Below are 70351 nucleotides of genomic sequence, written 5' to 3'. Positions count from 1 at the left end.
ACACTAGGATAAATGTTTGAGTTTAGTGAATGGTGAACTACGAATGGCTTGATCCCTTCTTAGGGTACGTAGGCAATCTAACACTAATTTTAGATGTAGCCATGAAATAAAAGGAAATGAATGTGTGGTTAAATCATTGATTGTGTTTTGGTCTTGTCTCGGAGGCGAGACATGATAGATAAACAGGAATGTGGTGGCGTCACGTGTCAATCTTGGTCGTATGTCGGAATCGGGGTGTGACAATAGGTACATAATTTGTTCATTTCTTTTCATGGTTGTGAGTTTTACATAATTTGTTTGTTTTGTTTCTTATGTTTCTAAAAATAGTATTACTCTAATTTGCTTTTACCTTATGTGGTGTATCTACAGGATGGATCATGGAAGACACATGCTTTTAACTTTGCATCATTTCGGTGTTTGGGATGCATAAGATTGATTAGACATATAAAAAAAATTCGACTACCATTTGTATCTACTAGGTTTAAACTTCTTTATGATACTTGTACTATTTGTATATAATCAATTGAAGTATGAAACATTTTAATGTTAATTTTTCTATTAACAGTTTATTTATTTTTGTCCACGGTGGTGGTTGAAAATAAAAATAATCATAAATGTATTTGACACACCCCGACCGAGATCAGGGCGTGTTGGCCGTCACGTGGGAGTGACGTAGCCAAGTGCACAGTGCGGAAGCTAATAAAGTAGTAACGTAAAAGTACGAATAATCAAAAACTAGCATACATAAGGTCAAAATAATAAGTGCTAGCGTAAGTGAGACACAAATTCAGAGCAGAAAACCCTAAGCAGTCCAAACTAAATTAGCATTACAACAGTGCACCCGAATGTGAACATACGCTGGTGATCGTCTGTCAGAAATGCCGGGAAAGCCCTCTTGGAAACCACCAACTTGATAGCTAGCTAGAACCTGGAGGGGCGCAAAACAAAAGCGTGAGTGGGCAAAAATAAAGCTTTTCAAAATCGTTTAGCAAAATAAGTTCTAACCCCTCGCCGTAAAACCTGTATACTTCCCAGAAAATAAACATAGGCACGTGTATATAAAGATGCCAATCATGCTCAAAGATATGCCATATCGGAACCTCAGAATGAAATGCAAGTGCTCAGGTATAAATCACATCAATAACATATAATCTGGCAGCCGGAGTCACCTAACGTGACCTGTACGGCTGCATCTAGAGCTCAAATCTCAATCACAATAACTAAACCTGCCCACGAGTCGGAACCACCTAAAGTGGTCTATACGACAGGCCTGGGTGTAATACATATAAACACTCTAGTGCTACGATCACGTGAAGACTGGGCGAATAATCTCGGGTCACCTACGAGTCGGAACCACCTAAAGTGGTCTGTACGACAAGACTGTGCACCTAACTTGGATCTAAGCTGAGCGTGTGGTACGGGAGGTGAACAACACGTGAAGGACTGTGCCCTACTCTGGGCGGGAGCACTAACACCGGGGGTGCAGGTTATGAACTCTCTAAGCATCTCTAATCACTATTGAATGCAAATATTAAATAACGCTTACCTGGCACTTACCTGTGCATCCACAGCACCAATTATGCATACGTATATATTTACGATTAATAAAGCTACTAATGATGCATAAGGAACGATAATATAACACATGGCATATAACTAATAACATTTAAATCAATTTCTGGGAAAATAATAGTATATAGGTATATACGGAAAACCAAAAGCCCACTCACTGGTATGTGGAAGGGTCGTAGCCCCCTGCCTCGAGTGACCACGCTCGTCCTCGGGATATGTCTCACCTATATGCGAAAATACTATAAAAACGTTAATTTTAAAGCACATAACCTTCCTTTCGTAATAACTTCTCATACATTGATCAAATTGGACAATTGAATATACCAACGTGCTCTACACAACCTCAGGATCACACCCATATTTTTAGAAAAATTTTCCACCGCCGCACGCGCCCCCACGCGCCGGCCACGCGCAGGCACGTGCCTGGCACGCTGACGACGTCAACTGACGCCGTTAGGAATATTCCATCAGTTTTGACAGATTCCGTTAACGGCGTCAGGAATATTTCGTCAGAATTGACAGAATATTCCGTCACCTTCTCCGGCGAGCCTCCAGTGCCGTCGCCGGCGCCGGAAAATCGCAAAACCTGCAAACTTCGACTTCTCTCTCGTTTCTCAACCAATTTTTGTGATTTTTGTACCAAAATGACGCCTAAGACTAGGGGAACACAACCAACCAACTTTTAAGGGACAAAAACAACGAGATCTTACCTGTCACCAAACTCCAATTCCAGCCAACTTCGAATATGGCGATTCCGACGTCCAAATTCACCAAACGAACCATTCCGAGACTCCTTGGGACCTCACCAAGTTACCTACGAGCTCCATTTTCCTTAAAACGTGAGTATTTACATTTGCATGAATAGTATCCAAAACGGACCTCGTCGAATCGACGTGAAAACAGTGATAATCTTACCTGAAAATGGTATGGTTGCACTCCCACGAGCCTCACGAGTTCGAAAATGTACTTGGTTCCTTCGATCTGTGAAGGTTTGAGTGAGTTGGGTGTGTGTCCGTACGTTTATGGTGAATGGGAAGGGAGAGAGAGACGTGGGACAGAGACAGAGGAAGGGGACAGAGGGTGGTGCAGGTGTGGGAGTGTGTGTGTGGCCCAAAGACATGCCAACACAACACCAAAAACAACCAATAATGTAAAGAGAACGAACTAGGGGTAAAAGTGTCTTTTCACATATACGTTTTCGATATTTTCGGGACGGGCTGTCACAGTATTTGATCCTAAAAATATGAGAATATAATCAAATAATTAATGGGAGATTGAAAATCATTTTTAATTAATACAATTCTCAAAATACAATATTAATAAATATAAATGCCATTAAATATATATAATAAAGGCCCCTAATAATAATCGCCCTTAATATTTTAAACATCTGCACCTAATATTGTTTGCATGTCTGACTTGCCTACGTGGCAGCAAAACTATTAGGGGCGGAAATAAGTGCTTATTTTCCCTTATTTATTACTAGCAACGCTATTTTTAGGTGCAATTTCAATATCTGCCACTCTCATAACTATTAGGAGCAAAAATCCTCAATTTTTGCCCCTATTTCTAATTAATAGGTGCAAATGTATTATCCTCTACTTGTTCATAGTTTTAGAGTTACTATTATTCAAACGTTAAACCTTTTTGGAGTGTTAGTAATAGCTCCCTCTATTTATTCAATAGCCATGAGCTAATAATCGGATAAATGGTCCTTGTGGATGTGGTGACAAGATAATTGGAAGATAACCATCGTGGTAAAAGAATTATGATTTAAACCCTTATGGTGTAGGCCGTTAGCAACTTTAGTCCAAAAATGAGATCTCAGTCAAAAATGTATTTTACCTCACTCTTTCGTGTATTCACTTTCTTCATCCCTCGTTCTCTCCTCCTATATGTAAAAAACATATCTTTTGAGCTGCTTATTGTTGTATAAAAGTAGGAAGTCAAGAAGTGTTTTCTGCACTACATTGAAGAATGGAAGCTCCATGAAGTACATTTGCCTTGTAGTGTTTCTTGCAATTCTCGGCAAATGTACTTTATTTAACTGATTTATGTCAAGAATTGGAAGCTGGTTGCGCATCAGCAACACAGGATGAAAATGCTACAGTTTCCGCTAAGTGCTGCAGCTAAGTAAAAAGGAAAGCTCATAACCCTAGCTGCCTCTGTGCCGTACGTGATGCTTTCGAATACTGCTAAGATGGTTTCTAATATTGCTAAGGATAACCCATAACCCTAGTTGGTTCCAAAACGTTGTAACATTGCTGATTGTCCCGCGGGTTTCAAGTGTGGAGGTTTGTTTTCATCAACTCAGTTGTTATTAATTAAGTGCCTCCTTTATATACATTTGCATTTTATTAAAACTACTTGTCAATTCCCAACCTTGATGCAGCCAACCTTTTCTGTTTTTTTCAATCCAAAAATAATATTTGAAAATAATAGGGAATAATTAGGTTCAACTTGTATTTAACGGGCATTTAACAGAAAATCATTTTTCGACTAAATTTGTTAATGAAGTACACCATGAGAGTTTAAATTCTAACTTTTTTTTTTTTTTTACCACGGAGTATCTTTTTGACACACCCTGACCAAAGTCAAGACGTGCTAGCCGTCACGTGAGGGTGACGTAGCCAAGTGCGCAACAAAAGTGATGATAATAATAAGAAAATGCGACTAAGTAAAAACCAAAACTAAACTTATTTAAACTAGAGATAATATGTAAGTGCGTGAAAGTGATCAAGTATAAGATATACACATATCAGAGCATAGGTAAACAAAAGCGCAGTTGAACTAACTAAGTATTAATTATACAAACAAGAAGAAGATCCCTACAGTTATTTAGTAGATCGTCAGAATCACCGAGAAGTCCTCATGAGCCACCAAGATGTACAGCTACCTAGGACCTGGAGGGGCGCAAAATAGAAGGGTGAGTGGGCAAAAACAAAATGTTTGAAAACACATTTATCTTTTCTGAACATAATAACCCCTCATTGTAAAACCCGTATAGTTCCAGAAAATAATACTACGTATATACATACGAATACCAATGCACAAGGCCAGTAAAAATTGAAGTATGCCATGCCATAATGTTTCCGCACTAAAAGATGTAAGTCAGGTGAAATCAATATAAAATAATATGTCAGTCGGAGTCATCTAATATGACCTGTACGACTGGACCTATAGCTCATCAATATATGCTAGCACACGAGTCGGAACCACCTATTGTGGTTTGTACAACAGGGTTAGGTGTAAATATGTACGCTCAAGTGCTACGATCACGTGAAGGCCATGCGAATAATCGCGGGTCACCTATGAGTCTGAACCACCTATTATGGTTTGTAGGGATGGCACCAAACTTGGATTCAAGGTGAGCATGCGGTGTGGGAGGTGAACATCACATGAAGGACTGTGCCCTGGCCTCGGGCGGGAGCACTAACACCATGGTGCAACAATGATGAGCTCTAAATGCATCTATGCATAACAATGTGCAATGCAACCAATACCATCACAATATACTCACCTGAAGCTTACCTAAGCCTCCACAGCATCAAACGATATAATTCATGATTTATAATAATGCAATACTTAAAATGCAACCCATTTTCGACAAGGCATTTAAAGCATAAATCATTTTAGAAATGTTCTGGAAACTACGATATATAGAAAGCAAATGCCGACTCACTGATAAGTAGTAGGATCGTAGCCCCCCAATCTCGCTTGTCCACGCTCGTCCTCAAGTACGTTTCACTAATATGCGAAATAACTAATTTTACGTTAATTTTAAAGCACATACACAAACCCTAGGAAAAACTTCTCATACGTTGCTTAAATAGGGTGTTTGAATATACCAAGATGATCTAATCGACAACACGAACACCCCCATATTTTAAGAAAAAATTTTGAACGTCAGACGCGCAAGCACGTGCCTGGCATGCTAACGGAACCTATAACGGCATTAGGGACTATTCCGTCAAATTAGTAGAATATCCCGTTAAAATTACCTGATGCCGTTAGAATATTTTGTTAAAGTTAACGAAATATGATCCTTCTTCTCCGTTGACTCGCCAGAGTCCGCCGCCAGCTGCCGTCTGGTTCGCCGGTTTCTGGAAAATTTTCAAAGTTCAATATCTTCTTTAATTCTTAACCAAAATCCATGAAATTTATATGGATTTGAAGGTCTTGAAGAGTATAACACATCTATACCTATTGGAGGTCCTAAAACCAATGGAAAAATGATCAGAATTTCCTTCGATACCTCCAGCCAACTTTGCAACTTCACAGACCCATGTGTTCCAATGTCCAAACCACTCCAATTCCACTCCAAGATGTTAAGGGAGTTGTTTAGAGTCTATCCCAAGCGTTAAAATCGTGCAAATCGCCCATGATCACGACGTCCTAAAAACCCACTATGTCGAAGCTTTTGGGTTCTTATGTTTCCGACGACCGTTGGATGAACCAAAGGTGTGAATGAGTTCGTGAAGTTGTGAGGAAAATGATGATAGTGTCCAAGGACTCGATTCGTGATGTTTTAGTATGGTTTGAGCATGGAGGACTCACGGTTACATGGACAGGAAAAAGAATCGAGAAAGAATGAGAGGGTGAGGGATACGTATGTGTATGTACATGTGTGGTCATGGATTGGCCAGAAAGAAAAGAAGTAAGGCCCTGAATGGGCTGCCGTGAGAAAGAGAGAGAGAGAGAGAGAGTTTTAGGGTCCAATTAGCCCAAGGAAAATAACAATTCAGCCTAAAGTCTGATTAGGCTAGACTTGACAAGAACTAATTGATTGGTGAATAAAATATAGTCAACCCAACAATATATTTCTACCTTAACTCATTCTTTAATCGTCGTAACGCTTTCATTAGGAATCCGATTCGACCCTAACTCGCATCGATGCGCTCGTGATGTCGAGTACAATTTAATTACGATAACGAGGAAGATTATTTAAAACTGCATATGTACACCCACGTCACTAAGCCACCAAGGGCATAATCATCATCTCACATACTCGGGGAGAAAATTATAATGACAATTGGGACGGATCGTCACACTTTTGATTACCTTATCACCACGATGAATGTTTATTAGATTTGGCAATATTATTTTAGAGATTCCAAAAGCCTTTAAAGATTTTTATTTATTTATGGGAAAGTGTCCTGGAGCTTTGGAATTATTCTGACAACAACTTGTTCTAGTCTAAAAGAATGGAAAATGATCCTTGCCAAATCCTTTTTCTGGGGATCAGGGGATCCTGTGATCATAACTGTTCATTGTACATCGTACGGTCAGTTTTCGTTAGGTACTATTTATATTTAATTTTAAATTTTAAATTTGTTGAAAAAAGCTTTGTTAAACTGCTACATATTTTATTATAAACTTTTAAATAATACATAATAAAATCTCTACAAATGCAAGAAGAACAAGGAATAGAAGAACCTTAAGAGATCGAGGCTAGAATTTGATTCTATCGCCTTAAGACAAGATTGCCCCTCAATGGTGCCTCAAGGTTTGCATTGGCAAATGTCTCCCAAGATACAACGATCTTTCTCTTTGCGGAAGTAGCACTCCAATCCACAAAGAACAGTGAACCAAAAGTGTTTAAAACTCTCTCTTTATCAGACACTAAAATACTCTAATTTATAATTGATTTCTGGATGCAAAACTATATCTAGAATGCTTGACTTGGTCTATTTACAGGTTTTGAGATGCCCCTTTATCGAAGGTTGCGTCTGCTTCCAAAAGATGGAAGAAGCAACCTTTGTTTGAAATTGCGTCTACTACCGAAACACAAAGGTTGAGTCTACTTTTCCAAAAGACAAAAATGCAACCTTTGTTCAAAAGTTCGTCTGTTTCCAAAAGACAAAGGTTGTGACTATTGTTTAGACATACATAACCTTTTGGAAAAGCTGCAGGTCAAACCCATCCCATCCCATGACTACTTTAATTTTCATTCACTTAAATATTTAATATTTAAATATTAATAATGCTAATATTTAAATTATTAAATTTCTAACAAAATTTAAAATGATTTTTGATCGCACGATGAGGATCCTTTTCCCAAAAGAATTATGATTTTGCGCAGGCAATAACTCTTTCTTTTAACAAAAAAATTTACCAAACACTCAACAATTTATTTTACAGTTGTTTATTTTTACAAGACAGCAGAATTAGTTTTTTTTTTAATTTAAAAAAAAAAAAAGCATAGCAATACCAAATTAGCCTTAAAGAGGTGGGCTAAGCCTCGCAATAAGTGAGCAATAATGTGGTTCAAATTTGATTTTTGTGAGATGAACTTAAGCCCTCTCATTTGTAAGATTAGAAAAATACAACTAGACTGTAGTGCTAAGTGACTTTGTGTCTACAACCTCTTAAACTACACTATTTTTCTAATGTGGTACAATTGAGTCCATTGTATATTAACAAATTCATCTGTTACCATATTAGCATTCTTCATATATGTCAATCAAGTTGTTAACAAATAATAATTAATAAAAAAGTTTTAAGCAGATGTAGACATCGAAATTTCAGTGAAATAAATGTTCACCAATTCATTTCACCTACATCACACACTCATTTCACCTACAAACTCCACTCATGTCACCTACAACATCATCTCACTTCACCAAAAAAATGGATGGTGGTGATTCATTCTCAAAGACTATAAATAGGCTTCTCCATCAAAGGATAAGGGGGAAGAAAAGACCAATTCGCATCACACCAAAACCTTGAAGTTTTGAAACTCTAAAGCTCTCAAGCAAATCTCGAAGGATCAAGAAAGCCCTCTTCGTTTTTCGTCAAATCCTCCTTCAAGATCAAGCCCCGACGGCCCTTAAAGAAATTGTTCATCGTTCATCATCCGTTCATCCTAAAATCAAGGCCCAACGGCCCTTTGGATCAACATCAACAACAAATTGACACACCCGTTCTTCAAAATCAAGCCGAAAAGCCCTTGAAGATCCGTTCATCAACAGTTCATCAAGATCAAGCCTCGAAGGCCCTTGAAGATCCATTCATCCTAAGATCAAGCCTCGATGACCCTTTGGATCAACAATTCACAAATCTACACCTTACGAAGATAGAATCAGAGGATCAAATTGTAAAAGAGATTGTAACCCTAAAATCAATACAAAAATATTATTTTGTACACGTGTTCTTGTTTCAGGAAAATTCGTGTTTACAAATTTGGCACGCTCGGTGGGACAATCTCTACCTCTCATCTCTTTCTCCGTTAAGGAATTTGAACACACCTCAAAATCCATGGCATCAAGCAAGGGACAAGTCATTTTAGCAACCACCAATGGAATGATCTTGAGCACTTCCGGCGCGAACGGACAATCCATTAGCTCCACAACCGTTCCTCAACATGCCGCTTCAAAGTTGGTGCCACTAAGGGAGCAAAGGGAGCATCAACGGTGCAAAACCATCATCAACCTGACCTCGTTGGGGGCACCAAAACATGTTGTTCAAGCGCACAAGATAACATCCCAAAACGGCCAACGGGGTTCTTCGTTAGCACCTTGGATGTCTGAAGGAAAATCATGTCTATTAGTTGCACAAGTCATGACCATCGATGTTACCTCCATTGAAGAACAACTAGCTCAAATAAGTGAAGCAATTACAAGGCTCCCAAGGACCGCAGTGGAGAAAGACTTGCAAATCACCGCACTCATCAACCGATTGGAGGCGCAGCATGACAAAAAAGTTGACTGCGACCCAAAGGTTGATCCACTAAAGAGAGAAGCCGACAAAGAAGAGAAACCTCTAGTAGAGAAAGTCGAAGAGAAGCCAGACCAAGCAACAACACTCATAAGCTCTCTTTCCATACAGCATATCCAGGACATGATTGCCAACACCGTCAGAACACAGGTGGGAGGCACTTTGCAGGATGCACTGCTGTACTCAAAGCCATACACCAAGAGGGTTGATAGCTTGTGGATGTCGACGAGTTATCAGCCACCAAAATTCATACAGTTCGATGGGAAGGGAAACCCAAAGCAATATGTTTCCCATTTCATTGAAACTTGCAACAATGCGGGGACGGCAAGAGACTACCTCGTCAAGTAGTTCATGCACTCACTAAAAGGTAACACATTTGACTGGTACACCGACCTCAAGCCCGAGTCTATCAACAGTTGGGATCAACTAGAAAGAGAATTCCTCAACCGTTTCTATAGCACTCGTCGCATTGTGAGCATGCTGGAGCTGACCAGTACGAAACAATGGAATGATGAACCTGTGGTCGACTATATCAATAGATGACGTTCATTAAGTCTAGATTACAAAGATCGGCTTTCTAAAACCTTAGCCATTGAGATGTGCGTTCAAGGCATGCAGTGGGGCTACACTACATCCTTCAAGGCATCAAACCACGAACCTTTGAGGAGTTAGCCACCCTCACCTATGATATGGAGTTAAGCATTACCCATCATGGGAAGAAAGAACTGATCGCCGACTACAAGAACGACAAAGTTTTGGGGCCAAAGGTGGATAAGGCTACGTGGAAACCCACCAAGGAAGTAATGACGGTCAACACAGCTCCAGTCAAACTTTCTACACAAGGCAAGGTGATTCAAACCAAAGCTTTTCGTGGTCAAGAGATGCATAGACGCACTTTGAAGGAGCTTGAGGAGAAGACTTATCCATTCCTCGACTCTGATGTGGTTGCCATGTTGAAAGACTTGCTTGACAAAAAGGTGATCGACCTACCTGAATGCAAATGGTCGAAAAAGATGAACTGTACTAACAGTCCAAGGTACTGTAAATTCCATCGCTTCATCAGTCATCCAACGAAAAAATGCTTCGTGCTGAAAGATCTCATCATGAAGCTGGCTCAGAAAGGGATCGTCGAGCTAGATCTTAACGATGTGGTGAAGTCAAACTATACCATCATCACTTCTGGCTCTTTCGACTCAAAATCTTCACCTCAACCGCTAGGGGCATGCTCCAAAACCATGTCAATCAAGTCAAATGAAGTTGAAGGATGGACTTATGTCACTCCAAAGAAAATGCACAAGAAGTATACGTCTTCTCCACAAGTTCACCAATCGGAAAAGGGGCAAAGCAGTTATCATCAACATTCAAGGCTACATGAAAGTGTTGAGGATGATGAAATTGTCACACGAAGATCATTCGTTGCCATCACGATGCGCGATTTCTTCCCCAAAGACTTCTTCAATTACTCGGTCAAGACTTCTTGCTATGAAGATTGCAAGGAATGCCTCTCCAAGATCGTTTGACAAATTCACAAAACTCCTTGTTCACATAAGCCTAAAAGGCGACAACCAAAACTCCTTGTCCGCACGAGCATAAAAGGCGACAACAAACGCTCCTTGCCTGCATGAGCTGAAAATGCAAACAACACCAAGATGCTCCTTGCCTGCACGAGCTGAAACTGCAAACAACACCAAACACTCCTGACCCGCAAGAGCATAAACTGTGTACGGCAAAATAAACAAAAAAAAAACCATCACTCATTTGAACTACGTTATGACTTGATCTCTTCTTTGAAAGGGTACGTAGGTAACTCAAACATTCAACTTTGAGTTCAATCACATCAAAATAAAAGAATAAATGTTTTATTCAAGGTGACTAATGAAAGTCAAGTTTATTACAAAGGGCAACAATATTTCTTTGTACAAAAAAAAAAAAAAAAAAAGATATATATATGTGTTATATTAAAGTGAGGTCCTTCTCCATTTAAAATAAAAATATAAAAATTCTTTCCAAAACCGACGAGCCCAGCTACAAAACCAATCCAAGCAGCTATGTTTCAGAAGCCCACACTGGTTTTGACCTGATATGCGGCAAGGCCAAATCTCTCATGGTGGAATGGATTATTAAGGATGAACCCGCATACCCAACAGGAGCATCCAACTTCAGCACCATCTTCTAATCACTCTTTCTCGCTCACTTCGGAACATAGACTTCATAGAGGACGAACAACTCGAGCGAGTTAACTCACTCACTTCCAAGGACTACAGCAGCACCACGAGCTCCGGCGTGGTCTCGTGGATGACGATGAACAACTCTGATGAGATTCCGACGATGTTGGTCCCGGGTTTGGTCGACCCAGCGCTCTCTGACACCGTTCCACACAACCCGTCCGATGTTTCCGGATGAGTCTAAAACATGCTCTCTGAGTTCGATCCCCTCATCGATATGCCCTCAATCGACGGCCCTCTCCTCACTCCATGGGAGTCCACAATGATAACGTCAACGAGCTTCTATAATTCCCAGCGGACTCGGGTTTCAGCGATGATTCCGAGTGCAATTCTTGGTGAAACGGTGTCCCGACCAGCACGTTTGTCGTCGAAAATCGAGAGTACCAGAAGATGATTGAAGACCTCAATTGGGTCTGATTCCGCCAAGAGTGAAGTCTCCGGCGCTGTGTCCTACACAATTCAGCTCTGGTCCTGGTTGACTCACAAGAAACCAACCTCCAACTTGTCCACACACTCATGGCATATGTTGAGGCTGTCTATCTGGAAAACTTGAAGCCTACAGAAACCATCTGAAACTATGCAAGTTCCTGGAGGATTAGTGGATGTTGATATGGCATCATCGTTGAGTTCCATGAATAGTTCACGGAAGGAAGCCAAGAAATTTTGTTTTTTAATTAAATCACAAAGCAATGAGACATCTTGGTTAGTATCTACATTTGAATCTGGAAGGCCATCTAGGATGGTTTTGAATTGGAAATCAGGCGAGCCAATAAGGATGTTAGAGTCATGGATAAGAAAAACCTTCATCTGCTTCATTCCTTCAAAGAACAACTGCAACAACATGACTGAGTCCACGCAATGGAAGCACTGATGGAGCGTTATGAGCTTGATCAGTCTCTGCAAAGCCTGACAGGTGTATCCACGAGTGATTAGAACAACAGTGCCCAAGAACCCCACCTCCACTTCTAGGAGCATCGTCTCTTCTAACTAGCAGTTCGACAAAGAATTGGCTGGCAACTGCCTTATCTTCTTCCTCCACCATACCTTCAAAAGGTTGAGCTGCGACACATTCGCCGTCATCAACAATCCACCACCAGCTCTGCCTCCTCCTCCTAGCCACTGTTAACAACCTCAAGTTCGTCATTCTAGCCACCATGATCGAAATCAGCGAAGAGCTTCAATGACCGTTATCAAACGACTAACCGATCGTGAAGCTCGACACCTTACACTCTGCCTCAAGCTCCAGTTGCTTCTGCACCTCCGCCATGGCTGCTGCCTTTGAATATGATTAACAAAACCAAAGTTTGTCGACTTACACCTACTTGCCTCTGTTGCTCTACACTACCTCAAGCTACCATGGCACTCTTCTTCGCCCAAGCTGCCATGCCCTTTGCAAGCTTCTCCTATCCCGCTGCAGGTGGCTGCCTTTCATCCCACTGTACACACATATATAAAAAAACATTTAAAAAAAAAAAAAAAAAAAAAACTATTGGTGTAGTAACTGTGCAAATGATGGTCTCCAAATAAGCAAATGAAAATGGTCCTCATACGAAGAGTGCAATACAACGAGGAAGCCTATTAAGGAACCCAGCCATGCCATCTTCAAGCCACTACTCACAAATGCATGCTACTGTTAGCAAGTCAAAAAGAAAGAAAAGAAAAAAGGTGGTGGCAACAAAATCATTGAAAGATAAAAACAAAAATGGGGATGATGGTGCATCAGACACCATCTAAAAAAAAAAAAAAAAAAAAAAAAGAAAGGTTATGGGATGGTGCACAGTATCATTAAAAATTAAAAAAAAATTAAAAAAAAAGGAAAGAAAGAAAGAAAAAAAAAGGGAGTTTTCACAAAGGTTGCTCACGTAAAGCCCCACTACTCGGCGAAACCCCAGGAGCGGGAGGCATTAAAGATAGATTATTCGAAGCCTTAATACTTGGTTAAACGCTAGATGACGAAGGCAAAAGGTGCCTCTGGAAGAAAGCCACAAACCTCTGATGGTCACTTTGAATCTGACCTTCAGATTCTTGCAGCTGATCAAGCTTCATCTTCATGCTCGTAGAATAATTATTTGCAAGCATGTGCAAATCTCCATTCTCGCGCTTAAGCTGTCTGATCTCTTGTCTAAGATTTTCCACCTCGGCCATCAATGATTCAACTTAACGAGTTCAAGCAAGTAGGTGTTGGCCCATGTTGGACACAGAGCCCACACACTAAACACTAAGAGCTAGGGACTCTTGAACGGCCAACTCATCAGACTATCTTGAAAGTAACCTATTATCTCTAGGAGTGAGGAGGTTCCTAGCTACTACCGTAGCCATTGTTGCATCCCTTATCACGGAGTCTTCAACTGTAAGAGGGTCATTAGAAGATAAGAATGACGGACACCATATATTACCCTGACGCGGTGCACCTGTATCATCACTGAGACTCAAATCTAAGCAAATGTTAGATGGGTTAGCCATTTTCAAAAATGTTAAAAGAAAAGGGTTGGATGGAGTAAAATCTCAAAAAAATACACCAGAGACAATTTTCATGAGTGAGCAATCTTCAAAGTGTGCATGTTGGATGTGATCTATACCTCTATAAAAGGAGAGGCAACACAGCCACCAATTCAAAAAAAAAAAAAAAATCGAAGAGACACCATTCTTCGAATTTTAAAAGCTGAATTTTCCTGCATCAAGTTCGTCAACATTTTTCAGACACAATCTTAGGTTTTCAGATAGCACGTGCAACTCTCTGACAAAGTTAAAAAGGCGTGAATTTTACTATTCCAACTACAACGTAGTTGCCAACAAAGAGAAAGAGAGCAATCAGCCAGCACTTGGAATCAGCCTTCCGATCTAGAACCAACTGCCTGGAACCTCTTCCCTGATTGCTTACCTAGCGTTGCTCTAGAGTAATCGTCTTCAATAGTTGATACACTTCCAGAGAAGATACCACATTTGTCTGGAGAACATATAAGACGAGTGACAATGAAACATCAATCTTGTGGATCGTTAGCAAACGCAACAACTGCACGTGCTGATTCATCCCCTAACCCTCTTCAATATGAATTGGAAAGATTGAACAAAGAAACAGGCCATCACCTCCACCTCGTGCTTGCCTGCCATGTGCCTGAATCTTGAAACCACTCGTGGTCCTATTTTCATTCAAGATCAAGCCTCGATGGCCATTGAAGAAATCACAAGTTTGATTCAAAATCAAGTGTTCACCACCCTTGTATCAAATTCAGCTCCAGATAAAAGGAGTAAGTTCAGACCTTTGGAGAAGACTAGAAAACTCTCCATCCCAGTTCAAGATTAAGCCTGTGGAAAATGAACGATTGGAGGAAACCAGAAAATCTTCCAGTCGAATTCAAGATCAAGCCCCGACGGCCCTTGAAGAAATTTCCAGCCCAATTCAAGATCAAGCCTCGATGGCCCTTAGATCGACATCTACATTAAGAGACTTCAAAATGCATCTTCTACACATGACAAGCACATGTATATGACGCGCCCTAAAGTGGGGGCATTTGTAGACATTGAAATTTCAGTGAAATAAATGTTGACCAATGCATTAAAATTACAACCTTTATTCATTTCACCTACATCACACATTCATTTCACCTACAAACTCCACTCATGTCACCTACGACATTCACTCACTTCACCGAAAAAATGGATGGTGGTGATTCATTCTCAAAGCCTATAAATAGGCTTCTCTATCAAATGATAAGGGTGGAAGAGAAGACCAATTCACATCACACCAAAACCTTGAAGCTTTGAAACTCTAAAGCTCTCAAGCAAATCCCGAAGGATCAAGAAAGCCCTCTTTGTTCTTCGTCAAATCCTTCTTCAAGATCAAGCCTCGACAGCCCTTGAAGAAAGTGTTCATCGTTCATCATTCGTTCATCCTAAAATCAAGCCCCAACGGCCCTTTGGATCAACAACATCAACAAATTCACACACCCGTTCTTCAAAATCAAGCTCGAAAGCCCTTGAAGATCCATTCATCAACTGTTCATTAAGATCAAGCCTCGAAGGCCCTTGAAGATCCGTTCATCCTAAGATCAAGCCCTGATAGCCCTTTGGATCAACAACATCAACAAATCCACACAACTGTTCATCCCTAGATCAAGCCCCGACGACCCTTTGGATCAACAGCTTATTCACAAATCTACACCTTACGAAGATAGAATCAGAGGATTAAATTGTAAAAGAGATTGTAACCCTAAAATCAATACAAAAATATTATTTTGTACACGTGTTCTTATTTCAGAAAAATTCGTGTTTACAGCAGATTAGTAAAATTACAAATTACAATCTTATGAACGATAATTGTTGAGTAAAAATCAATTGTAAAATAAATCATAGAAAAATATTTGAATAGAACCAGTTACCAAAGTCACAACTTGACAAATTGTTCCCAAAATATCAAATCTGTTAGCCGGTTTGCAAGAACTTGTCTGAATACACCCGAAAACCATTCCAAGACAAAAAAACCATACCGTGGTCCCCCATTCATACACCTCCCAAACCACCCAATCCTCTACCCCTTCCCCTCAAAATTCACAAAACCCACATCCTGATCGTCCATTCCCTATCATCCTCACCCCTCCTCCTAAATCAACAGTCAAAAACCCAATTACAAAATCCCGCGTCACACACAAATACTTCCCCCACGCAAATTCCACAAGGTTTTCTCCCAGCTCGGCGCGCAAAAAAACCCCAAAGACCCTGTTGGTGGTCTTCTTGTCTTTTTCTCCGCGTCAGCACCATAAACCGTGTACCCACTAACTCCGGAAATCCGAGCTGACCCGTATCTCTCACCGCTATATGATTCCCAACGGTTTCCATTATCTCTGCAACTATCCAACTCAAGTACTTGAATTCCACTCGGGTCAAAATTTGTGACATCATCGAAAACTTCGAAAATTCAAGATGTGTAGATCGACGGACTACCACGGATTTCAGTCGCGGAGAGACCGATTGAAGATTCGGGAATTTTTTCTTTGGTTTTCAGGCTTGATTACCCAGGAACTATTACCAGAATCGCTCACGCTTATGTATCTTCCACGAATTAACGAGAACGAGCTTGAAATCAACGGGTCGAAGATTCGACCCGACTCGTCGGCATTTGTGACACTTTACTAGGTCGTGAGCATGAAGGTGAGGAAGAGGGAGTGATAGAATCATATTTAGGCAACTTAGTTGGCTTGTTCTTGTGCATTTACGTTGTTATTTCTTAGTTCTTTAAGTCTTTTAAGTTATTTTCGTATGTTTTCAGGTTCTAAGGGCTAAAGGAGCAAAGAAGTGCATTTTGGAGCCTTTTGGAGCACTTTTGGGCTAAGGATGGATAGCTTATGCCTGAAGCCAAAGTGTTGGACACAAAACAATGGCCCTAGCCCAATTACACAACCTTGCCGTGGGCTTAACCTTATTTCCCTTCCCTTGCCGTGCAAGGGGGAACATTTTGGGTCCATTTTATGCACTTAAACCCTAGCCCTTTAACCATTGCAGCCCTATTCTGATTTATTCACTTTCATTCATATTTTATTTCACCCTAACTCACCCTAGCAGCCACCATAACATTATTACACAACCTTGCCGTGCATACACATTCATTTCCAGCTTTCCCCCCTTGCAATTCCAGCTTTCCCCCTTTCATTATTGCAGCCACCATTCACTCTTTAATCATTCACTCACATGCACCCATCACCTAGAACATCCCTTTGCCGTGCACTCCCATTCAACATTTCCAGCTTTTCTCCTTCATTGCAGCCACACTTCCACATGCATTCCCTCTTTAATCATTCTCTTTTCCTAGCTGTTTTTCCATCATTATTTCAACCACATGCATTCTCAATCATAAGAGCCACATGCACTCTTAAACAATCAGCCACATATTCTCTCATTCCCCCTATAAAAACCCATGCATTCATACACAAAAAGGAAGCTTAGCCTTGCAAAACACTACCATTTCATACACATTCCAGCAGCATTTTCCCCTTGCCGTGCATCCCCTTCCATTTTCCAGCACCCCCCATCCTCCAAAACACTATCCTACCATCACACATACATTCCTCCATTCAAATACCACCCCAAAACCTATCCTTAGACCTTGTGCCGCAACAAAGAGGAGGAGAAGAGGGCCTAAACGTTCATACAATTCAAGTTTGAGTTGTTGGAATTTTTAGGTGTTTTCTCTCCTTGATTTCAATGATTAAATTTACTTATCTTGTACGTATGAGGAACTAAACCCCGCTTGGCTAGGGAGGATTCGAAATACATGTTTATGCTTGCGATATGATTTGATTACTTCTAATTGCGTTTCATAAGTTGTGAATTCAATTTACTTATCTATGTGAATTACATTGATTTGTGTATGTTGGTTGAGAGTGCACACTTAATTATCATGCGTAAATCTAATGCTAGGATATAAGGATGTTTCTCCTAATCGTTACAAACTTATATTCACAAGTAGTAAAAGTTGATGACCTCAATTGCGTTTAGTAAATTCTTGGCATAAGTTTCATGCAATTCATAGTAACGAAGGCTTCGTCAATGCTTATGGTTTTCAAAGAACTTAATGATTCTTGCTTGTATCTCTATTATGCAATTCATGTAGGGAACTTGTGAGGAATGCTTTGGGTTGTCGTATGCAATCATCCAATTCAATAACGTTAGGAAAATCTGAGGGTTAATTAGTACAATTCACAGTTAATCTGGGGCGTTGAGAATTCATGGGTTATTGAAAAGCAATTAGAAATCGTTTTGTGTGCAAGTATGGCATGTGTGGAGATGAACCCCTTAGTTAGCTTTCATTCCATTCATTAAATCCAAACTCATTTTAGAATCTGTTCGTTTTACAAAGTACTAAGTTTTGTTTCCAAATTCGTCAAAATCAAAATCCCCCTTTACTTGAAGTGTCAAATTAGTTAGAAATCAATTTAGTTTGTGTTTTTAGAGTATCTTGAGTCAAGTTATAACTATTTTCGTCCAAATTCTTCTCTAGTGCTTAAAACTGCTTAGAAAGTAGTTTTAAGGCAATTTTGAGTGTTTTCTTGCTATTTTTAGTCTTTTGGTTTGTCTTAGTGTTTTAAACTTTAGTTTTGCATTCTTTTGGGTCTAGTTTGGTGTCTTATATTGTGTTTTTTTAAGTTCTTGAGTCAAATCCAAGTGATTAACAATCCCTCCTAATCCCCGGTCCAGAACGATCCCTACTTACATACTTACTACAACTGATAAAAGAATGTTAATTTGTGTGCGTATAATTTTCACATCAGAGAGGTGGTGTTTGGGTTTTGGGAACGGGTCGGGGCTGGCGACGAAATCCGGTTCAAGGTGTATCTGAGGGAGGAGAAGGTGCTGAAAGGAATTTTCAAGAAGGATGAGGGGCAAGAGTGGAAATTGGAGTGCAAGTGCGTGCTGGAGAGCGAGAGAGTGGCGGCGGAGGTCGCGGAGGCTGAGGTCTGCATGGCGGTGGAGGGACATATGGCGATGAACGAGAAAGTGAGGACGGTGGTTAAAAAGATGAAAAAGCACCGGAAATGCGGGTTTAATCGGCTGGAGGAGATTCCGAAGGAATGAGCGGTGGATGATGAAAATGATGAATCTGATGAATCGGACGGCTGTTGTTGCAACTGTAGATCTGACAGTGAAGATTCAGAGATGGTGAGTGAAGTGGAAGGTGAGGATGAGGGGGAGTTGGAGATGGATATGGAAGGAGTGAGATGGGCCATGGATGTGGGGATCTGGGTCATGTGTTTGGGTGTGAGCTACTTTGTTTCTAAAGCCTCTTCCAAAAGCTTAAGACGCAGAAGATTAATCTAAGGCCCATTGGGGGTTTTTTTTTTTTTTTTTTGTAATTTTCTAATACTAATTTTGGACACTTTTATTATTATTATTATTTTAATCCAACGATAGATTTTGTTAAATTAGATATTAGATTAGTCAGTGATGGAGTTTGAACTTACAGTAATATAAGAGTTCAACACATTTTTATCACTGTGAGGTACATAATAAAGTTATAAGGCCCAATTTTGAATGTAATTCTTTCACGGGTTATTTACATTGTTACCCCTTAAGTTTCCACAAATTCATTTTCTAATTTTGCCAATTTTTTTTTTTTGTCCATTAATTTTTTTTTTATTCACTAAATTCAAAAGCTAAAAACGCACACAAATAGCCATCGGATTTAATCACGGATTTAGGTTAATTTAGATTAATTTGTTTTGTGGAGAAGTTAGTTGTATAGCATCAATTAGTGTTTCATCGGCTTTTAGAATATTCCAATACCAATTATTTGTGCATTTTTTTGCATCCTTTGGGCTCCAATCATCTACGTACGTACACTTACCTTTCACCCAAAAAGTCATATAGCCTTTTCCCCCAAAACTTTTTTTCGGTTCAGCAAAAGTGCCTTAAAAGCTTAAGTTGATGACCTTATCTTTGGACATGACTAAAACTTAACTTTATGCTTTCTATCCTCTCTACTTATGTTCCACCACATGCAGGACATGTTATAGTTTTGATACGAGTAACACTATAATACATATGAAATGATTTGAAAGTTGTTTCATAGTATTTTATCTCAAAGTAGTGTTAAAAAGGGAATGTCAGCCTACCTATCTTTTGGCGCCTTCTCTATCTTCTTTCACGTTCCGCACAGAGTTATATGATGATCGATCTCATTCATTTTTTATGCTCATCTTTCAAGAATCATTTCATACACAAAATATTTCAAATTTTAATTCGTCGTTCGATTTAAGTAAGATTACTTGAGCTCGTTTTTCAACAGGTACATCACTTAATCTCCATTTGATTTTCTTTGTCCTTGTGCCTAAAATATAACATCTATAAAGATACTATGAATTGTGAATGTTCACTAAGAAATTACGCAAAATCGGTATTTTGAGCATAAAGATTATGCGACCTATACAAATGGGCCTAATCTTTGCTTCACGTCAAATTAAACCACATACTCCAGCTTGTCTAGATCTACGTCAATTGAGTTTTTACTTTTTACTATTGTGATTCTACACTAGCTAAGCTATGTAAGTATTTGCTTTCTAAAATTAAATTGTCATTTTAGCAATTGTTCAAAACTTCTTATAGGGTGGATGCAATTTATGAGTATTTACATTTGTACTTGCAATCTCTGAGTTTTGTGTTTTTCGATCTCTCAATATCATTTTTATAAAAAAGAAACAATAATAAATTGGTTTTTTTAAGCCAAAATGGTTCTTGAGTTTTGCATAACACATCACTTTGATCCCTGAGATTTGAAATCAATAGAAATGGTTACTGAGATTGTTCACCATCAATCATTCTGGTCATTCCGTACAAAATTATGTTAAATAAGGATCAAAATGATAATATATACCCTTAATTTAATAAACCATAGGCCAAAATCATTTGAAAAAAATTATAGGTATTTTTGTCACACCCCAGACCAGCTTCGCTGTAGTATGATATTGTCTACTTTGGGCTTACCATTCTCTCACAATTTTGTTTTAGGGAACTTACGCGAGCAACTTCCCAGTGGATCACCTATCCTGTGATTGCTCTCGTCCGAACTCGCTTAGCTTCGGAGTTCCAATGGAATTTGAAGCCAATGAGTTCTCAAAAAGCCTCATGCTATAGGGAGGGGAGCATGTACATATAAGTCACATCACCCCCTCTCCGTTGGTCGATATGGGATCTAACAATCATCCCCCCTTAGGGGCCTGACGTCCTAGTCGGCACATCTGCACAGAATGGCAGAGTGGCTCTAATACCATTCTGTCACATCCCAAACCAACTATGCCATAGCACGATATTGTCCGCTTTGGGCTTACCATTCCCTCACGGTTTTGTTTCTGGGAACTCACGTGAACAACTTCCCAGTGGGTCACCCATCTTGGGAATACTCTCGCCCAAACTCGTTTAACTTCGGAATTCCGATGGAATCCGAAGCCAGTGAGTTCCCAAAAGGCCTCGTGCTATAGAGAATGTAGTATGTACGTATAAGGCACATCACCCTCTCTCATTGGTCGATGTGGGATCTAACAATTTTGGTCATTTTATTATTTAATAGATGTTTTTCATGAAAGGATCAAAATGATTGATAGTGGACAATCTCAGGAATCAATTCTATTGATTTCAAATCTCAAAGACCAAAGTGAAAAGTTATGCAAATCTTAAGAGGTCATTTTAATTAAAAAAACCTAATAAACGCACTTTCTTATTTAATCTTAACCAGAGGGTCTCTTTAAGACAATTCTAACAATAAGCAAAGGTGTGTGATATCCACATATCTCTTTTTACTTCTCACACACCCTTCTAATTTTAAGTCATATATCAGATTAATTGAAGAAGATCAACGAACATAAATTAATAAATGAAGTAAAAAGATCCACACATCCTAATAAAGCATATACTCTCTTTTTTCCAACAATGAAAAGGATACCCTCGTTAAAAGAGCCTCAATGAAAAGCAGCATATCGTTAAGAAATAAATTGGGCAAAGCAAAGAAATCTGGCCAAGAAACTCAAATCGTGGTTCCCAAAAATCATGATTTATCTGAAATTACATATAATTAGCAACAAAATTATTGACAACTCATCCAATTAAAAAGTAAAATTACCAAAAGGCCAAAAGGGCCAAGCACGGGTCCCCGCCGTCCATTTAAAGACCCGTACACGTGTCAGAATCCCCTTCAACGTTCACTACCACCGCCACGTCATCACCCCTCTCTCATCACAAAACCAAGTTCCCTGCTCCGAGTTCTCTTTCTTCACTCTCGCTTCCTTTGTATCGCTTCTCATGGCGGTCAACGTGTCCATATAAACCATCGAAACGCAGAGGCCTGTCCTCAAAACGACATACCCGAAGCACAAGTCCTCGAGCAGCATGGGGAGGATGGGAAGCAATTCGAAAGCTCACTCGGCGAATCCGAGCGACTACAAGCTTCTGGAAGAGGTCGGATATGGAGCCAGCGCTACTGTTTACAGAGCGATCTATCTCCCTTTCAATGAAGTCGTCGCGGTCAAGTGCTTGGATCTCGATCGCTGCAATAGTAATTTCGTCAGTTTCTTACTACTCTACATTTTTTATTTTAAAAACCCAAATTTTGTAGTTTTTCAATGATTGTTGTGAATAATTTGAAGTTGTTTGGTTGCTAATTGAAGCTAGATTTGAGTTGGAATCAAGATCTTTTATTTTTTATGAGATTGGAATTCGATTTCGGAGATTTGTTAGATTTGGGAATGTGAAGTTAGTGAGCAATCGAAAGATTTTTGCTTTTTTTTTTTTGGATTGGTGTAGGTTTTAATTTGGATGAGTTTATGGTTAAGATCCTCAACCGTCCTTATCGATGAGCACGAATCACGAACTGTAAATTTTACAATGCTATTGTTTTACTTGCTGAAGAAAACCCAAGTTTTAGTCTTTTCAATACTGTGGGTGATTCCCAACCCAGTAATTGATGTATTATGTTTCTATTATTTTGTAGGAGGATATACGAAGGGAGGCGCAAACGATGAAATTGATAGATCATCCAAATGTCGTAAAGGCGTTTTGTTCATTTGTTGTTGAAAGAAACCTTTGGGTGATCATGCCATTCATGGCAGAGGGTTCTTGTTTGCACCTCATGAAAATCGCATATCCGGATGGGTTTGAGGAATCTGCGATTGGTTCTATCCTTAAGGAAACCCTTAAGGCTTTGTATTACCTTCATAAACAAGGTCATATTCACAGAGATGTTAAGGTCTGTTTCATTTTTCCGGTAACCATTCACTGCGCTTCATTTTCATATCTTTGTTTGGGGGATCTCACTTTTCGATTGTGTTAATGTCTTGGCTGCAGGCTGGAAATATATTACTTGACACTGATGGGGCAGTGAAGCTTGCCGATTTTGGCGTTTCAGCTTGCATGTTTGAGGCAGCTGATAGACAACGCTCAAGAAACACTTTTGTAGGAACACCATGCTGGTAAGTTTTATTGCCTCAGAAGTTATTACTTAATTCCTGGTTTGGTACCACATGTTAAACTGCTTGCTTTATCACCGATGTAGTTGAAATTTGGATTTGTTTTTTGGTCTCCAGGATGGCACCAGAGGTATTGCAGCCAGGAAGTGGATACAATTCCAAGTGAGTTTTATTTGATATAGTCACTTAAATATTTTTGAACTTCTAAGAATTTCTGGCTCCTTCTCAAAAAAAAAAAAAAAAAAAAAGAAAGAATTTGTGGCTCCAGGGAACACATAAAATCTCTTCTCCTCATCCGGAGACAGACGTAGTTTCTAAATTAATATGCATGACTTCACAAATTGCATTGCTACATTTGTTTCCTTCCCTGAGCATCAGAGCTGTTTATTACAGATTTTTTCCCTTCGTAATTGCCACTGTGCCATATATATTGAGCTGATAACTAGATAACAAGAAATAGAAGCTGTGCCTTTTAAAATGTTAGATCTATAGAATGTGTTTATGCACATATCAATTATAGATTAGATAGTTGACTTGTATAAATGGGGATTTTTTTTTTATTTTTTTTTATTTTGTGTGTGTGTGTGTGTGGAGGGAGGGAGGGAGAGAGAAAAAAAAAATTGGAGGGGTGGGGGGGTGGGGGTGTTGGGTGTTCACATTTTTCCTGCCTGCAAATATTCAGTGTGATATCTGCTTTGTAAGCCACCTTCATAACTCGATCTTTGGAGCAAAAAGTTCTGCTTTGTAGTTTATAATTTGAAAATTAATAAAAAGAGTCCTATGTGGCATATATGATATGTCTTATTTTTCTGTTGGATTATCACTGTTCAGGGCTGATATTTGGTCATTTGGTATAACGGCACTGGAGTTGGCTCATGGCCATGCACCATTTTCAAAATACCCTCCAATGAAGGTACTTATGTTACCTGAGTATAGCTAGACTGCATACCTATGTGGTGGTTCGTCATCTAAACCTCTGACTTGCCATTCTTTTGTTTGTTTTCATAGGTTCTTCTAATGACCATACAAAATGCCCCTCCAGGACTTGATTATGACCGTGATAGAAAGTTCTCTAAGGTATTGCTTTTCTTTCTAGATAGAGCAACATTAGTGCAAACATTTGTTTTTGTATGTAAAAACATTTGTTGCTGCATTCTGTATCATTAATTGGTATACAAGTGTCAGAGCCTTCAATTCTAGTGGTACCCTTGTATTGTATTTCGCTTACAGAATAATATTCTAATTGGAGGATTTTCAGTTGTCATCAGTCTTTTAAAGAAATGGTTGCAATGTGCTTGGTAAAAGATCAAACAAAGAGGCCAACAGCAGAGAAATTATTAAAACACTCCTTTTTCAAGAATGCAAAAGCTCCAGAGCATTCTATAAAGAAATTGTTTACAGACTTACCACCTCTTTGGAATCGTGTAAAAGCCCTCCAGGTTAGCTGTCACACTGTTTTATATTGCTTTCCTGCTTTCAGTCTTTCACATGTGTTAGTATGCTTGTTTCATGAATTGCTAAAGTATTGGACTATCACAGCTTAAAGATGCAGCACAACTGGCTTTAAAGAAAATGCCGTCAGCAGAGCAAGAGGCAATGTCACAGGTCTGATACGTATCTTCAAGCTGTTACTTTTTCACCTAAAATTAACTTAAACAGGTTCACAAATGTTCACATTCAGAGTTCAGTTATATAAAAAAATTTCTTTGGTGTATTCCTTAGTGGTTTACATTTTCTTTCTTTGGTTTTTTTTTTTTTTTTTTTTTTTAAACAGAGTGAGTACCAGCGAGGAGTTAGTGCCTGGAACTTTGACGTTGAGGATTTAAAAGCTCAAGCATCCCTGGTATGCCACATTTTATTATTTAGCAAGTATCAGCATGTTCCATATAAAGATGCTATCTCTGGGGATTTCTTTGTTTTTGTGTATCGCTGACTGCTGAGTGAATCTCAATTAATATCTTTCATTTTTTATGCTAGGTGCGAGATGATGATGAAACGATGGATGAAGATGAAAAATTTAAACCTGTAGTCGGTAATGATAAGGTCATCAATTTGCTTTATTCTTTAGAAAATTGTTACACTATTTTAACTGCAGTTCAAGATTTTAGTTTTATATTGTACATTGCTGGCCTTTTGCCTTTAGAAGTGTGATTATTATGCAGAAAGGTGATTTCCTTTTTGTTTATGCTAGCAGATTGAAACTAGTTGGCAATCCAGTTTGGGGAAGTTGAATGAAAATAATGAATCATATTGGACTGATTACAAAGGAGAAATAAATGGTGATGAATCACAACAGGTTGAATGCTTAAACAAAAAGGGCAAGGATATTGAAAGTAATTTATCAGAATCCGCTGGTCCGCAGACAGGCTGGAAGAAAAATGAATCAAGCTCTGAGGCAACAGCGTCTACATCAGAAAAAGACACAGTGCAGGCTAAGCCTAAAACTCTTTTTGTGAAAAGTCGTCAAGCGCTGAGTGGTCCACTCACACCTGGTTTTGTGCTTAGTCATTCATTATCAGAAAAGGTTCGCACCATTGAAAGGTTTGTCATGGTTGAGTAATGCTCCAGAATTTAAGCTTTTGGTTTCATCTCTCGCTCTCTCTTGTGGGATATGTTCCTGATGCTTTGATAACTTCAGGAGTGAGAATGAAAATCAACCGATAATTGATAAAGGTAAATGCGAAGTACGACGAACACCAAGCTTTAGTGGTCCACTGATGCTTCCCAATCGAGCTTCAGCAAACAGTTTATCAGCTCCTATAAAATCCTCTGGAGGTAATGAGTATTTTCATAATGTTTTTAAAGATGAAAATCAACAGTGCAACTTTTTCAATCGTTATGTGCCCAATTGCTTGGAATTCTTATAGCACTAATTGCTTTACCTTTTAATAGGATTTAGAGATTCTATGGATGACAAGTCAAAATCTAATTTGGTGCAAATTAAGGGGCGATTTTCAGTGACATCAGAAAATTTAGATCTTGTAAAGGTGAGGCTTTATTATTATGCTATGCTTATTCTATTTTTTACAATCACTAACTTTAAAAAAAATTGCCATAGGATATTCCATCGAGTACAGTACCTCATCATTCTTCACAGGTAGGTAGCTGGTTTTGCTTAAGCCTTCTCAAGTAAATGTTTTGAGTTCTAATTCATGTTCTGTTTTGTTATTTTAGGGATCACCTCTGAAAAAGTCTGCTAGCGTTGGTGATTGGGTATTTGAATCCAGGCAAATGGTTTGTTTGTGTTCTCTCTCTCTCTCTCTCTCTCTAATGGTTTTTATCAGAAATGTTCCTTGATGTTTCGTCAACTCTTAATTCTTGTCCATCTATTGACATGCTTGTCAATGTTGTCCCTCCATCACTGTTAAAAATCCGCAAGATTACTAACGTGGCGTGCATGTGGGGACCATTTATCCAATACCATGTATCAAAAATGCTGAATAAAACCCACAAAAAGTTAATAAAAAAACGAGTATAAAGATGTTAAAAAACTAAAACAAATCCCCCTTCCATCTCCGCCATTGCTACAGCACCCAACTAAACCGTCCTCCCCCTCCTCACCACCCCATTCCCTGACCCTCATTCCAAAACCAAAAACCCATATTTCTGGCTGCAACCCACCCCCATCCGTACACGCACACATACAACCAAAACCCGATTCTCCATCCCACGTCATCTGTGTCCAATAAATCTACCATCATATGTGAGCTCGATGGGGACGGTCATGGCGGTCAAGATCTCGACGGCTTTAATGACGGTCCAATAGGACTCTTGGGATGGGCCAGGTCATCGGAGGGTAGGGTGGTTTGGTGAACGGGTCATGTGTATTATTTTGGTTTTTTGTACTTATTAAAAATTAGATTTTTCATAATTTATAAACTTTTTTAACCATTTATTGTACCCACATGGCACTATCTCTTTGGATAAATGGTCCCCACATGCACGCCATGTGAGCAGACTAACAGAAATTTTAACGGAATCTGACAGAGGGACAACATCGATGAGCATGTCTATAAATGAACGAGCAAATTGAGGTTTTTGAAACCTAAAAGACTAGAATTAGGAGTTGGCAAAACATCAAGAACCATTTGTGATAAAAATCCTTAAATAAAAGAAGATTACTTTATGAGATCTGGATTCCATCCGTTAGATACTGAGTCAATGTAGCGAGCATGAACTTCATTCTCATCAATAACTTGGAGATCTAAGTTATATGTGTGCATATATTAATATTCTGAGTTCATGGGTGTATTTGATGAACAATACTAGATTGTGTCTATAGCTTTTTCCCCATTTTCTATATTCACTTAGCTCTTAAATAATTGTTACTTTATACTATGACGAGCATGTAGAAGGTTCAGTTACTGACTTTGCCTCTGCGGGTAGTTTGAAATCTTATTTGTCCTTCATTTATGTGATTTCATTCTTTATGTTTCAGCCTGCCGTGTCACCAAAGGAGTTCAACAACAGCAACGTACCTGCATCACTTCTCCTGCCTCACCTTCAGAATCTTTTTCAACAGACGTCGGTTCAACAGGTAAAAGAGCAAATCTGGTTCAACACAGATGGTGGATGGACTTGAAGAATTGATTCAAAACTTCAGCTTTCAAATTTAGTGCAAATTTGTTTATTCTTTTAATTACAGGATATTATTACGAATTTGCTAAGCAGCTTGCAACCAGCTGAGGCAGTAGAAGGTGAGTGAAATATCTGTGGGAGTATAATACTAGATATAAGTTTTGTATCAGTAAAGATTTATTGAACCAGTTAGTAAGGTACTCCTTTTCTTATTTCAGCTACTCAAAATGGAAAGTTACCTCCACTGCCTCCCTGTTCTGAGAACAATGGAAATGTACGTATATTTTATTTTGTCCCAGTTCTGATATAAAGATATCTTATCATATTAGCTTCTCAGCAGTTTCCCTTTGGTATTTTTTTCTTTTCCAAATGGTAGATTTCTTGATTGTTTTCTTTCTATCAACTTTGACTGATTGATAAAACTTCCCTCAACCTTGACTGAAATTTGTTGTTAAATCAGTTAAGTGGTCTTTTGCTTGCTAGATGAATTAATTTGATACGGGGCTTTTCGGAAATATTATGGTGGTCGCTTTACTCTATTGCATTGCATGTTAAAAACTCTGTTAGACTTGTATATCAACGGTTAGTCAATGATTAGCTTTGTACATTTTATAACATTCTCTAATTTGTCTGACCAACAGGTTGAAACCGCAGTTTCTGAGAGGGAGCGTTTATTGCTCATCAAAGTATCGGAGCTTCAAGCCAGGTTAGTTATCCCAAGTCTAAATTGAGTACTGCGGAAGTGTTTTTTTTTTTTTATCTTTTATTTTTTTTCCTGCTTTTATACAAGTTTGGCTGATGTTTCTCTCTTTCCAGAATGAACAACTTGAGTGATGAACTGACCGCCGAAAAGACAAGACACGTTCAAGTGAGTTGCCAAAGACTTCTTATTAACAGTATTATGAGTGGGAAGTGTTGATGGTGATGGGTTTCTGTGTGTATCCCGCTATTTGCGTGCATTTATGATAGCATTAACAAGTTGGTTACCGCTTGACAGTTGCAACAACAGCTAAATGCTGTATCTGGGCAAGAGAACGGAGAAAGAAGTTGAGGCTGCGTGACCCAAAGTTGTGATTAGTGTAAAGTGAATCCATGATGTACATCCGGCCAAGAGCTGTAGACGTGCTGAACGCGTTCTCCAACGAATTTTCCTCTTTGCTGAACGGGAATCATTTATGGCTGCCGATAGAAGTAAATGCATCGAGAGAAATTGATGTTCCCAGATCTCCTTCTTCCACTGTACGTAATAAGTTTCCTTCCTCACCACTTGGGAATTCAGACGAGCAATACACAGTTTACGGATTCATCAGGATGTGATTTGTCCGGATCGAAAACGGTAACTTATGTCCTTCCCTGTAGTGAAGATCGAACTTCTGGGCTGGCGGTCAAATTGGTTTTATAGTTATAGGCTTGCAGCCATGAGTAGCCATGAAATATAAGGAAAAGAGAGGTTTTTATATATGTTTTATTTTATATGTATATCGTTTTTGGTCAACACAGATTTTATGAGTTTGTATATGATGGCTGTAGAACACAATGTTGTTTATTTATTATTTCATTGTTTATACTAAATCTGCTTCCACAAATCTTTAGCAATTAGCAATTAGCAATTAGCAATTTGGTATTTAATATACTTTTTTTTCTTTTTGTTCATAGTTATTGGGATTTCCTAAACCTTATTGGATTAGAAATTTTATAAAGAATTAATGAGGTGATTTTATAGGTTTTTTTTTTCTTTTAACTTGAAAATGTTGAGATTTGTCATCGCAGGCTAACTTTTTGAATAGGAGCTGCTTATGAGCTCTACTAATCGAACATATCAAACGTTCAAGTTTGAGTAACGGGATCCTCTTTGTTCATCGTATATATCATAAATTATTGTATTTTTTTATTTAAAATTGAAAATAAACAGTATCTTACGAAAATTGATTTCACAATGTACGATAAAATGAAATGATTGGAGGATCTTCGGAATCCTCACCAAGAGAAAACATATCAAATGTTCAAGTTTGGTTGAGGTATTTGTTGATTTGTCCCCTAAACTGATATGGAGCTGCTAATTTTTTTCCTAACCTTTTATTTTAGCTGATTACCCCATTGAACTTTTATAATTCCTGACGTTAGATTTTAAAAGTTTTCATCCAATTTTTTATTCATCTTGATCATAGAAACAAAACATAACAATTGTATGAAGGCAAAAATGATAAAAAATTGGATGGATGAAAGATTGAACGTAGGCTTGAGAGTTTAACTCCACGCATGTTTAAGGTGCAAATCAACAAATATGCCAATTTGGTTTCTATTTTATCAAGATGAACTGTAAACTTGACAGTTCAAAGTCAATTTTCATGACAACTTTATAAAATAATTTAAAAAATATATATGAGGGCTCTCTTTAGCATCTCTCTTTCCCAGAACGCGCGAGAGTCGAGGTGGCTGCCACTCAGGCTCAGCTGTGCAGTAATCTCCGATTACATTGGCAGGAATCCAGTGCAGTGCGCCTCACATGTTACGCTAACCTCTCCCGAACCCAAGCAAAACCCATGGCTGCCGCAATCCACTGCTCCTCGGCTCTCCACTCCCTAAAACCGCCGCCGCTTCCTCCTCAGCTCTCTAGCCTCAGACCGTCTCTCCTCTCTGCCAACAAACACCCAAACCGGAGGAAGAACAATAACCTCTCCGGATACAGACTCTGCAGAGCGGAGTTCTCAAACGACGCGCCGTTCGCCGCCGCCATCGGCGCCTGCATGCTCTCGTCCCTGGTGCTTCCTGTCAGCACTCCCGACGACGATGACAGTGGGGGTTCGCCGATGGATTCCACCGATGCCAGGTTTGCCGTCATGGGCATCGTCAGCTTCATTCCCTACTTCAATTGGCTGGTAAAACCAAAAACAATCCACTTTTCTCTCAAATTATTGATCCTTTTTATCATTTATGTATTTTTCTTTCAAATTTTTGAACTTTTTGTTTATTTTTATTGGGTTTGTTTTAATTTTTGTTTGGTTGCAATGAATAATTGTAGAGTTGGATTTTTGCTTGGCTGGATACCGGAAAACGGCGGTATGCGGTGTATGCGCTTGTGTACTTGGTTCCCTACCTGAGGTAGGCGATGAAGATTGTTGCTTAATTGAATGCTTTTGATTTTGATTATCTGAGCACTTGCATACTTGTTGAGCTTATGCTTGTAGTTTTCGATTTTCGAAGAATGAGGTAAATGTGTCGTGTGATTGCTTGATTTTCCGATGATTTGTTAGGACGAATTTGTCGCTGTCGCCTGAGGAGAGCTGGCTGCCTGTTGCTAGCATCGTTTTCTGCATTATTCATGTCCAGGTATGAGTCCTCAATTATGCTCTCCACCCGGTTCATCATTTATCGCTTATATTGGGGTCGAATAGAGTTCATGTTTTTAATCTCTTAACGGAACATTTTCAAATGAGCGGTGAATGTTGCTAGAATGGAAATGAAGTATATTGCCAGGCAAGGTACAGAATCTCTAGACTAATGGTTTTGAGGCATTTCGATTGTGAGTTCATTCAGTCGTTTGTAAATCATGTAATCGTAATCTTGTGATTCCACATTTTCGCCCTTGTAGCTGGAAGCAAGTATTAAAAATGGAGATCTTCAGGGCTTTCAACTCTTTAAGGAGGCTGCAAAGCATCTCTCGTCAACGGCTAGAAGGAAAGATCATCAGAGTGGGTATCAAGGAACCTCTGAGGAGGTATTAATTACTTTGGGTCTCTTAACAGTTTTTAAGAATTCTAGATAGATTTTGTGTCCTTATCTTATATAGGCTGTAATCGCTTTTATGTCCTATGAAGGGGAAGAACAGGGAGAATAACAACCTTCCATCCAGTGAAGAACAATCGAGAAACGGGATTGATGACTGGGGACTTCCCAAGAGGCCCTTACAAGATCATGAGGGCGCCAATGAAGATTGGGAAAAAAATGAAAGGAGGAAACATTAGAAGGTCAGAGTTGGATGCAAGCAATTTCTATTTGAAAACGCAGCCGTTGCACCCAGACAAAGTACTATGAATGTTTGATAGTCATCTTTTACTAAATAAAGTACTATGAGTCGTGATAGATACCATACACAGAATGTAGTCCGATATCACTATCTGCACACTGATATGAATTAGAACATGTTGATGAAGATGAATTCACATGTAGAGTGTAGAATCCATTTCGACACCATTGATATGAATTTGTTTATCGATTAAGTTATTTTGTTTTACGAAATGAGAGATGAAGATGAAATACAAGATCGCGAACTAATCATTTTATTTGTTATTAACTCCTGATATAAAGCTCAAAGTATCATTGTTTCTCAAAAGTATGAACATCGTTTGGTTAATTGGCTCCTGATACAGATTTCTGGATAGGAAAAGGACTCAATAGCCCTGTCTTAAAACAATAATCCAGAGCAACAGCAGCAGAAAGAAAAATAAAAAGACTCTGAGACACGTAAATCGCGCCATCAAAAGCATGTGTAAAGAAGCTACTGGCATTCAGTTCCAAAGGCTGTCCGCCATCCAGTGTAGCAAGCCCTTTGACAACTCCGAATGCTGCAGGCGCTCCGGTCTTGAGATGAGCATCGTCCAAGTCTCTTCGTATTGTGTATCGGAAGGTGACTCCGAATAGAGCGCAGCTAGCGAAGGTGACTCCCAGAGGGAGGATCAGCTCAGAAATGCTTGCCACCTGAGTGAAGGAGAAGGGCAATGCAGCAATAGTGCCGGCTAGGGCGGAAACTGAAGCTGCTTTTATGGATTGCCATCTCTCTTTACCCTTGTCGATTTCCTTATTTTCGGTCGCTGCAAAAGCATATCCGCCACCGAGTTGATCCCCGCCTTGTGAGACGGCACGTTCAGCTTCTTCAACCATGGATTTTGCTTCTGATATCTCCTTTTGACATTCTGCAATCTTCAATGCAAACAGAGTCGATAATCTTAGCAGGAGAAGATGCCCGACAACATATAATATGTCAACTATCGTTGTATTTGAACAAAAATTATAGTTAGAAACCAAAAAAAAAAAATATTCTTAACACAACAGAAGCAAATGACAAATCAATGTTTTCAACAAATGAACTGACCATTTCACTTTCAAATTACACAAAAAACCGAATGGGAGCTGGTATCGACACTCCAAAATAGTCCATCCCGATAAGAAGATAAGGCGGATAAAGTGCTTAATGACTATTTTGAAGTGCTAATAACAATTCTCAATAGAAAAAACTTCAAGGAGATAGGAAAAGGCACCTAAAACAAAAACCCAGAAAATGAATCAAAAGTTGGGAACTGTGAAGATTTAGAACCTCAGAAGCTCTGCTTTCTAGTTGAGCAATGTAATCCCTCACGAGCTTGGCCTCAAGTTCCTGCCTTTCAATCTCAGCCAGCTCTCTCTTAGCAATCTCAACTCTCTGAGACGCCTTTTCCAACCCATCGAGCAACTCCCTGTTCTCTTCTCTTTTCAAGAGCTCCTCCACTTGCTCTCCCACAATGCCACTCAGTGCCTTATTCAAGCCGCCGCCCTCTCCGGCAGAGCCGCCAGTCGTGCATTTTGCTATGAGGGGTCGATGAGGTGGGGAAGGATTAGCAGCGCGGGGGAAGAAGATCGCAGAGGAGGATTCAGATGGGGTGAGGAGTTTTGAGGGGAGGAGATGCGATGTGGGATTTGTGGAGGGAGCCCAAGTGAGCTTGATAGTTAAGGGCATGGTGGTCGGAGGATTTTGTTATCCTATTTCATGTTTTGTTTGAGAAAGTACTGACCAGTGACCACCACTCACCCCCAACTTCTATTTGCAAAGTTGCAACTTGCTGAAGGCAAGAGGTAAAACAAAAACTTACGGCATGGCTACTTATTTGAAAACGGGGAAGGCAAAGGTCATGCAATGCAAATGGTTAAGAGTTTTTATTTATATATTCGAGATCTTGAGTTTGAATCATTTTATCGTATTGTTTGATAAAAATTTGAAAAAGTTATGAATGAAAAATTGGAAATAATATGAGAAAAGAAACATAATTGGTATGACATGCCTGATTTTAACGTGAAGCCCACTTACTTTTTTCTTTCAAACGTGTCAGGAATAAGAATAATACACACCTTGCATTACCTATTTCTGATATTTGCATCTGCCCTTCTCACATACCAGTGATGCCTGGTTAGTGAACCAAAAACCAACAATGCCTCATTATTGACCTGGAGACGTTGCCTCCGTCCATCCTAGTGTGAGGTTTGACGGACGCATATGGTGGGCTATTTTTTTTATACAACGATATAATGTTAGCGAGGTTTGTGAGACCTTTTAGTTTAATGGTGGTGTTTGTGATGGCCTACTTAATGAAGAGAAATGTATTGAAATGCCAATAAACATCTAACACAAAATTCTCAAAAACTCATCTGTGAAGAAAAGCAGTTCTACTAGGTAAGCTAAATGTCACAGTCATTACCTCCTACGGTGGTGGCTATGCCTGTCCATCCTACGGGGATTGCTCTAGCCCCCTTCTCGCTTAACTTCGAAGTTCCTATGGAACTCAAAGCCAGCGGGCTCCCAAAAGGCCTCGTGCTAGGTAGGGATGAGAATATACATTTAAGGATCACTCCCCTGGGCGATGTGGGATGTTATAATCCACCCCCCTTAGGGGCCCGACGTCACACACGCGGCCAGGGTTAGGCTGTGATACCAAATTGTCACATCCCGGCCCGAGGCGGATCACTTCCTAGACCCGCTCCACCATCCTAGCACGATATTGTCTGCTTTGGGCTTACCATTCCCTCACGGTTTTGTTTTTGGGAATTCACGAGCAACTTTCCAATGGATCACCCATAATGGAATTGCTCTATCCCCCTTCTCACTTAACTTCAGAGTTCCTACGGAACCTGAAGCTAGTGAGCTCCCAAAAGGCCTTGTGCTAGGTAGAGATGAGAATATACGTAAAAGGATCACTCCCCTGGGCAATGTGGGATGTCACAGGTCACATGTAAAAGTTTACAAACATTTTTTAGATATTAATAACCTTAAAAATTAAATCATAGTTTCATCATTCATAATTTATAGAACAAATAATAATACAAATCACAATTGTCCACGACGCGTTTTTATATTTTGAAAATGTTGCATTATAACTTCATTATCAATAGATGAAAAAGCATTTACTCTCAATATAAACCACCGAACTATCACTCAACCATTGATCTCCTATTTGGTTATGCAAGGAACATTTCACAATATTTATAGGGGAAAATGCTCTCTCTACTGAAGCAGTTGCTACTGGTAGAACTAAGCCAATGTAATTATCAAATACACATATGTGACGATCATGTAATATTTAAAAAAAAATATAAAAGAAGAGCAACTCTTCTTTGAAGCTTTTTATCAAACAGTTGAAGGACATGTATGAGACAAAGTCCAACTTGGTGTTGCCCCTTGAAGGTTGGAGTTAGTCTTTGAGGCGTTTTCAAGTTTCTACGGAAAAACATCTCTACCTATGAACATACATGCTCTTTCCATTACCAAGTACCAAACGTAGTCTAACAATTAGAAGAATAAATTGGTATCGAATTTGTTATTCACCAAATTTAAACCTAATACCTCTTTACCAGTAATGAGAATTATCACTATATCAACACCAAATTTAAACCCAAGAAATATTACTCTACTGTAACATTAATTGGCACATGTTATATTCTTGGGTTAAGTACAAAAAACTACCTCAAGTATGGGTCAAATGACACTTTCATACCTCATCTTTTAAAATTGACAATGTCATACCTCATCTTACGAATTTGTGTCAATGTTATACCTTCTGTTAGTTTGGCCGTTTATTTCTCAGTTAAATGCTGACGTGGCTTGATCTGGGACCCATTTTTATTAAAAAATTAATAAAAAATTATTAAAAACAAAAAAAATCATTTAATATTATTTAAATAATAAAATAATAAAAAAAAGTACATAAAAAATAAAAAACAAACATCCATTATCTTCCCTCTCCTTTCGTGCATCTCCCCCTCTCTCTTTCCCATCATCTTCCCGCAACCCAGCAACCCAGAAAAGAAGAAGGAGAAAGAAGAAGAAGAAGAAGAGAAAAAAAAAAAAAAAAAAAAAAAAACAGCAGCAAACCCGTCCACTCCCACCCAACCCCCACCCCCCCCCAACCTAACCCGCAGAAGAAGAAGAAGAAGAAGAAGAGGGAAGCAGAAGAAGAGAGAAGAAAAAAAAAAAAAAAAAAAAAAAAAAAAAGCCCAGTTCGGTCCCCTGCAGAAGAAGAAGAAGAAGAAGAGGGAAAAAAAAAAAAAAAAAAAAAACCCCAGTTCGTCCCCCTGCAGAAGAAGAAGAAGAGAGAGGGGAAAAAAAAAAAAAAAAAAAAAAAAAGTCCCCAGTTCGTAACCTGCAGAAGAAGAAGAGGAAAAAAAAAAAAAAAAAAAAAAAACCCTAGTTCGTCCCCCTGCAGAAGAAGAAGAAGAGAGAAGGAAAAAAAAAAAAAAAAAAAAAAAGTCCCCAGTTCGTAACCTGCAGAAGAAGAAGAAGAGGAAAAAAAAAAAAAAAAAACAGCAGCAACCCAGTTCCCCCCCTCACACCCACCCTCTCCTCTCCACACCCATTCCCCCACCCCCCCCCTCTCCCCCCCCCGGACCCCCGCCGCCCATTTTCTCCTCGCCCAGGAGAATGGGTTTTTTTTTTTTTTTTTTTTTTTTTAGGGGTTGTAGATGGTGGGTGCGAGGTTGGGGTGCGAAGATTGGGTGTGTGGGTGTGGGAGAAGAGGGGGTGAGGAGCAAGGAAAACAAATTGATTTTTTTTTTTTTTCTCTTCTGTTTTTCTGGGTTGTAGTTGCAGAAAGGGGAAGATGAAGATGGGGAGAAGGGAGAGAGGGGGGGGGGGGGGAAAGGGAGATTGACGTTGGTTTTTTTTTTTTTTTTTTAAATAATTTTTTTTATTATTTTAATATTTAAATAATATTAAATGATTTTTTTTGTTTTTAATAATTTTTTTTATTAATTTTTTAATAAAAATGGGTCCCAGATCAAGCCACGTCAGCATTTAACTGAGAATAAACGGCCAAACTAACGGAAGGTATAACATTGACACAAATTCGTAAGATGAGGTATGACATTGTCAATTTTAAAAGATGAGGTATGAAAATGTCATTTGACCCATACTTGAGGTAGTTTTTTGTAATTAACCCTATATTCTTTAATTTCTATTACTTCATTTAGGTATGGAGCCTTGAAAAATGCATTCGACTATTTGACTTGGAATAGTATTCTCTACACACCATTTTTTATTACTCACACAACTCTTTTAATTTTCAACCATTTAATGAAATTTGAAAAAAAATCAATTAAAAAAAATTAACAGAAGTATGTAAGAAATAATAAAATGTATGTGTATAACACAAAACTTCATTTATAAGGTGTGAAATTAATTGTAAAATAATAATAAATGAAATTGTAGAAATAACTCCCCGACTGTTGAAATCCCCGCAAAGGCATGCTTCTGCTAGTAGGCAGAGGGTTCAAGCACACACTCCCATTCCCCGCCTACCACCACCGCCTACACCTCCACCTCTCCCGCTCTCTCATGGCCGCCGCTACTTCACCTAAGCGAGTGGGGACCCATAACGGCAGCTTCCACTGCGATGAAGCCCTCGGCTGCTTCATGATTCGCCTCACAGACAAGTTCTCCAACGCCGAAATCGTCCGCACTCGCGACCCCCTGGTTTTCAATCCCTTTCCCACTTTCTGTTTGGTTTCCGAGAAAATTGATGATAAATTAAGTTACTTGGTTGAAATTCGAACCATTTGCAGCAATTTGTGATTTCTTATTGTCGTGGTTATTGTTTGTTTGAGGGTTTTAGGTTTTGGAGGGTCTGGATGCTGTGCTTGATGTTGGGGGTATATATGATTCTAGTCGGGATCGATACGATCATCACCAGAAGGGTTTCGAGGAGGTTTTCGGGCACGGGTTTAAGACCAAGCTGAGCAGTGCTGGTCTGGTTTACAAGGTATTTGCTTCAAATGGTCAAATCTGTTTTTATGGATTAAAGTAATGGGAATTTCGAATGTGTAACTTTACTTGTGTTAAATCTATTTGTAGCATTTCGGGAAGCAAATAATAGCGAAGGAGCTTCAGGTCGATGAAGGTCACCTCGATGTGCAACGGTTGTTCTTGGCTGTGTACAAAAGCTTTATGGAGGTTACTACTAAATTCTGCATCTTTTCTTCATTTTCTATGCGAATGTAGAATAGGTGCCGTGCTACCTTTAATTTTTAACTACATTTGAACTCGAATTGAATCGTTGATGCTGAGAGCCTGTTATGTTATAAATTAGAACAAAACCATTATGAGGCCATTTTTTCCCTGATTCTATAAGTTTTTATTGAAATGTCATTTGTCATTACACAGTTTGGTTTCTTTAATGTTCAGCGGTTTCATGTTGACATGAATTCTTGTTATTCCAACTGTATTTTCGACACTTTCAATTACTTGTAACAGGCAATTGATGCTGTTGACAATGGGATCAATCGGTATGATACGGACCAGCCTCCAAGATATGTGAATAATACACACTTGTCTTCAAGGGTGGGCAGGTTGAATTTGGATTGGATAGATCCTGATCAATCATCTGAAAAGGAGAATGAAGCCTTTCAAAGAGCAATGGAACTTGCAGGCAGTGAATTTTTAAGTGTACGTCTTCCTATCGTTAAGACTTGGTGGATATGTAGAATTTGCTCATGTAGAGGACAACCAAATTAAAGAAGGGTTGAACGCTTTAATGAGGATGTGTTTTAGTTGGAATTTTTATTTTGCATCCCTTTTCAATGACCTTGTTTTTCAAAATTTCAGAGTGTCCGTTTTCATGCAAAATCATGGTTACCAGCTCGATCTATCGTGATGGAGTGTCTCTTAGCAAGATGGAGTGTTGATCCAAGTGGTGAAATCATGGTTTTGAATCGATTTTGCCCTGTAAGTATGCAATGCTGTATTATTTATTTTTGTCAGTTAAATACTCTTAGGTTTAAGCTTTCTCATATCATTGTCTAATGCTAATGCTATTAATTTTACAATTTCTTCATTACGTTCAACTGTTTTTTAGCGGTATATATTATTTTATTCCTTGCAGTGGAAGCTTCATTTATTTGAACTTGAAGAGGAAATGAAGATTGAGCCGCCCATCAAATATGTTCTCTATCAGGTACCTTTATTTATCTGGTGTCCTTGTTCTTTTTATTTTATTTTTTTTATCTTAGTAATTTTTCCTTCCATTGATCTGTATAAAGTATAAATGCATTTAGGTGGTAGAAAGGAGATTGGGAAAATTCCTGCTTGTGACTTTATTATGTGCAAAGAAAATATTAGGAAACCGGAGTCCCAATAATGGATATAATACATGTTAAGAGAGTATTGGCATTACGAAACTTGTTTACCTGTAAATATGCAAGTTCTTTTGACGCAATTCGAAATATTTTTAGCTTCTTTAAGAGCTATCGGAAATGTAAGTAGATTTAAAGAACATTTGTTGGGATCATTTGGAAGTGTAGTGTGTACTTGCACGACTTTCTGGCCTCATTTCTAGTTGACGATATCTCTCCTTTCTTAGCAAAAAAGAAATAAAGAAAAAGAAAAGAATGTTTTAGGTGACCTTTACGTTTCATTTAGATATGAAGCTAATCATATGTCTGCAGTTTTTACGTGGACAAGAGTCCCTAATTTTAATATTACAATAAAAAAACGATATGCAGGATGATAGAAGCAAACACTGGAGAGTTCAAGCGGTGGCAGTCGCTCCTGATAGATTTGAGAGCCGAAAGGCTCTTGCATCACAATGGCGGGGGCTTAGGGATGAGGAGCTCTCAAAGGAGGCTGGGATTCCCGGATGTGTTTTCGTTCACATGAGTGGATTTATCGGAGGAAATCAAAGTTATGAAGGTGCTCTTGCCATGGCAAAAGCGAGTTTGAAGTCTGATTGAGCAGATTGACTTGCATTGTTTGTTACCAATTCTGATTACCAAATCTTCGGCATTTCAGTTTCTTCTTCGCTAATTTCTGTTACTTAAGCCCGTTTCTTTATTCTCAGGGCCAATTTTGTCTCTCTATTCGTTTTTTGATATTGTATTCGAAATTTTCCCTATTAAGGTTAACTAAGTAAACATTTTATGCTGCGATTTGAACTGGTATATGGAATGTGGAACGTCAGTTTTATTGATGATTGACCTGGAAAATGTAATTTTATTTCGGTTGAGCATATATCTATCCGTTTAGCCTTTTACATCATTATTCAGATGTTTGCATAATATAAGTTGTCTTAAATGTGTGCTAACAAAATCTAATTTCTCAATTCCCGTCATGCCACGAGACGGGAAAAAGCCTGAGACGAGAAAGACTTCCATGGAACGGAGCGGACTGCAGCCATTAGAGTACGGTAGAATACAGGTTACACAGCGAGAGCTCCAAGAGTTCACCACGCACGTGCATACGTGACAAGTGTCTCTCCTCTCGCACCAACATTAAGCTGCGTCGCGACGACACACAGCTCACAAGTCAGTGTAGTGAAAAGTGAGAGCCTTCTCCCATAAACCAAAACACCAACCGGCAGCTATGGCCACGCTCACTTATCCCGCCGCGGCCGCTATCAGAACCACCAAACACACCGCCTCATCATCTCTCAGAAAACCCATCTCCATCATCCCCATCAAACCCAATTCCATCTCGCCACTCAAAACCCTAAACCTCACCTCTAAACCCGCCACCTTCTCAATCAAATCCACCGCCACAACCACCATTACCACCACCACCACCTCCATCTCCCCCTCCTCCCTAACGCTCAAATCCCGCCTCCAAAACGGCGAGACCCTCTACGGCCTCTTCCTCCTCTCCTTCTCCCCCACCATCGCCGAGATCGCCGGCCTTTCCGGCTACGACTTCGTCGTCGTCGACATGGAGCATGGCCCCGGCGGCATCCCCGAAGCCCTCTCCTGCCTGCACGCCCTAGCCGCCACCCAAACCCCCGCTATTCTTCGCTTACCCGAGACCTCCGCAACTTGGGCCAAAAAAGCCCTAGATCTCGGCCCACAAGGCATCATGTTCCCCATGATCGAATCCTCCAAGGCCGCCAAGAAGGCCGTCTCCTACTGCCTCTTCCCTCCCGCCGGCGTCCGTGGGTCCGCCCACACCGTCGTTCGCGCCTCCAACTACGGCATCGACGAGGGGTATTTGAGTAATTACGAGGACCAGCTGCTGATCATGTGCCAGGTGGAAAGCGAGGACGGCGTGAAGCACGCGGAGGACATCGCAGCCGTCGATGGAGTCGACTGTATTCAGATGGGGCCGTTGGATCTGAGCGCCAGCGTGGGGTACTTGTGGGACCCCGCGAACAAGAACGTGAGGAAAATGATGGAAAAGGCCGAGAAGGCCGTGCTGGGGTCCGACCCCAAAGGTGGTGGGGCCTACTTGGCTGGCTTCGCTATGCCCCATGACGGGCCTCGCGATTTGGGGACACGTGGATACCACATGGTGTCGGGAGCCGTCGATGTAGGGCTGTTCAGAAGCGCGGCGGTGGAGGACGTGAAGAGGTTCAAGATGAGCTTGATGGACGGTGCAGATGATGAGCAGGAGGATGAGAAGGATGCTGATGAGAAGTACTGGAGCGAATGAAGAGAGAGCTTGTTGAACGCTTTCCTTATTGGCGGGGAGAAATTTTGACGAAAATAATTAGAATTTTGGACTCGCTTATTTGTAAATTTTGAAGTGGGGTTTTTTTTTCGTTTTATTTCTTTTGTGGTGTATGGGTCCATGGGTGTTTTCATAATAAAGGTCAAATTGCCGGCCAAATTGCGTAATTAGAGGGATTCGATTGGAGGCAAAGATATCTACAATAATTTTCGTACTCTTATTTTCTTCTTATGCACTCTTAATTGGAATAAGCTTCATTCAAACCTGAACCTGAAAAAGCCTATTGGATGGCAAATGTTGAAAAAAGAACATGATTACAGATTCAAAATCTCATACGTTCCAATTCCTGTCTAATATATTTAAAATACACAGATTTCAGAATTAACATTTTAATAAAGAATTTTAGGGGTTGGAATATAAACTTTCAATCCAACTTACACAGTAAAATTGTCCTTCCATTTATCTTATTAATTCCTAAAATTAGGAAACGAAAAAAAAAAAAATGCATCAGCGAAAGTCACTTGCTTATTACTTTTTAATTGTTAAAGTTACTAGTTTTTTTGATAAATGATTGTGGAAGTGAGTTAGATGGTTAAATTTTAAGAAGGAAGTGAATTGGTTGGGATCGAACCCGCCAAGTTGCGTAAATATTGGTATCACGAATAAGACAAGGCATTGCAAGTGTTTTTCTTTATAGATGGCTTATATGGGAAAGGGATCCTCTCCGGATCCGGACCATTAAAATTTAATTCAACGACTACAAACAGATGTTTTCTTTAAAAATTATTATAATTTTAATCGTTGGATCAAATTTTAAAGATTCCGATCTCTTAATTGAGTGGATTAGGTGTAAGGGATCCTCATCTCTTTCCGCTTATATGCACTCTGCTTCTAGAACATGTAGGTCGTGCAGCATTAAGAAATTTAATTTGGCGAATAAAGTGGACTATTCATATATATTTTTATAAATGATTATATTCGTGGGTTAATATTAGCTCAGGGATGGGGCAGTTAATGACTAATTAACGAGTCTGGTTACTATGTGCGGTTAATGTATTCTCCAATTAGTGTACTGATGCCTGCATCATGTTTATTTTTTTCACTGTTGATGTTAGAAACCATCAGGATGCTTCATTAAAGTTTCTGTTTTTCCTTCTTTGATACGACTATCGTCTATGAAATTTGAGACTGAGTTTGTTTTTTTCTTTGATCCAACAACTGTCATCTTTGAAATTTGAACTCTGGCCAATGTTAACATTCACAGTAGGCTTGTAGGTCAGTTGATTAAATGCACTTGAGGTCCCAAGTTCAAATTCTCCCTTCAGTCGTATCGCTTATATAAAAAAATTAAAAATAAAATAAAAAGAATGTTAACATTGTAGTATTCCTTACATTTCTAATTTAAAAATGTGTGACATTGCACTCTTGAATTTATGTGAATATGAACTCCATAAAACCAACAGAGAGAATGTTGACATTGTCTTCTTAGTTGGAGAGGAATAATATTAAGAGAAATGCTAAGAAAACTCTTTTAAATTGAAACTCTCCATAGATTTTATGTTACAAAAAAAATTTCATTGTGTTAGGAATACGAGTGATACACCATGTTTCATTATATAAGTGGAGGGAAGTTTTATTTTCAAGTTGTTAATTTTTTAACACAAGTATCTCACCACTTGTATAATGACACATGATATATCATCCCTTGTTCCAAGCACACTGAAATTTTTTTTTTTTGTCACCTCACAGTTTAACGTTAATTTCTATGTACAAAAAATATGAAATGACATATAGTTCATAAAAAGTTCACTTTTAAGAGAGTTTATTTAACATTTCAAGTAAATAAACATCTACATAGAGAATGTAATTAATTATCAATTGTTATTGGGCAATAAAAAAGTTTTGATATGCATGTTCTATTTATTTATTTATCTATCATAGATTTGACTATAATTTAATAAAACCTTAAACAACCACCAAGTAGCTGTTAGTGAGTGCCCTCCTCTGACCGAATCCAGAAGACAAAGCATGTGGAAAGGTGACAGGTTCGCATGTTCCTTCATTTCTTCCCTAGATGACGATGATCCAATTACAAACTCAATTTATACTCCCAATTAATATTCAAATGAAAATTTCCAATCCCATTTGGAGTTGAATTCATGCATCACCATCCCAACTTGTCCATTTGACATCATTGGCCATATGTTTTTTGGTTTTCCAATTTCACCCTATATGAGCAAACTCTTAAGGTAACAACGCACCATTATATATGCAATTTAAAACGTTTGATAATGCGTGATCAATTTGAGATAATGAGATATCTCCAAATTCAAAGGATCAGTTATCATAACTTTTTCTTTGCAAAATTATCAGCAATTATTATTGATATGGAGTTTGCATATCAGTTGGGTTGACATTGTCTTTGGTTAGAAAATGATTCTTCTAGTGTTATTTCTGCTCTCCAATCGACTGATTTCGATCCTCCTTGACCCCTTCGTAGACAATGGTCTATTTGTTTGGACCGCATTCGGAAATGACTTTCTACGCCTCTCACATATATCGCGAGGGAACTGTTGTTCTGAACAATTTTGCTAACATGGACTTGTCTTCTCCAACTTTGGTATGACATGATTCCTCTCTAGTGGTGGCCCGTGGTGCTTCGTTTTCAGACTATGCTGGCTTTTTTGGCTTCCGCTTCTCAAATTAATGTGCATATCGACATACATGTTTGTCTAACTGTCTTATTTTCTTTTCTTAACCTGTGATGTTGCTTGATTTGTTTTGCAGATTTACACTTGTAGGTTTAGCTTTAGAGGTGTTAGGTTTCATATCCCCATTTTCCCCCTATATCTTTATTGTTTTCGTTTATATAAATGTAAGGTTTATGTCCCCAATTTTTTTTAATTATTTTTTCTTGTATTATGAGGAGTTAGGTTTATATCATCCCTGATCATATGTAACATTTTTTTTTTATTATCAATAAAATTTTCCTTATACCATCGAAGTTTTTCAAAAAAAAAAAATTTCATCTGTAAAAACTTTCCAAATAATTTCTTATTAATGACTCGAGATGCAACGGTGGCAATGGTTGTCTCACCTAAATCCTTCTCTTACATGTCTTCCATAATTTTTTTGTCTAATTTGATAATCAGAAATAAACAAATAAACAGATGTGTAAACATACCCTGTTTTTAATATTCTTTTGATGTTTTACTCTTTTTGAGACAGCTGGCTGGTTTGCATCGAGTCTTTTGACAATTTTAAAAGATGGAAACCATTAGCTTAATTTGCCCAATCTCACACAAACCAGGGCATTTGGTAATTCTGTCTTCGGGCTGTCTGTCTGCAGAGACACCCTCATAGCCAATAGGACTTGCCCTCCAGCCTGTGACTAATTCTTAAAACTCTCTCTTAAATTCAAGACTCTCAAGTTAGAGAGAGAGAGAGAGAGAGAGAGAGAGAGAGAGAGAGATGGCCAATCTCAGAACTCCAAGATTCCAGTTCCTATTGGCTCTGCAGTTCCTCATGCTAATACAGTCCCAGGTGCTCTGCTACCAGTACAAAGTAGGAGATCTAGATGCTTGGGGAATACCAACTTCTGCAAATCCACAAGCCTACACCAAATGGTCAAAATACCACCAATTCAAGCTTGGAGATTCTCTTTGTAAGTTTCTTCTTCCTTTTTTCTCATTACCAATTCACATATCTCGGTTAGGTCGGTTGACTTGAGCAGTATGGCCGTTTCATTGCACCCCACCTCAAATCGCCTTTCTCAGTAATGTATAGTGGTTTAGAATATCAAATTGTCGAACAAATCACTAAAACAACAAAAGGAAGACCAAATAGTTTCATTTCTCTCATGTGTGGGCCAGGACATTCATGCGAGGGCGAGAACAATGTCCTGACCCCATTGCAACAAGTTCGAATAGAATAGTTTAGAATATCGCCTTTCTCATTTTGGTTCTCAATATGCAGTGTTCTTGTACCCACCAAGCCAAGACTCTGTGATTCAAGTGACAGCACAATCCTACAGCAGCTGCAACCTCAAAGATCCAATCTTGTCCATGAACGACGGCAACTCTCTCTTCAATTTCACCACATTGGGGGATTTCTACTTCACCAGCGGCGAACCGGGCCATTGCCAACAGAACCAGAAGCTGCACATTTCTTTTCTGTCGGGCAATGGCTCTGCTTACTCTCCCTCCGCCGGTCCCAGTGCATTGGATGCTTCCGCTCCTTCTTATCCCACCGTCTTCGGCAGCATCCCGGCTCCGCCTACTTCTGCACCGCATTCTTCTGCACCGTCGCCAAGGTTTCCGGTTTTCGCAGCAGCGGTTGTTGGATTTGGGGTGTTTGCATTACACAGTGGTAATCTTTGAAGAGCTTCAACATAGATGAGTTGAATTTTCTCCCCACGTTTGGACAGTGATTCTTTTTTCTTTTTACCATTAATATTGGTTCAATAGTATGGAGGTTGTGGTTTCGTAATTCTTTTTGTTAATTCAATAGAATAAAGCAAAGTACCAGAATTACTGTTCTTTGGTTTCTTTTGGCGAAACTCCGAGTTTTCGGAAAATCGTCGCGAGAGAAATAGAAATATAATTGTATTAATTATCTGATATTTCAAATTTTTTGGATTGAGAGGGGGTGTAAAAGGATATCATTTACCTCAAAGAGAAGGTTACAAAGTGGGTTACTTTTTTGATAATCGAGAAAGATAACATTGGTTTCCTCCCCATGTCAAAGAACCAGGAGAGGCCGACAGAACCCCGCCCGCTGATTGTGGTGGTGACCAGTTCTAGTAGTTTATATAATTATTAAGTTTCCAGCTGGATGAGCATGTTGCTCGCCTGCGACAAGAGAAATATAACAGATATGCAATATGTTATTATACAAGTGAAAAATAAACAAACATTTTGAAAAAAAAAAAAAAAAACTTTCCTCTGCGCACATAATAACGTATAGAGTACCTCTGCGTGTTTAGAACACTTTGAAAAATCTCTCACCCACTATGGTGTGACAATGTCCATCTCCATCTTGTACAAGGATTGTTTGCTCTCCTGTTTGTGTGGTCACGGTTAAGTCATGTCAACATTTTATATGACTATTCATTTTTGTCTTATCATTTCTGGTGCCCTCCCGTACTCTCTTGTTTGTGTGGTCACGGTTAAACCACGTTAACATTTCATATTACTATTCATTTTTGTCTTAGTATCTCTATAAAAAAAAAACAATATAAAATGTTGACGTTGTTTAACCGTGATCACACAAAATAGGAGAGTACAGGAGGGCACCGGCAGTGGAAGGGCATACAATCCTGGTCCCTCCATTTTACATTCTTATGTGGGTCCAATCAAAATTATGCAGCATATCATTGATAAAAAATAAATAAAGTGCAAGAAATGAGAAAATTTTGTCACTCATACGAATTTTAAGACTTGTATTGCATAAGTGCATTGTCATGGTAACATTTTGTGTTAATAATATAAAAACATTTATTAATTTCACTTTGTATGTTCATGTCTCGTGTCATACAAATTGTTCTTAAATGCATCGGATTAGAATCAAAGAGTTCAAATTCCGATCCAAAAGCCTATCAAAATTATAATTGCCTTTGGATGCACCGGATGCACACACGCGACTACCAGGGAACAACAGCAGTAAATAACGAACAAACATCATAAGCTCAGAACTATAGTAACTGTAAAACATTGCATACTCGATTATATATGGCACAGAAGTACACTATCTAAGCCTCGTTGTACTACCGATTTTTTTTTCTTTCTTCTTATCTTAATACTAAAAAGAGGTAGACACATCTGACAAAATCGACGACGATCATGGAGTCCCTCTCAACCTCATTACTTACTATCATAATCCGAGCAAGGGCCGGGCGGGACTTCCTTTCGACATCTTAGTACAAACAACGGAACGCTGTTTTGGTTGGGTAATTGTGATGGATCAAATGGATACTCAACCGGCTATTTCAACATCCATTGGTGATGGCCTCACTTCAGAGGCAGCATAGGGTGCCTCCGGAACTGCAGGTTCTGAGAATGGACTCCGCATTTGGGCAGCATTAGAGTCGACTTCCGTGGCAGAGGGCCTGGGTGGGGAGGCGGGCTGCACCTCCACAACCGGATACGCAGCTTTGAATCGTGCACGCAGGCCTTCATCCACCAATCTTCCACCACTCAGTTGATTACCTAGTGACATCCACCTGAAACAAGATAGTTCGGAACAAAATTAAAGAAAAACATAAAACCATAATCCAAAAAATGGACGTCACTTTGGGACACACATATGAAAAGCCACCCCGCATGGCTAAAAGTAAGAAAGTATCTCGCCTCTCAGTAATTCTTATCCGTCCCCTGACAAGATGGGAAGCAAAAAATGCTCATAAATGGGATGTCTGTCTGCAAACGAGTGGAGGATTAGAAAGCTTGATCTTCAACTAAAGGGCCCACAGACAACAAGAGGGAATAAACAATGGTAAACGCATTATAATTACCCGAAAGAGTTATAATGTTTATCTACCCTCATTAGCATGATAGCAGACTTTGCCTATACGAGTTGTAAATCAAATCTCTTTTAACCTACGAAACGTAAAGACAATGCTAGATTCAGATTGTCACCGGTTGTCACAGGATCCTTGACTACCCTCATTATCAATTCATGCAAAAAGTCACTACTTACTACGTTGGTGATCAACAGCAATGAAGGAACCTCATTTAACGATTGCAACCGGCAGTCAAGAAATCATACCCTGCATGAGTATTGTGCATGCGAGCAAACAGTTCTAGCTTTCTTGTCCTTGGACTTACCCTCTCCAGCAAAGGATACATCTGCAGGAGTGTATATAAAGACAATATTAAACAAATAATGATAATATAAAGACGATAATCATGATAAAACTATCTAGAAGAAGGCAACAACTTCTAGATTACCACCTCTTAACTTGTAAGGGAAAAAGTACAAATTATATTATTGTTCACCCTGTAAGCGCATTAGGAAGAACTATATTCAAATAGGAATTTCACTGCAGAATTAGACGAAGTATATTCCCCTAACCTCATCTGGCTTCCGGCTTGTCTCTCTGACCTCGGCAACAATGACATCAGCATCGATATTTCTTTTTACTAATGGTTCCCCCTTTATTCCAACAAGACAATGCTCCTTGCTATGATTAAGCCAGTGGCCAGTCCGCCCTGTTCTAATTATTCGTTGGAGTTTGATTAGTCTTTACCCAAATTATCTCCTCAATTCGCTTGTATCCCCAAAGTTCTAAACTGGAAGGAGGGTGGTATTTCAGTGAGCCAAAGCCAAAGAATAAGCAGATCCAATTAAGCATCTTTGATTATATGTATCAGGAAACACATAGTTGACAGATGGCCAAAGTATACACATACCATTCACGCCCAAGCTCCATTGCACATCCAGTGACCCAAAGGAAAATCAGACCATCCGTCTGCAATGCTGGAACAGTAAGATTGCGCATTTCATCGTCAGCCATTGTCCCATAGGGCAATTCCATATGAATGTCCCATGGTGGATCTGCCATTATCACTCCAAATTGCCCTATAATGTCCATTCTAAAGTTGCGTATATCACAGTTAATCCACTGTGGTTGACCAAGTTCAACCTCGGAACAGTATTCAGCACGCTGGGGCCTTAATTGTCTAGGGGGACCGATATCTCGAGGCCCCATCATCATGTGTGAGACATCAGGTGTTGGATCAAGTTCATAGTGGACATACTTGCACGTCTAACAATGAAGAGAAAAGTGTAATACTTCATGAAAAGTAGTCATTAGAATAAATTTAGTTTATCACTCAAGTAATGGGATGGGGGTAACGTTTCCCTTCATGCGACGACAAGTGTCTAGAAAAGAACAGTCTCCTAAATTGACATTAGTATGTAGAGCGATTATTCGCCTAAAATGAACCTGATGAAAGAGAGAATAAAATGACAAGTGAAAACCTACATAGTTTTAAGTACTACGATCGAAGTTATTTGCAGTAATTTCAGGATAAAAATTCGAAATACAATCACCAAAAAAAACTTCGAATAAGTTCACATAAAAATAACTAAGTGAATAGGAAAATAGCAAATACAGACATATTTCCATTTCTGAAACAGGAAAAACCAATTAGACAATCCTCCAAAAGGGGATGCTGTAAGTCAAAATTAAAACAGAGTTCATTCATTTAGTACCATTACACTTGCCAGCAGGAATTTTTGGGGTATTTCAGCACATTATTAGCTAGTTAAAAACCCAAACTGCAAACATAAACATTTAGAGTAGAAGCATGCTCAAATTGAAATGGTGCAATGCAGAAAAAACAATGACAAGCAAGAGGCAGTATTCTGATTTCAGTAATTAAGAAATCATGACCAAATGCCTGTTTAGTGCTCATAAGAACAGCTAACTCATTATATCTTACCCACCTTCTCACAAGCAAGTACGGAATTAGACGGAAGATGGCAGTCCGCCTTTGTTAAGGATGAGCAGTATTCCTTCAATTGTGAACGACCTTTAGTTTTGAACTGAAACAAAAAAATACAACTGACTTCAGACTTTCCTGCTGGTGCAACCAGTCCCGTAAACTTAAGAAGTTCAAAGTTTGAGCATTTCTAAGGTGCAAGCAATGAGTCCACGAAATAATTGAGTCCCATATGTAAAATGCAGAACAAACTGTACGCAAAATAATATGTTCTGGACAAATCGCCAAAAGTCGCCGCCTCATTAATTACAGAACCCAAAAGCATTAATTTGGTTCTCTTGATCAACAAGTTGAAGGGGAATATGAAAAAAATCACATTAATACTTATTAGGCTTAAACTCACATATGGTCCACTGTTTATGGGTAACTTTTGGTGTGAATGTAACACCACCAAATGTTAACAATCAACCTGTGTCATAACACATATATTTACTGATACATGACCCTAAAGTATAAACCCGTCACCACCATGTGTTACAGTGCTAGATTAGTAAGACCACATGGTGGTGGGCATGGTGGCATTACTGCCCAAGAAAAAAATTTCTCGTGGTTTATTCTATATGAAAAGGCAAGTCTCAATTCTTCTAAAATCGTTAACACTAACTCCAGTGGTCTACACCTCTTACCAATTTTAGTTGAATCTCCTATTTCGATGAATTTGTAATAAAGCATCCACGAACGTTATGTGCAGGAACATTATGATCATTTCATACCCACATCACTACTCACAAATGGTCCAAGTGGATGGTAATATATGTTGCGAATCAAATGAAGTGGAAGGTAAGTCACATGCTTTAATTTTTTGACAATATACTCGTGGTCTATGCCAATCACCAATCTTAGTCAAATCTCCAATCTTTTTAACAATACACATTGACAAAAATTAGAGATTTTACTAAATTGTGAAATGACATAGCTCACAAGGGCGATATTACCAAAAACAGAACTTCCCATAAACCTTTGACACATAAGGTAAACCACATGACCTTCTGTAATCTTATGCCTACTTATTGTTTCGTTAACAGACAGGAAATAGTTTTGACATATGGCAGATTTCCAGGTTAATCGGGTAGTCTTTTAAAGAAAGAACCATGAATTTGTTAAGATGACGATACAAATAAAAATAATGGCATTGACAAACCTTGGCAGCTACAGCAGTCTCCTTCGCAGTTGGCCGGTGAATGAGGTCCAAAATCTCCTCACCTGTTTTTTATTTCTGCAGCTCCCTCAAAGTCTTCTTATTCAGCAATGCCTCAACATCCTTCAGTTCCTCCTCTTCACTCTGCGGCTTATACGACACCGAATCGGGGCCATCCATTGTTGCATTTGGAGGAACACCACCCATCCCTCTAAGCATTCCCATCATGCCCATAACTCTAGGACTAGGAGCACCCCTTGGACCCATAAATGAACCCGGTTGTCCACTCCCAGGGAACATAGGCGGCAAATCGGACATGTGAGTATCATTAGGGTTCATCCACATGTCTTGCATTGGCCTTGAACTAGGCCCTCCCATCCCAAACACCCCTCCACCACTACCATCACCTCCGCGGCCGCTAGTCACCACTTGCTGCTGACTCTGACTCAAATTCCCATTCCCATCTCTCGAATTCGAATCTCGACTCTGAAATTGCTTGCTTTCAGGCAATTCCTTCATCAGCCGAGTCCGGTCAATCCCCAAAACCATAATCCTCGACTTACCACCCACCACAAACTCCTCCAACTCAACCCCACCATTCTCCTCCAACATTGACCTCAACGCCATCTCCACCGCCAATATCGCCCCGGACTCTCCTCCCATCTCGCGCAGCGCTGCCTTCTTCTCCACAGTCGCTTTCTGGCCGCTCTCGAGCTTTCTCAACACCGCCGACGAGTCAATTCGACAAAAGGGCACAATTTCAAGCAAGCAAACCGCCACCATGGCCCGAACCAGAGACAATGGATTCGCCATCTCATCAATAGGGCTGAATTTCTCCCGTTCGGGTTGGTGGGTTGGCTCCGAATTCTCCTGTTTCGGAGAAAGCTTCGGGCTTTGCTCAATTGGGTTTGTGAGTTTTGGCGCAGGGGACGGTAGGCGGCTGCTCTAGGCTTCTGGGGTCGAAGGGAGAACTGGTTCGACCGGGTTTCTGGGGTTTGGTTTGGAATCTGGGAGAGGAGGCGTTGGAGTAAAATGTCGGTCATTGAAGGCGGAGAGGACCTTGAGAGAGAGATCAATGGCGGGGACAATTTGGGATTGGAGGTAAGAGAGGAGTTCGAGCTGGGTGGTGCGCTGAGACTCCATATTAGCTTCGAGCTGTTGAGCCATGGTTCTGATGCCAGCTATGGTGGGTTCATCTCCGCCTTCCGATTGGGCTTCCATTGCTGCTGCTGCTGTAGTTTTTTTTGTGTAAGTGACTGGGACTTGAGTGAGGTTTTAAAACGGGAAGCTGCTGAAGCTAAGTGTTGGTTTGACATGTTGGGCTGTGAGAATAAACTCATTTTGATTATTTTATATATTTTTTTTTTATTAAAAATTGTGAAAATAAACTTTTTTTAAGTGTTTACCAAACATCTTTTTTAGCTTAGTTTTTTTTATACCCATTTGTTATAAAAGCACTTTAGTACCAAACTTCAAAAACAATTCCCTAATCTCAGGGAATAGCTGAGGGTCTTGTATTGGCGGGGATGGGCCTAATTGGGCTCATTTGTCTGGGCCGAGGGTGGGGCCTTGATTTCAAATTTTGCCCATTGGGCTCAATCAGCCCAGTTAGGTCATTGTCAACTGAAGGGTTCAAAAGGTCGAAAATAGCCTGAAAACGATCTCCAACCGAGGGCCAAGTCAAAGGGCTTGTGGGCTCCACTGAACAAAAAAAGGCCAAAGGGTCAACCAGTCGGTTCAAATGAACCAGCATGCTGGCCTCGGGTCGGGCTTTATTTTTTAATCCCCAACGGCTAGCTGACGACAATTACCATTGGCTTTTGAATTTATTTTATTTTATTTTTATTTTATTGGTTTTTTGGGTCAAATTTTATTTTAAAAAAATCTATTTTTTCCTATAAATACCTAAATCATTCCTTCACCATTCCTACACTGTTTCAATTCTCATATTTTCTTACCTCTTCCAAAAATATTTCCTTCAATTTTTTTCAATAATTTTCAAATGGCCTTGTCTGCAATGAAAGGTAGGGCTTGGACTAAAAAAGAAGATGAAGCTCTTTGCAGGGCTTATAGATGGGTGTCGGAAGATAGTGTGAGGGGGAGTTCTCAAACAAGTGAAGGTGTTTGGACTCGTGCGTCCAAAAAATACTTAGAGTTCTACGAATGAACCACTCCACCGAATATCAGAAACCACAAGAGTTGTTCTTCAAGATGGAAGAAACATCTTCAGCCAAGCTTGAACAAATGGCATCAAGCACTGTTAGTAGTTGCAAGTAGACATGAAAGCGGCGCTAATTACTACGACGAAGTAAGTGTTTTCACAATTTATTTTAAATATTTAATTATATTACATTTAACTTCATAAATTAATTTCCTTTAATTTTTGTAATTATATTTAATTATATTACATTTATTTCATAAATTAATTTCATTTAATTTTTGTAATTATATTTTCTAGGTACGCCAAGTGGAGAAATTGTATATGGAGGGTAGCTCGAAACCTTTTCAATTTCACAGTTGTTGGGAAATTTGTAAAGGGTGGGTGTTTTTTGAAGATCCACCTCAATATAGAGTAAGTCATACGCCGGTGTTCGGAACTGCATCCTTAACTGTAGATATGGATGAAGATGGATCTCCTTCATTCAACAAACAAAGGTAGAAAATCCATCTTTAGATGAAGGTTCCATACCTAGGGTTATGGGACGAAACAAGGCCTGAAGGTTGAAGGAAAAGGGTAAGGCAAATGATGATTACGCCGCTCAACAAGAAGTGGCGGCCTCATTGTGATTAATGGTGGAGGAAAAATCCATTGCCGCAGAAGAAAGGAACCATAGGCATGAAGAACGTGCCAAACAAATACAAGAAGAGATGGATAATAAGAATATGGAAAGGAACACTTCAAATTACAGTCTAATGAGTAAGGCCTATTTTGATAGGAAAAAAAAAAAGATATTATGACCCGGCGGCAATTGTTTACCTCTGACTATACTTCTACAATGGCAGATGATGAAGATGATGTTGATTATGGATATTAAATTTAAGTTGTTGTAATTTTTTAATTCAAGTTAATGTAGTTTTTAAATATAAGTTGTAGCTTTTAAATATAAGTTGTAGTTTTTAAATTTAAGTTGTTGTTTTTAAATTTAAGTTGTTGTAGTTTTTAAATTTAAATAATAAATTATGTTTGGCCCTATGACCCTTTGGCCCTCAATTGGGGACGGTTTTTTGTGACAGGACTAAAACGGGCCCTATGGCCCTTTGGCCCATGATTGGAGATGGTAAGAAATATGACCATGCACTGTTCATTAAAATATTAATTTTTTGGAGAGTCAAAAGGCTAAAACGAGTCATTTGGCCATCCTTTGGTTGGAGTAGGTCTGGCAAACGGGTCGTGTCTATCGTGTTCGTGTCGTTTTCATGTAACACCTGTTATCTTAACGGGTCGTGTCGTGTCACACCCGTTATCTTAACGGGTCCTTAACAGGTCGTGTCACTTTACCCAACGGGTAAAGTGACCCGACCCGTTATGACCCATTATGACCCGTTAAGAAAAAAATATTTTTTTTTAAATTTGCACATACCACACATCGCCACATAAATATTACTTCAAAACATTAAAACATTTCTCGTTCAAGTATTATATCTACACTCGAAAATAAAAGCTTAATAAAAAAAATAATACATACACTACTAATATATTACAAATATTAAATGTGCAAGGATAAAGAGTTTTTGTTTTTAAGATTGTAAGTCTTTCTCAAAAGTTTACACCTCCATTTACAAAATCTTCAATTTACATCGATCATCATGAAATTGTATTCAATTTACACCTACATCTATATAATTATTATAGTTTTTACTTTTTAGGGATATAAAATTATTAAATTAATGTATATAATTATTAATATTATAGTTGATTCATACTTTTATTAAGTATATAAATTATAACATAAGATTTTATGATATCCACATCCACTAGTGTAAAAATTTTAAATTGAAGATCAAATTCATTCTTTGTATTCATATAGGGTCAAGGAGTGTAGCTGTAAAAATTCATCAAAATCAGAGTTAAAATAACCGTTAAATCTTGATTTTTCGTTTATAACCGTCGAAAAGCTTTGTCCCGTTACTTGATATCTGAATGTTTTTTTTTTTTGTGATTTTTTGCTGATGTGATCTCCAAGCATATACAAACAATTTTGACGGTTTGGATTGTTGAAATTAGTTTTGGAGAATTCGTAAAACGATAGATTGACTAACACTTAGAGTTTATTTATACTTTCATTAAGTATAACATAAGATTTGTGGTATCCACTTGTGTAAATATTTTAAGTTGAAGATCGAATTCATTCATTGTATTCATATAGGGTCAAGGAGTGTAGTTATAAAAAAAAATCATCAAAATCGGAGTTAAAATAACCGTTAAATTATGATTTTTCGTTTATAACCGTTGAAAAGCTTTGTCCCATTACTTGATCTCTGAATGTTTTTTTTTTTGTGATTTTTTGCTGATGTGATCTCCAAGCATATACAAACAATTTTGACGGTTTGGATCGTTGAAATTAGTTTTGGAGAATTCGTAAAACGATAGATTGACTAACACTTAGTTTATTTATACTTTCATTAAGTATAACATAAGATTTTGTGGTATCCACTTGTGTAAATATTTTAAATTGAAGATCGAATTCATTCATTGTATTCATATAGGGTCAAGGAGTGTAGTTATAAAAAATCATCAAAATCGGAGTTAAAATAACCGTTAAATCGTGATTTTTCGTTTATAACCGTTGAAAAGCTTTGTCCTGTTACTTGATCTCTGAATGTTTTTTTTTGTGATTTTTTGCTGATGTGATCTCCAAGCATATACAAATAATTTTGACGGTTTGGATCGTTGAAATTAGTTTTGGAGAATTCGTAAAACGATAGATTGACTAACACTTAGAGTTTATTTATACTTTTATTAAGTATAACATAAGATTTTGTGGTATCCACTTGTGTAAATATTTTAAATTGAAGATCGAATTCATTCATTGTATTCATATAGGGTCAAGGAGTGTAGTTATAAAAAATCATCAAAATCGGAGTTAAAATAACCGTTAGATCGTGATTTTTCGTTTATAACCGTTGAAAAGCTTTGTCCGTTTACTTGATCTCTGAATGTTTTTTTTTTTGTGATTTTTTGCTGATGTGATCTCCAAGCATATACAAACAATTTTGACGGTTTGGATCGTTGAAATTAGTTTTGGAGAATTCGTAAAACAATAGATTGACTAATACTTAGAGTTTATTTATATTTTCATTAAGTATAACATAAGATTTTGTGGTATTCACTTGTGTAAATATTTTAAATTGAAGATCGAATTCATTCATTGTATTCATATAGGGTCAAGGAGTGTAGTTATAAAAAATCATCAAAATCGGAGTTAAAATAACTGTTAAATCGTGATATTTCGTTTATAACCGTTGAAAAGCTTTGTCCCGTTACCTGATCTCTGAATGTTTTTTTTTTTTGTGATTTTTTGCTGATGTGATCTCCAAGCATATACAAACAATTTTGACGGTTTGGATCGTTGAAATTAGTTTTGGAGAATTCGTATGCCATCAATCAAGTTCCGTGTGTGTGTGTGTGTATATATATTTATTAAGTAGATTTAAATCTATTTATTTTGTACGTATAAATTATAATTGACTGGTACACGGAATAGTACATACATCACGTGTCACGTGTGTCATTATAAAAATAGTGAGATATGTCATGACAGTCATGTGTGTGATAAAAAGTTAATTACTTAAAAAAAAAAAATTTCTCACCACTTCTATTAATTTTCTTTTTTCCCTCTCTTTTTTGTTTCCTTTTCAACTTTTTCTTATCATTTTCACTTTTCCCTCCAACATCTTTCCCTAATTCCCTCACTTTTTTGTTTCATTTTCAACTTTTTTTAACATTTTCATTTTCACTCCATTTTTTTTTTTCAAAAAGGACGGCAAGTTGGCAACGGCAAGAAATTGATTATTGAAATTTGAATGGAAACAAATCACATCAAATTTCAATGGATGCAAAATCATGCAATGCATCATGCATATTAAATTATTAATTAATAATTATTATAGTTTTTATAAAATTTAATATATATATATATATAATTATTATAGATATACTTAATATTTTGGGGGTATAATTATTATAGTATATATAATTATTATAATTATTATAAATTTTATAGTTAATTTAATATATATATTTATTATAATTTTTAGGGGTATAAAATTGTAAAATTAATGTATATAATTATTATAGTATTTTTTTAGAGTTATAAAATTATAAAAACAATATTATGCTTATCGTGTATCGTGTTACCCACGTGTATACCCGAATCAACCCGTTATCTTAACAGGTGCTTATCGGGTTATCCGATAACGACCCGATTCATTATCGTGTCGACCCAAACACCTGTTAATTTCGTGTCGTGTCGTGTCGGGTTATCGGATCGTGTCAGAAATTGCCAGGCCTACGCTTTAGTCCCACATGCAAATGAGTCTTATGTAGGTAAGACTTCGAGTGCATTGTTTTTTCCATTATACAAGAGATAGGTTTATTTGCGTAAAAAAATATGAATTCAAATTTATTCAAGGCTTAAATTCTTGAGTGAACTGCTATTTGACTCTTTGAATCACGACCCTACTTAAAATTGACTTCCTCATTTATTTTTTGGTAAATTAATTTTCTAAACTTTCTTAAATTAGTCAATTGACCCTTGTTGTTTGGTTACATCCATATTCAGTCTTTCCATATCTATTCTAATATATTAGCAAGTTTGTATTTATAAAAGAAAACTACAAAAATTTAGAAAACCAAAAAACCAAATAAAACTAAACAAAAGAAAGCCCACCCCCCACCAGCCACGATCTCTATAACCCAACAGGATCCTCTTCGGATTCTATTGGTGAGGATCTTGAAGATTTGTAAATTGCATTCGTTCATCGTATATTATGCGATCAGTTTTTGTCGAGTATTGTTTATATTTAATTTTAAATAAAAATATTTAAAATAATTTCTGCTCACACAATGTAAACGGATATATTCACGGATCTGACGAGGATTCAAATTCCTCCATAACCACCACCCCCTCTTCTTTTTCTTCTCTCTCTCACACGTGCCCCAAGATCGAGGATGTAACATCCCACATCGCCCAGGGGTGTGATCCTTAAATGTATATTCCCATCTTACCTAGCACGAGGCCTTTTGGGAGCTCACTAGCTTTGGGTTCCGTAGGAACTCCAAAGTTAAGCGAGTAGCGCGCGAGAGCACTCCCAGGATGGGTGACCCATCGGGAAGTTCTCGTGTGAGTTCCCAGAAACAAAACCGTGAGGGAATGGTAAGCCCAAAGCGGACAATATCGTGCTACTGTAGTGGAGCGGGCCCGGGAAGTGATCCGCCCCGGGCCGGGATATGACATTGGTATCAGAGCCTATCCCTGGCCGGAAATGTGCCGACGAGGATGTCGGGCCCCTAAGGGGGGTGGATTGTAACATCTCACATCGTCCAGGGGTGTGATCCTTAAATGTATATTCCCATCCTACCTAGCACGAGGCCTTTTGGGAGCTCACTGGCTTTGGGTTCAGTAGGAACTCCAAAGTTAAGCGAGTAGCGCGCGAGAGCACTCCCAGGATGGGTGACCCATCGGGAAGTTCTCGTGTGAGTTCCCAGAAACAAAACCGTAAGGGAATGGTAAGCCCAAAGCGGACAATATCGTGCTACAGTAGTGGAGTGGGCCCGGGAAGTGATCCGTCCCGGGCCGGGATGTGACAGAGGAGTTCATTTGAATCATCCATGCAAGAACGGAGATTTGTGACTGTGTGAGGGAGGTTTCGAACAATCGAAAAGTTGGGTCGGGTCGGGGCTTGTGCGGGTTGTTTGTGGTTGCGGCTGTGGAGGGGAAGAATGGGTATTGGGTCAAAATTGAGCATGGGCTTTCGGGATGGAGGTTTGAGGATAGGGGTTGTCGATGAAGGTGGGATTGGGTTGTAGCCGTGTGGGGGAGTGAGGTTGCTGGATGCTGGTTTATTTTTAATTTTCTTTGAAGTTTTTCTTTTATTTTCATAAAAAATTATACGTTTATATTTGTTTTTTCATTTTACAAGTTTATTTAATTTTATTACCACATGTCGTGATTTTATTGGTGCATTTTATTGACATGCTGACATGTTAATGACAAATTGGACGAAATCTAACGGGGGTTTGATGACTAATTTTTTTTTTTTTTTAAAAAAAAGGGGTTCAATTTACCAAAAAAATAGTTAAGGGGGTCAATTTCAACTAGGATGGTAGTTCAAGGGGTCCAATGACAATTTACCCTAAATTCTTATTGTTACAACCACAACAAGTGGCCCAGTGATAAGAACTCAGATTCCAACTCTCAAAATACAAAAAACAGGGACGTTCCGGAGGTGGTGAGTCTACTTGACTGTGGTCGGGAAGAGGCTAAAAATGCCTCTGTGAGTCTTCATGGCCTCTGAAAATGGTAGATAACCGTGACTTACCACCAGTTGTCCCAAAAAAAAAAAAAAAAAAATCTTATTGTTAGAACCAAATAACGACCTATTCAAGACTAAAGATGCTTTTCATATGCTTGAACTTGAACGATAATATTGTTTTGACAATAGGGAAATTTTATTTGAACACATTTAACATCTTTCTACATCCAACTTACTTTCTTCACCCATATTGTTTTTTATTAAAGAATTAATATCTCTTTAAACCCAAATTTATTACCTAAACTACCCTCTCAAACCCAATTCAAAATGTAAAATTATCTTTACACCCATTCCCTTTATAAAATAACATCTCTAATTCAATGTTTATTTTTTTCTTTTCAAAATGGCATCCTTTGCCCCTCTATAATTGCATATGCCGTATAGGACTAGCATTTCCATGATTGCTTTTTTTCTTTCTGCTACCACAACCCATCCATGGACTTGGGATCCAAGAGATCATTCCATAGACTTTCATTTGCCAAGAGAATGTTATGCAAGCCAGTTCAGTCCTTTTTAAATCGAGCGTTTTCGTATACTTTTTAGGAAACTTTGAAGTGATATAGGGTTAGGTGTTTTGCTGCTATTTAATAAACAAATAAACAAAGGGTGATGCTAGGGTTTAATTATACTATGTGGGTCTATTGATAAATTTGATTTTTATTATAAAAGGGGTGTGATATCCACACATCTCTTTTTACTTCTCACACACCCATTGTTAATTTATATCATTTGACCTTGTTCAATTCATCTGATTCGACAGCCAAAAATTCAAAAGGTGCGTGAGAAGTAAAAAGAGTTGTGTGGATATCATACCCCTTTAAAAATACTTCGAGGTATTTAACCGTTACCTCTTTGTTTAAAAATAAGAAAAAAATAATATTTAACAGTTAAAGTTAAACCACCTAGAGTATGAGATACTCTGGAATATCGTAAAATTTTTGCTCCAAAAAGGATAATCTGCACTCCTCTTTAGGAAATTATTGTTTTAGAGTACATATATAATAGGTAAGAAAGAAAGGTTTAGTCGTCCTAACACAGCACCGTTGATTTGGGTGGCACGTTTGGTTTAGCTACGTACAAAATATGCTTCCCGATTCAACCTTTTTCTTATAACACAGTATCTTTTGCGATCGGAAAATTTCACAAAGGGCAAAAAATTTGTTAATATAAACGTATAAATACATGACAAGAACCCTAGCTAAGTTTAAAACATTCTTATATATAGTTATCTCTTTCTCCCTTGTCTTTGCCTAAGCCTTAGATTTCACTTTCACATATACCATGGCTCGAAAATTCAGCCACGCAATCTATACTCTTAAGTTGGTCGTACTGCTGTTGGTGAATTTTCTAGGTACCTCTCAATCCTTGCCTACTGATGAAACATATACATCACCACCACAGCCCTCGCCACCAATATCAGAAATTTGCGTGCAGCAGCCGGACTCGTGTACCATGAACTACTCGGGACCTGCCCAAGTCTACTCGCCGCCCGAGAGTGATTGGTCTATTCCTCCGCCGGCATCGGGCGATTATAATCCTCTTTCTCCTGACCCGATGATACCTTACTCTACGTGGATGGACAGGCCTCATCATCCAATGGTTTATTCCTCAGCCTCCAGTATCAAGCAATCGTGGTCGAGGGTCATGATTCCATGCGTGACTTTGTTAGTATCACTATATTTGTCGATTAATTATTATAGATAATTTGTTCTAGCTTATCTAAAGATGACACTCTAATTTCATAGTTATGTATATGTAATAAGAGAAATTAATTATGAATATTATGCAATAGCATCGATAATTTCGCCTCTTATATGTTACGCAGTGGGAAAAATTAGAAGATTTTATGTTACGTACCATTATCACAATACTTTATGAAACGTATTGTTTTTCTTTTATCAAACTATATGAATTTATTAAATTCGAATAAAAACGTCTATGATGCTAAAATACTGAATAACCAAACAGCTCAATATAGGCCACGACTATATTGTTCCTATTTTATCGAATTTAGTCCCAAAAATATTGTTGAACAAAGAGAAGAACCGGGTCAGAAGGCCAACTTGCCCTTGGTCGAATTGCCCTTATGGTTGTCATACTTGTACTAATTAAGATGGGTAATGCTAGGGAGAACAAATTTGTAAATCATATGTTGTGGTTGTTAATGATTAGAGTATTACTTAATTGTTGATTAATGTGTTTAATTCTTATCGGCAAGGTTCTAAAAGACGCTAAGTGCTAGTCAGGCGGCTGACTGGAGCCTAGCGTCTAGACGAGGTCTAGGTGGGCGCCGAGACAGACTAGACAGATTTAATTAAATCTATTATATTTCGTGTAAATAAGTGTCTATTTATACTTAAAATATATATAATTTCATCATAAACTACAAAATAGAATGACATACATGTTATGAGCTATTGGAATATAATGAAAACATAGGAAACAAGCATATAATGCGTATTCATTTAAGTATTCAACAAGTCTCTTACAAGTTATCGAAAAAAATAAAATACAAAAAGAAAGTTATCTATTTTCTGTCAAAGTGAGTCGCAACCTATTGGGTGCCTGGGCGGGGCAGGTGCCTAGGCGGTCTAGGCGAGTGTCTCAATAGGTCTAGGCACTCTTTCTTAATTTTCAAACGCCTATGCATTAATCGGGGTGGTGGCCAACCGCCTAGCACCTAGGCGGGGTCTCGATGGTGCTAGGCGGAGATTTTTAGAATAATGCTTATCAGTGACACATTATTAGTCCATGTGTTTTCAATTTGGCCAATTTGGTCCTTGTGTTTATCTCCGTTATCCAAGTAAGGACATTTCCATCTAATTTATGCAAAAAAAAATTATTAAGTTATTATAAACTTATTTATAAAATTATAATTTATTTGATTTAAAATATTTAAAAATGAAATAAAATTAACAATTGAAAGTAAAATTATTCTCCTCCCAACTCCCTGACCTCCTCCCTAACATTACCCCCTCTATTTTCTATGTTACAACCTTAATCATTTTTTCAGATTGAAAGTTTTATCTCTTATATGTGTTATTTCTCATTGATTTGCATTTTTCTATAAAGAGAGAGGGTAATTATATCTCATATGATTTTTCTTATGAATTTTTTAAAAGAGATTGAATGAAATGTTTTTAATTGGCTAACAGAGACAAACACGATGACTAAATTAGCCAAATCCAAAACATGGGGACTAAATTGGCCATATGGCTATACGACAATGACCATTTTGACATTTAAGCCATTCTTTTACGAATACGCAGAAAACCTATTCCTTCATCAATAAGCCCTCATTAATGTTCAAAAGAAAGATTCTCGCATGTCAATCGCGTACGTCTTTTTTACGATCATCAAATGATCGTTGTAAATGCTAATCAACTGCACTAGAGATTCAAAAAAGGTTAGACCATGACTCTCGGAATTCTATTCATATAAGATAAATTCCAATAGGATTCCAAAGAATGTTTCAATTAACATAGTATTCGTTGTTAGGTTACATTAGACTTGTAATTGGGTAACATTTTGTTAAAGCCTAGTGAGGTTGCCAAATAACAATTAATTCAAGAATCAACGATACATGGGCAAATTACAATGAATCCCATTTGTTTCCCGATTACAAATCAACAATACAAACAATCAATTGGAATTTTATCATCAATTTCGTATCTAGTGCAATTCTTCAACAATAAAATACAAAGGGATTATATACAACTTACAATTTCTTTCTTCTATGTGTAAGTAGGGCAACCCTCAACAACCACTCCCTTGGCCGTAGGGCAAGTAGCCAAAGGACAACCATCAAGGTCATTCCCCCACCAACTAAGACTAATGTCCTCCAACCCCAAGCTAAAATACAAAAGTACCCCCATGAAGGCAAGTCCAGCATCAAGTGCCCCAGAGAGTACATAATTATGGCGCCTCCACCAGTCTGGTCTATATCTATACACCACAAAACCAGATAGAAACCCTAAAATAATCCAAGAAGTGTAGTTCACTGCCGTAGCTGGCGGCATCAATCCTGTCGCACCGATTAGGACCGGCATGTTGATGAGCCTAATCCACTCTTGTTGTGGGAATGCCTTGGCAGCTAGCCATACAAAAATGGGGGCAATTGCGCCAACTAGGAAGAACCAGTTGATTGCCTCATATATGCCTAAGTCACCAAATATTCTTCTAGGACCAATCAGGCCCCATATGACCGAGGCATCATAAAATACTGTGTCACTAGGGCAAGTCCATAATGATGACGTGTCCTCACATATGTCCGGGATTGTTTCCATTAGCCACCAAGCTGTGCTCAGGTATACAATGGCAGCTATTAGGGTTCCCACAACCTAAGAGGTGATCAACATCGATATTAGTAAAAAAGGCAATAAGAGTAATTATGGGGGACTTTTGTGGTCAACCGAGGTATAGATACCCATATGTTTATATCTCTCGTCACAAGAATGTGTCCTAATCACATGATGAGAGATATAGAAAGATGAAAATATATGTCTAGTTTATCTCTCATAAATTAGGAATAGGAATTGTACCTGGGCCATAAACATAGTTCTGGGGGGGATTTTCATGTAGTGACCAAGCTTGAAGTCTTGCAAAAATGTGATGGCTTGTGTCATACTTATGTAGCCATACACCTTGAAGCACATATTGGCTACTGGGTATCCGGGGTAGATGTACCCAATTATATACTCAGTGATGATGTTTAAGCCTGGTGTCTGTCATTAGAAATGGAGATATACATTGAAAGGTGAATGAAGAAACCAAAATAGGTAAACTTTGAATATGAAAATATTAGCAAGGTTAATTGGAGCACTACTCGAGGGGGTTCGTGTACCATTGGAAGGGAGTTGGAGTGTTATCATAAGGACGTTGTAGCGGTTATATATTTCTCGATTTTGAAGGAGGTTTGAGTGAAAATATTAGCTAGAATAAGTTGAGGTGTCGAAAAAGTACCTGATTTGTGATGGCAGTGATGATACCAATGGGGAGGGTGAAGACAATGGCAATAGCACAAGCTAGTAAAACACCCCACCAAGGCAACTGGAGCTGCTCAATATAATATTGACAAGAAAATATAGTGACTGCAATGTTGACCAAAAGTATGATCACAAACCACCACTCAGGCACTTGGTTGTACCTCTGCATCAACCTTGTGTGTATGTCCATTTTCTTCTCCTTGAAACTTGCTTTGCTTTGCTCCCATATTTCCCTACATACCATATAGCCAAATAATGAGCTTCAAAACCTACATTCCTATCATTGATTGTATATTATGTGTTTATCTGTCTCATCACGTGATTAATTATGTGCTCAAAGATGTAAACACCAAATTATAAAAACTAGTGCCTAGTTAAAACGCATTGTGATATGAAATGTGACTAGTTACCTTCCATGAAATAAAGCAACATGTACAACTGTGGCGGTAAGCGCAGCAAAGCCAACACCGTATGTTATGGCGAAAAATGTGCTGAGATAAAGCGGACCTTCCCGATTGTATGCTTCCAAATCAAGGTGAAAATTTGAGTCAATGATGGCTGTTATGTTGTATTCTTGACCATCCGATGTGAACAATGTGTCTGAGAAAATGGGGAAGGTTTTGGCTTTGTAGATATTAAACCAGTAGCAAATGGGAGTCAATATATACATGACAAAGAAGAAACCAGCTGCCACGTTGGCTGTGGCAAACCATGGGCTTGCAAGTGGGCTTCCAAGGTAGGAGGAGATGGTTGACCAGTCAATCCCAACAGCGCCAATTCCAAGCCCATAAAGACCTGAGCCAAGCTGTTGGGCCAAGACATTGTTGGGGAAAATCCAACATATCCATGAAAGGGAAGTTAGCATCTCAAAGAGGTAGCCTGGGAAAACATAGTATGCAAAGCTGCACATGAAGGAAATTAGGAAGAACTGGGTACGTGTCAACCCACCCTTGGGCCTTGCTTCGTTCTCATGGAGGGCCCTGTGACATGAGTTCTCTCAGATGTTAGTTATCCAATAATATGTGGAATGAGACGTGACATGTTATAATTTAGCTTTAGTAATGAGACTTAAAGTGAGATGATGCATGAACAAATGAAAGTATTGTAACTTACTAACTCAAAAGGGTGTGGTTTTAATACTTCGTAGCACTCAGTAGCATGAATGTTATAGTTTCAGGTGTGATCCCAAACTCAATCATGCATTTTTTATACCACTTAATGCTACATAATATAACTTATCATATTTTACCTTTTTTAATTATTAAAATAGTTGACATTTGTTACTTTTTTTTTTAGTGAAATGATATATTTACTAATGCTTGAAATATTTGGACTAATACACATAATGATCTAATTATAATAATTTAATATTGAACTCGTGGTATACAAAGAAGAACCCAAGAGCTGTTATAGCGCAATGATTCGCCTTAGCTCAATTAATGAAGAATCTTTTAAGTGATTTTGACTTGTATAAAAAAATATGAGAAAGACTTGTTTTGGTTTTTTATGTAAACAAACAAAATGCAATTGCGTATTTCTTGTGTGTTGGACAGCCCAACCCGTCATTCTGAATTTGTGATTAGAAATCATCTCTGATCTACAACGTGAGGTTCATCAATAATATTTTAGTTTTTTTTTTTAATATTTATGCGCGTACAGTGGTTGGGTGTCGACCACTGATGAAAACAAATTTTACAAAAATTAGAATATGGGTATTTTTTTTAATTATTTTTAAAATGATAGAAAGTGTTTGTAAAGAAAATGTTTTTAAAATCAATTCTTAACAAAAATACAAATGAATATTGAAAAAGTATATGAAGTAATTTCTACAAAAAAAACACACACGATTTAAAAAGCAAAAACACTTTCAAACGAAGCTTATATCAATACTAAGCTAACAATGACAAGCGATTGCCCTTCACATTTCTAAAATATTTATATATAGAAATGATACAGATGTTAAATAATGTGCCAAAACAATTCAAACAACTAATATCTCTGTCGTTTCCTTATAGCATTATAAACTTTTGTGTCATGCATGGGCAGCTATACTGAAAACGACACTGCTTGAATGCAAACACCTACCCTTCTTCTAAACCCTCCAAACCGATCGATGTACCAACCGATCAAAAGTAATAAGCTCGATAGCCACCCAAAAAACACCGGAATCCATGATTATTCGTAACCCAAAAATATAGAGAAAAAAAAAAACCAAAGATATAGAGGGAAAAAAATGAGATGACAAATTGAACCACACCTTAATGCGGTAAAATTATATAGTAATGGTAAAAAATAGTGTACGTACCTGAACAGTGAAACTTGAACCAGGTTTGCTGGCCACCACATAGCAGCTGGTTCAACCAAGTATCTTCTAAAAATCCCAGCCCAACCAAACCCTAATACCTACCAACCATTCAATAATTCAAAGCCCATCAAACCCTAATCAACAAAATATCAAAACAAATCTTCTTCAACAAATAAATCAATTAATTAACTAAAACCGATGAAACAAAAAGCTTCAGAATTTAACCGCTGGTTGATAAAATAAGTTTTGACCTAGCTACCTGCGTTGTTAGGATAACAAGCAAGGACACGAAGAAGGTGATGTGCTTCTTGTAAAAAACTTTAACCACGGTAACAATATGGATCGCGTAGACGGTGCCGGCGCCGGAGTTGGCGAAGATGGTAATTAGAACATGTTCCTTGACATTGAAAGGGCCAGGGTTTAGCGTAAATTCCCAGCGGGACCCTTTGAAGAAGACACGGTTGGTGATTTTGGAAGCCATAAGCTGCCCCAGAGGCACCACCGCAATCTGGGCGGAGATTGCGGTAATGGAGAGGGGCTCGGTTCTGTACCAGAAGAATTGGTTGAGGAAGGAGAGGAGGACGCAGGAGAGAGTGCCTAGGACCCACATTCGGAACGTCAGGACGGGGAGGGAGGGATCGTCTGTTGTCGGCACAGTTAGCGCTACTTGTTCCACTGGTGAGTTTTCTTCTTCTGTTGATCCGGAAGATGATGATTGGCCATGGAAGCCTTCATGTTTTTTCTCTTCCTTAGGAACTGCAAATATTCCATTAAAAAAAAAAGTAAAATTAGGAAAAGAAACAAAGAGAAAAATGGAAAATAAAAGAAGGGGGCTTACTGAGAAGGGAGGTGATTTCATGAGAGGATGCTTCTTCCATGGATTCTCTGCTACTTTCTGTCATTCTGTGTTTTTTTTCCTAAAATTTATCACATGGATTTTTGGATATAAATAGGTGGGATTGTTTTGTAAGGCGGTGAGAAATTGAATGATATGACATATCAGAGGACTGAGAATATTAAGAGAGGATAGGAGGTAATTAGCTAAATTGGCTAAATTAACTAGTAGGTAAATATGTGAGTTGTTGCAGCTGCTCCCCCACGTGGTGCGCTTTTTTAGTTTTTTATGTCTCTATATATGTTTTTGTTTTAGGGTTCATGATCAGCGTTGGAACATACATATCAGTAAATTCAACCAAATTTGAATTCTATAATTTACAAATTGTTCGAATTCAATATCAGATCAGTAAATTTTTACTAAATTTTTTGTGTTAATACTTGGTGAAACTGTACCGAACTGTGTAAAAAATTCACTAGATAATAAATGCTATAATCGGAACAACTTATTTTTTTCAACATTAAAATTTATTTTTAAATAAAATTCATTGTACAATAAACGTTATAATCGGAACAATTTATTTTTTCCAACATCTAAAATTTATTTCTAAATAATTTATTCAAATTTATATATCACGTTTGAAAGGAATAAATAAAAGACTTTTTTCCTTGCTGGGAATGATATGGAAGTGTTATTCAATATTATTCACAAAAGTGGATCATCCTAAATGAAACATTGGTGGGAATGATATGGAAGTCTTATTCAATATTATTCACAAAAGTGCGTCATCCTAAATGAAACATTGGTAAGAACTAATTGTGAAAGCTATTGGCCCAAATTGCGGTGGTGATCATGTACAGCAGGACAAAAGATGGCAAACGAGAAGAGTTTTGAGGGTCCATTACAGCCTACCAAAACAGTAGGATGCAGTGTGGCACCTACCCTTCCAATCCAAGCCAAGGCCAACTGATTTTTCCGTTGAGTGTCTAAATTACACTTTCTGGTCAAAATTCAAATATTATTCTTGAATCTCTGTAGACTTGCATATGGAATTCACGATACACATTCGTCCACGTAAAGTCACTGCAAGCCCGAATAAAATACCTTACCTTTCTTGTACATCATAATCTCGTCCTAGACTCTTTTTTCTTGAAACGAGATTTTGGATGAGTTTATAACTAGGTAAACAACTCCTCATGTTATCAACTTTTTTAATATATTAGAGTAAGCTATTTTACGTGTGAAATCAATGACTACACATGTTTTATCTCACTTTATTTGTATCGTTTACATATTTAACTTAAAATAGTGACGCTATTATCAGTTGATATATGATAATCTTATTTGTATTTTTTCAGTTGTACATAAAGTCAAATGTTTGATATTTTATATTGTCAAAATGCTAAGGACTCGTTTGATATCCTATTAAAAAAATTGATTTGATTGTTCTTAGATCCCTTTTTTAAGGGCATCTCTAAAGAATAATACTTTTTTAATTCTCAAAAATTTAAAAACTTGTTTAGTTAAACTTTTGAAATTAACTATTTTGGTTGAATTCAAGCTTAGATTCAACCAAGGTCTAGTGCATTTATTTGAAGCTGGAAAGGTCAAAGCTATTTCTTCCTCTCGAGCATCTCCTTTTTTTTTTTTTTTTTTTTTTTTTTTGAGAATGATATCATGATTTTCTGTAAAGTGAGTTTGGTACTAACTTGAAACTTTTCTTTAATGAGTACGGCTTGAATTCTGGATATTGGTGAATAAAGCAAAGTCTCATGTTCATCTAGGTAAGTAAGATGTTCATCGTCGGTCTCTAAGTGGTTGAGAATTCCTAATGGAAGGCTTCCCTTTATTTATCTTGGGGTTCCAGTTTTTGTTGGACAACCTTGTGAACACGAAAAATTCCTTGAAACAAGAAACAAGAATAACGTGTACAAAGTAATATTTTGTGTTTGATGATTTTGGGGTTACGATCTCTCTCAAATTTGGTCCTCTGATTCTATCTTCGTAAGATGTAGATTTGTTGATCCAAGGGCCGTCGAGGCTTGATCTTGGATGAACAGTTGTAAGTTTCTTCAAGGGCCTTCGTGGCTTTGATCTTGAAGGTTGATGGAAGTTTCTTCAAGGGCCTTCAGGGCTTGATCTTGAATGTTGATGGATGAGCGGATCTTCAAGGGCTTTTGGGCTTGATCTTGAAGAACAGTTGGTTTTCTTCAAGGGCTGTCGAGGCTTGATCTTGAATGAACAGTTGGTTTTCTTCAATGGCCTTTGTGCTTGATCTTGAAGAATAGATGTGTGGATTTCTTCAAGGGCTTTTGGGCTTGATCTTGAAGGTTGATGGATG

The 70351-nt window shown here is 38.3% G+C and overlaps 7 protein-coding genes and 2 pseudogenes across 17 annotated transcripts; 6 read left to right on the top strand and 3 right to left on the bottom strand.

The window, feature by feature from the left end:
* The first annotated feature begins 16433 nt into the window (after positions 1-16433).
* LOC125469363 lies at positions 16434-20092 on the top strand (annotated as a pseudogene).
* Positions 20093-22298: 2206 nt separating this feature from the next.
* On the top strand, positions 22299-29625 carry LOC103950131 (serine/threonine-protein kinase BLUS1). Of its 2 annotated transcripts, XM_018648170.2 has the most exons (21): positions 22299-22559; positions 22987-23241; positions 23340-23464; positions 23579-23623; positions 24293-24374; positions 24470-24538; positions 24730-24900; positions 25001-25066; positions 25236-25304; positions 25439-25504; positions 25656-26002; positions 26100-26236; positions 26354-26448; positions 26520-26558; positions 26636-26695; positions 27900-27998; positions 28107-28158; positions 28258-28313; positions 28681-28745; positions 28856-28907; positions 29037-29625. In XM_018648170.2, the coding sequence occupies exons 1-21, from the start codon at positions 22386-22388 to the stop codon at positions 29088-29090; spliced, it is 2178 nt and encodes a 725-aa protein (XP_018503686.2). In that variant the 5' UTR covers positions 22299-22385; the 3' UTR covers positions 29091-29625. The 2 variants fall into 2 exon arrangements, with proteins under 2 accessions (XP_018503686.2, XP_018503687.2); XM_018648171.2 differs by lacking the exon at positions 26520-26558.
* Positions 29626-30412: 787 nt separating this feature from the next.
* On the top strand, positions 30413-32563 carry LOC103950132. 10 transcript variants are annotated; one of them, XM_048566741.1, is made up of 7 exons: positions 30413-30918; positions 31062-31141; positions 31294-31369; positions 31493-31521; positions 31632-31757; positions 31855-32007; positions 32422-32559. In XM_048566741.1, the coding sequence occupies exons 1-7, from the start codon at positions 30583-30585 to the stop codon at positions 32435-32437; spliced, it is 816 nt and encodes a 271-aa protein (XP_048422698.1). In that variant the 5' UTR covers positions 30413-30582; the 3' UTR covers positions 32438-32559. The 10 variants fall into 10 exon arrangements, 8 of the variants coding, with proteins under 8 accessions (XP_048422698.1, XP_048422697.1, XP_048422694.1 ...); XM_048566740.1 differs by having other exon boundaries at positions 32410-32545; XM_048566737.1 differs by having other exon boundaries at positions 30414-30918; positions 31855-32065; positions 32422-32563.
* LOC103950133 lies at positions 32301-33866 on the bottom strand. Its single transcript, XM_009361290.3, has 2 exons — positions 33354-33866; positions 32301-32959 (listed from the first exon to the last, which is right to left on the bottom strand). The coding sequence occupies exons 1-2, from the start codon at positions 33750-33752 to the stop codon at positions 32390-32392; spliced, it is 969 nt and encodes a 322-aa protein (XP_009359565.2). The 5' UTR covers positions 33753-33866; the 3' UTR covers positions 32301-32389.
* A 3601-nt stretch (positions 33867-37467) lies between these two features.
* Positions 37468-40310, top strand: LOC103950134 (MYG1 protein). Its single transcript, XM_048566667.1, has 7 exons — positions 37468-37754; positions 37894-38040; positions 38133-38231; positions 38532-38723; positions 38883-39002; positions 39160-39231; positions 39779-40310. Exons 1-7 carry the CDS (start codon positions 37527-37529, stop codon positions 40004-40006), a joined length of 1086 nt encoding a protein of 361 aa, XP_048422624.1. The 5' UTR covers positions 37468-37526; the 3' UTR covers positions 40007-40310.
* Positions 40311-40438: 128 nt separating this feature from the next.
* On the top strand, positions 40439-41867 carry LOC103950135 (2-keto-3-deoxy-L-rhamnonate aldolase). Its single transcript, XM_009361292.3, has one exon. It carries the CDS (start codon positions 40635-40637, stop codon positions 41688-41690), a length of 1056 nt encoding a protein of 351 aa, XP_009359567.1. The 5' UTR covers positions 40439-40634; the 3' UTR covers positions 41691-41867.
* A 3133-nt stretch (positions 41868-45000) lies between these two features.
* On the top strand, positions 45001-46237 carry LOC103950137 (mavicyanin-like). The gene is made up of 2 exons (XM_009361294.3): positions 45001-45372; positions 45684-46237. Exons 1-2 carry the CDS (start codon positions 45180-45182, stop codon positions 46085-46087), a joined length of 597 nt encoding a protein of 198 aa, XP_009359569.2. The 5' UTR covers positions 45001-45179; the 3' UTR covers positions 46088-46237.
* Positions 46238-47201: 964 nt separating this feature from the next.
* Positions 47202-52571, bottom strand: LOC103950148 (annotated as a pseudogene).
* Positions 52572-63527: 10956 nt separating this feature from the next.
* LOC103950136 (oligopeptide transporter 7-like) lies at positions 63528-68245 on the bottom strand. Its single transcript, XM_009361293.3, has 7 exons — positions 68014-68245; positions 67435-67931; positions 67176-67273; positions 65281-65850; positions 64848-65103; positions 64427-64609; positions 63528-64225 (listed from the first exon to the last, which is right to left on the bottom strand). The coding sequence occupies exons 1-7, from the start codon at positions 68075-68077 to the stop codon at positions 63620-63622; spliced, it is 2274 nt and encodes a 757-aa protein (XP_009359568.2). The 5' UTR covers positions 68078-68245; the 3' UTR covers positions 63528-63619.
* Between the last annotated feature and the right edge of the window lie 2106 nt (positions 68246-70351).

This window comes from the organism of the source record quoted next, unplaced genomic scaffold, assembly GCF_019419815.1.
Source record: "Pyrus x bretschneideri cultivar Hongxiangsu unplaced genomic scaffold, Pyrus_bretschneideri_v1 Contig42, whole genome shotgun sequence".
In the NCBI taxonomy this organism is placed as follows: Eukaryota; Viridiplantae; Streptophyta; class Magnoliopsida; order Rosales; family Rosaceae; genus Pyrus; species Pyrus x bretschneideri.
This window is presented reverse-complemented; position numbering and strand designations above follow the sequence as displayed.

Coding starts and splice junctions, on each gene's coding strand:
- LOC103950131 (XM_018648170.2), top strand. CDS start 22,386: ATGGGGAGGATGGGAAGCAATTCGAAAGCTCACTCGGCGAATCCGAGC. Junction 26,003..26,099: donor AAGGTTCGCACCATTGAAAG/GTTTGTCATGGT, acceptor TGATAACTTCAG/GAGTGAGAATGAAAATCAAC. Junction 28,746..28,855: donor GTATCGGAGCTTCAAGCCAG/GTTAGTTATCCC, acceptor CTCTCTTTCCAG/AATGAACAACTTGAGTGATG.
- LOC103950132 (XM_048566737.1), top strand. CDS start 30,583: ATGGCTGCCGCAATCCACTGCTCCTCGGCTCTCCACTCCCTAAAACCG. Junction 30,919..31,061: donor TTCCCTACTTCAATTGGCTG/GTAAAACCAAAA, acceptor GAATAATTGTAG/AGTTGGATTTTTGCTTGGCT. Junction 32,066..32,421: donor AGCCGTTGCACCCAGACAAA/GTACTATGAATG, acceptor ATTTCTGGATAG/GAAAAGGACTCAATAGCCCT.
- LOC103950133 (XM_009361290.3), bottom strand. CDS start 33,752: ATGCCCTTAACTATCAAGCTCACTTGGGCTCCCTCCACAAATCCCACA. Junction 32,960..33,353: donor TAGAAAGCAGAGCTTCTGAG/GTTCTAAATCTT, acceptor TTTGCATTGAAG/ATTGCAGAATGTCAAAAGGA.
- LOC103950134 (XM_048566667.1), top strand. CDS start 37,527: ATGCTTCTGCTAGTAGGCAGAGGGTTCAAGCACACACTCCCATTCCCC. Junction 38,041..38,132: donor GTGCTGGTCTGGTTTACAAG/GTATTTGCTTCA, acceptor ATCTATTTGTAG/CATTTCGGGAAGCAAATAAT. Junction 39,003..39,159: donor TTTTGAATCGATTTTGCCCT/GTAAGTATGCAA, acceptor TATTCCTTGCAG/TGGAAGCTTCATTTATTTGA.
- LOC103950135 (XM_009361292.3), top strand. CDS start 40,635: ATGGCCACGCTCACTTATCCCGCCGCGGCCGCTATCAGAACCACCAAA.
- LOC103950137 (XM_009361294.3), top strand. CDS start 45,180: ATGGCCAATCTCAGAACTCCAAGATTCCAGTTCCTATTGGCTCTGCAG. Junction 45,373..45,683: donor CAAGCTTGGAGATTCTCTTT/GTAAGTTTCTTC, acceptor CTCAATATGCAG/TGTTCTTGTACCCACCAAGC.
- LOC103950136 (XM_009361293.3), bottom strand. CDS start 68,077: ATGACAGAAAGTAGCAGAGAATCCATGGAAGAAGCATCCTCTCATGAA. Junction 67,932..68,013: donor TGAAATCACCTCCCTTCTCA/GTAAGCCCCCTT, acceptor GAATATTTGCAG/TTCCTAAGGAAGAGAAAAAA. Junction 65,851..67,175: donor GTTCAAGTTTCACTGTTCAG/GTACGTACACTA, acceptor CTCATGTCACAG/GGCCCTCCATGAGAACGAAG.